General features: G+C 36.4%; 4 protein-coding genes and 1 long non-coding RNA gene across 5 annotated transcripts; 3 read left to right on the plus strand and 2 right to left on the minus strand.

The window, feature by feature from the left end:
- Positions 1–2888: 2888 nt before the first annotated feature.
- On the plus strand, positions 2889–4223 carry LOC110706715 (ABC transporter B family member 11-like). The gene is made up of 2 exons (XM_021884676.1): positions 2889–3663; positions 3791–4223. The coding sequence occupies exons 1-2, from the start codon at positions 3385–3387 to the stop codon at positions 3890–3892; spliced, it is 381 nt and encodes a 126-aa protein (XP_021740368.1). The 5' UTR covers positions 2889–3384; the 3' UTR covers positions 3893–4223.
- A 6001-nt stretch (positions 4224–10224) lies between these two features.
- LOC110706742 (putative disease resistance protein RGA3) lies at positions 10225–13894 on the plus strand. Its single transcript, XM_021884698.1, has 2 exons — positions 10225–13476; positions 13699–13894. Exon 1 carries the CDS (start codon positions 10225–10227, stop codon positions 12880–12882), a length of 2658 nt encoding a protein of 885 aa, XP_021740390.1. The 3' UTR covers positions 12883–13476; positions 13699–13894.
- Positions 13895–16381: 2487 nt separating this feature from the next.
- LOC110706804 (putative serine/threonine-protein kinase) lies at positions 16382–20718 on the plus strand. The gene is made up of 4 exons (XM_021884754.1): positions 16382–17272; positions 18991–19117; positions 19202–19412; positions 19511–20718. The coding sequence occupies exons 1-4, from the start codon at positions 17262–17264 to the stop codon at positions 19750–19752; spliced, it is 591 nt and encodes a 196-aa protein (XP_021740446.1). The 5' UTR covers positions 16382–17261; the 3' UTR covers positions 19753–20718.
- On the minus strand, positions 20333–21535 carry LOC110706805. Its single transcript, XR_002508393.1, has 2 exons — positions 21024–21535; positions 20333–20894 (listed from the first exon to the last, which is right to left on the minus strand). It is a non-coding gene; the product is annotated as an uncharacterized LOC110706805 (long non-coding RNA).
- A 17188-nt stretch (positions 21536–38723) lies between these two features.
- LOC110706806 (putative F-box protein At1g49610) lies at positions 38724–43263 on the minus strand. Its single transcript, XM_021884755.1, has 3 exons — positions 41938–43263; positions 41097–41267; positions 38724–39153 (listed from the first exon to the last, which is right to left on the minus strand). The coding sequence occupies exons 1-3, from the start codon at positions 42934–42936 to the stop codon at positions 38773–38775; spliced, it is 1551 nt and encodes a 516-aa protein (XP_021740447.1). The 5' UTR covers positions 42937–43263; the 3' UTR covers positions 38724–38772.
- Between the last annotated feature and the right edge of the window lie 7374 nt (positions 43264–50637).

The following is a 50637-nucleotide window of genomic DNA, read 5'->3' on the forward strand; positions in this document are numbered from 1 at the left end:
AACTTTCTATATTTCTCAACGTAGTAGTTTAACGATTTTTTATCTTTTAGTAAGATAAAAAATTATATTATATTTTACCTAGGAATTTCTAATTTAAATTACCCACTAACAAAAAGGTGCAAAAAAAAAAAATTATTGTGATTAAAAAAAATTAATAAAATATTATTTGCGAATTAACTGATTAAAATGGGGTTTATCATTGCTAAGAGTGATAATTCACTGTTTACTTTCCGACAGGGTGATTATATGGCTTATTTGCTTATTTATATTGATGATATTATATTAGCCACATCTAATGACATGTTGCGAGCCGAAATTATTTCTCAGTTACAAAATGAGTTTCCTATGTCAGATTTGGGGCCTTTGAGCTATTTTTTGGGCATTGCAGTGACTCGTACACCGTCATATACTCATATTTATCTCTGTCTTAGCTGAAATATGCACATGAGATCTTAGAACGTGCAGGTATGGCTTCTTGTAAACCCGCAGCAATTCCTGTCAATACTAAGCCCAAACTTAGTGCAGATTCGGAACCACCATTCCGGGATCCTACTTTATACCGCAGTTTCACATGTGCTCTTCAGTATCTCACTTTCACTAGATGAAAGCCCGTGCGATGCACGATTTTTCATACATATATCTCAGGAAAAGATATTTTCCTATATACTCTAAGTTTTTTTTTCTTTTTTTTTTTTATTATAATTATTGATTTATTTTACAATTTAATAATTTCAGACAAAAAAATAAACAAAAACAAATAATAATTTAATTAAAATGATATTGCCAATTACAAAAGTATAATTTTTTTAATGTAATTTATAATGCGACTTAATTTATTGTTGTTTTGTATTTTATTCGTTGTTATTAGTTATATGACAATAATATGATATCTTTCAAAAAAAGAAAAAAAAAATTTGTAAATATGATATTTCATTGATTACATACACTACTACATTTTCGATCAAATGCAATGCCAAAAAATGAGCTATTGCAACGCCCTATTCAATGCTGTCGCAATAGATAGCCTGTTGCAACGGTAGGATTAACTAATACAATAGTCAATTATATATCATATCTATTGCAACGGTCCCTTATATGGTGTTGTAATAGATTGGGCTAATACAACGGCAACAAGAGCTAACACAACGGCTGCTAAATTTTTAATATTTTTTTCTTTCCCTCCGTATTTTATACCCAAAATTTTGAAATTCTAAATTAAAGAGTCGAAATATTTTAACCCCCGCGGTTTCCTTATCTCCAAATTAAAAAAACCCCAAATTCCCCTTCTTCAATTCATATAGTTAGGGATTCCTCCCTCTGGTCCAATGAAGCAGTAATCTAAATCCTTTCCATTCAAGTTGTATTTTGAATTCTCCATTGAAGCTGTACATTAAGCTCTTCCCTGAAACGGCTTTTGAGCCTTTTGTTCTCCATTGAATCAGCTTATCGGGTACACTGTTTTTTTTTTTCCTTTTAAATCATCACCGACTATCGATTTTATAATCTAGGGTTTGCCTCTTGGCTTTTGTTTTATTTCATATTTTTTATTTTAGGTAATTGATTTGTAAAAAAGGATTTGTAATTGATTTGTAATCGTCATCGACTATCGTATTATAGGGTTTATGGAGGTGATGGTGGTGGTGACGGTGGTCGCGGTATCCATTACGACGCTTCGATTTCTAGGATTTTAGATTATAGCTAGGAAGAGATTTAAGACTACCGCTCCTCTCCTCACTGCCACATGCACGATATTCTTTCCATCTTCTCTCTTTAAGCTAAAAATTAATGAAGTGTTTGTCAATGTCCAAGGAAGATTTCAGCTTGATTTTGCAATTCCGATCCCTTGGAATTTGATTTTGCGAAGCTTTGGAAATAGTTTGATATTGTGTTATTGGTTTTAGCTCTTAAATTAGTTGTTGCTACACCTCTATACTTGTACTTATTGCTGTTTTCTCTGTTCTGTAAATTCATATGATCTGGTATCTTTTTGCTCTACAGTTGTAGTATTAGATCTTGTGCTGCCATTTAACTGTCTCTGATTAAACTAATCAATGCATTGCTAAGGAGGGTGGTGAATCAACTATATGAACTTCTATTTTCTGTTCATTTTGTTTGAAGCTTGTCAGATTGGCTTTTATCTTTTCTACATAACTGCATTATGTCTGAATTCCTTTTATATTCATTCTCATATTTTCTATTATGTTGTTTGCAAGTCTCCATCTCTGGAACCAGACCAGGCAACGCTGGGTAGATAATAAAAATCAAAGTAATAGATTATGGGGATGAATAGAACACTGACAATTTTCTTTTTTATTGATAAAAGCAAACCTTGACTATTATATTAAATGAAGAGGATAAGCAGATACTTCTCTTGTAGGCATTGACTATTATATTTATTGCTTCATACTTGATGCAGGAAATCATTGTCACAATTGTACTTGTGCCAACTCAACAAGTATTTGAAACAGGTGAAGTTTCAATGTTCAGTTTCATCTCTTACTATTTATGCTTTCTGCTTGGAAATTGCTATCACGTTACACCCATGCCTCATATCTAAGGATTCATCATGGCTATACCTAAATACCTGTTGTAAACTTGTTATATCAGTTTCTGAAAATTAATTAGGGTAATGGCAGGTTCCTTGCCTTGTTATCTAATCTAATTTTCACTAATGGAAGAGTACTTTCACTTTTCCCTAAGGATAACTGTATTTTGGAGGAGTAATTTCACTTTTTAATCCTAACTTGTCTAAATCAGTTAAGGAGGAGTCCTTGCTCCTTATTGTCCTTAGAGTTAGAACCATACTCCCTCCGTCTCTTTATTAGAAGCCTATTTCTAATATTTATTACCCACATAATAAAGAGAAATAGGCTTCTAATTTAGGGATGGAAGGATTACTACCTTAGTGAGAATATAATACTTTTACTGTTTTTAAATTATTGCAATACATGAAGTTTCACCTATACCAATGCACTATTTTACTTATTAATAGATGAAAATTATAAAAAAAGGTGATATTATGACATTATACATTAAAATGATTCTATATATACCTTGCTTGACTATAATTAAAAACTCGTTGCAATTGTGAAAGAAAAGAGAAAATATATACTAATTTGATTATAAAAAAAAAGAAAAAAAGAAAAGAAAATTATGCTGCTGGGCTGCTACTGCTCTAGCTGCTGCCTCTGCATGTTCTCCTCTTATAGCAAGGCTTAGCTTATTTAAATCCACAAACACACACAAATTAGGAATTAGGAATATAGTAAGGCTTAGGCTTATGTAAATCCTGTTATTCTTGCAAAGGTATATACAAGTAATAATTTTTTTAGTAACTAAGTACTCTCCTCTAGAGTCCAGACCCAAGGGTGAGTCGGTGAGAGAATGGATAAGGAGAATGGGGCTGAAGAGGCGACAACCTCCAATTCTGGTGCTGGTGAGCAAAATCAACACAATGAGAACCAAAAGAATAATGCTAGAGTTCCATTCTATAAGATTTTCTCATTTGTGGATTCTATTGACAAGGCGTTGATGATCATTGGCTCAATTGGTGCTGTCGCAAATGGTGTATGTATGCCCTTGATGGCCATCATCATTGGTGAATTGGTTGATTCATTTGGTGAGAATCAAAATACCAAAAAAATCATTCATGTCATCTCCAAGGTTAATTGCTCTCCCATGTCTAATATTGCTTAAGATAGTTAATGTATATAGTACTCCCTTTGTTGTTTGCTCCATTCCTGCAATATCTCTAAAGATTCTCAACTTAGTCACTGCTGGCTTCTTGCAGGTGTCTCTAAAATTTGTTTACTTGGCCATAGGAGTTGCAATTGCTGCATTTCTTCATAAGCACTCTAAATCCCTTATCTTTTGTTCTAATTTAATTGAGTAGATATACTCAAAAAGCTTCATTTGTTAAAAACAGTCCATAATTGAAGATGCATACGAAGAATAATATTTTTATTGCACTCGCAGAGGTGGCTTTCTGGATGGTAACATGAGAAAGATAGGCAACAAGATTAAGGAAGTTGTACCTGAAAGCAATACCTAGACAAGATATTGCTTTCTTTGATAAGGAAACCAACATAGGAGAGGTCATTGGGAGAATGTCAGGGGATACAGTTCTCATACAAGATGCTATGGGGGAAAAGGTAACTCATTATCGACACTCTTAATATTTCTTAGTCTTGATCATCTTGGTTTTTTTTTTTTTTTTTTTTTTTTTTTTTTTTTTTTTTTTATATATATATATATATATATATATATATATATATATATAAGTACTCTTCCATGTTGGAAAATTTCTACAAATGATATCGACTTTTATTGGAGGCTTTATCATTGCGTTCATCAAAGGGTGGATTCTTACTCTTATCATGCTATCCTCCATACCTCTTTTGGCAACATCATTTCTTAGATCGATTTCGTGGAGTCCCCCCTCTAAGCTCGTTAAACGGGCTAATTTTGCCATTGGTAATTGTTTCTATGAAACCCTAACTCAGTTCATTTCATGTCAATTTTTTTTTTTTTTTTTAGAATCTTGTTTAGGTGGTGGAAGAATTAATCATGCTTGTATACCAGTAACATAGGTTACTGGCGGGATGGATAATTGTTGGTGAATGTGTGTGGTTGTTGTTGTTGAAACAACATGTGTGTTATGCTGTTTAGGCTATAGTGTGGTTAGTTGTTGTTGTTGTTGACCCAACATGTTGTGGTTGTTGATACGTGTGGTTAGTTGTTGTTGTTGTTTAGTTGAAACTCTATGCCTACTTGAGAGGATTTTGCCACATCTTCTTGTTGACCAAAACGGGCAATCTTCTAAATCTGGTGCCACAATTAATCAGGTAACATTATATATATTGTGAAGATATTGCATTCTTTAAAGTCTGTAAAATAGGGGAAATTGATGTGAAAGGGAGGGGGGCTGTTTTTACTCGTTCAATGGATAGCTGGGTGCCCTGGTTTATTGTTTTTTAGATTTGTTTGGTGTGTGCCCTCCATATTTGGCTTATGGTTGATTCCGGTTGCCGCTTCTGGTTTGGTTTCAGTGTTTGATCTGATAATGGCAGATCAGTAGCTCTGGTTCAGGGTTCTACCTGTTGTGTTTTTGTTTGGTTTTGTGTTGGCTGCTGCCTGTATTGCCTGTTTAGGGCTTAGTTATAACCAAGTTTTGTCTCTGGTGTGGGTAGGATATTAAGGTTTAGATTATAATCTCCATAATATACCCATTCACTATAAATGATAATCTTATGAAAATTGAATCTTGAAGAAGCTGATATAAATTATATAATATAATCAGCATAAATATAAAAAGTAGATTATGAATGAAGTAAGATATAATAAAAAAAATTATGAGCATATGAAGTACTACGTATGAAGCAGAAGAAAAAAAATAGTGCAGCTTTATTTACTAAGGTCGCTCTGCTTCATAATTGGTAAAATTGGAAGATTGCAATTAGATGAAAGAAAATTGAAAGTAGTAGTGTGCTCACAGAATATTTAAGTGCAATTCTTTGGACATATCTTGAAGAAAAATAATATTATTTAACTTGGAAACAATGACAAGATATATAAACAATAAAAAACAATCTCAGATCAATGTCAAAATGTGACTTCTTTAAGCTTTTGTGCTGCTGCAATGTTGGGATGTTTATGTTGGTTGTTATGTTGCTTATGATAACTATAGGACATCTAGTGCTCTAAATTTGTCTTTATTTTGATCCAAACACCCAATTTTGTTGTTAAAAATGGTTACAGGGAGAGCATACTTAGTTGTTGTTCTTCTGAATATTGCATTCTTGAAAGTCTGTAAAATAGGGGAAATTGATGTGAAAGGGAGGGGGTTGTTTTTACTCGTTGTATGGATAGTTGGTTGCCCTGGTTTATTGTTTTTAAAATGTGTTTGGTGTGTCCCCTCCTTATTTGGCTTATGGTTGTTGCTAGTTGCCGCTTCTAGTTTGGTTTCAGTGTTGGATCTGATAATGGCAGATCAGCAGCTCTGGTTCAGGGTTCCGCTGTGTTGCGGCCTGCGGTCTAACATGAGTATTATTGTATAGCTGATTTCTCCGTGTGTTTTGAACTTTTCTCATGTTGATTGTGGCCTTGATCTATTATAATTTATAATTTAGTTCTATTATATTTCTATTATTTTATTCTATTTTACGTGTAGGTGCATGGGGAGCTAAATGGAGCTGAAGTATAGTGAGCTGAAATATAGCTAGTCATCTAACAAATGGTGCATAGGTTGGCGACTCTTATTCAAGTTCAACTTTGTGAAGATTTGGAAATTCCGGCTTATATATATGTTGAAAATTTAATTTGTATTTTGGAGGATTAAATTAATTATATAACTTTTATTTATTATTAGTAGGGTGTATAAAAAACAAGCAACTAATATTTTATAATGTACGTATTTAGCATCATAATTATTATATATAAATTTAATGATATTTTGTTTCTTCGCATATTTAGATTTGTATTGACTATTTATACATATATTATATATATATTATCGTTCCATTCAAAAAAAAAAAGATCAAATGATCAATCCGTTGCAGTAGATACGTACTCCATATATGATTTGTATTAATTAGCTTCATCCGTTGCAATAGGTGTCAATTTCATCATAATTAGTAGTGCGTAATCTATTGCAACGGATAATTTATGTCGTGGCATCAGGTGTAGAGCTAACGCAACGGCTTATAACTGTCGTGGTATTAGGTGTTGTATACCGTTGCAATAGACCTATTGCAACGCCAGCAAATGCCACGGTACATAATGGCTGTTACATTAGGCCTAATGCCACGGAATTTGACGCCTAATGCAACGGATTTGGGGGTTGCAATAGGTCAAAAATGTAGTAGTGATATTAGAATAAAATCTTAAATGTGAAAAGATAATAATTTTTATTTTTAAAATAATTTAAATCCTAAATCATTATTCGTTGCTTTTTACACTTGAAATTAAACTCTCAAATCTATATAAAAGTATCATTTTGTATATTTCTTGTGATCTTCTTTGATCTCTAACAAATTATCTGTCTTTTAAATTTTTTAGACATAAAATGTTTAAAGAAGGTAAAGTTTTTTTTATTGCGTTATAAGTTTTAAATTTTTTTTATGAAAAAAACATCTTATTAATCGGGTATTTAGATAAAACCATTAATTTCATAAGATAATTTTTATTTTTTTTAATAATTTAAATCCTAATATCCCATGATTTTTTATACATAAAATCTCATAAAAATAATTTTTGTAATTAGAATCAAACTCATAATATTTTTAATTACTTTGCTATTGTTTGTTAAGGATAATTTTTTAGTAATTTTATGTAATTTATTCCCCTAATAAATATTTTGATAAGAACATTAAAAATAATAGTTATTAGATGTAATATTTCGATGTAAAAAAAATTTTATTAAAAAAAAAATTTCGACAGGATCACCAACTTTGTTCACCGCCATATCTCTTCCATCTGATAAAAGTGGATAAATTAAACATGTAAGAAAAAATAAAATTTATATAAAATTAATCTTTATAGTCTTATACAATAAATTAAATTATTTACCAGAAAGTGAATAATTGCTGTGAAATTAATCTAAAAATTGTAATTATACAAAATGAAATCTATGCATTGGAATTTTTTTATCGTCCCCAATCGCCCAAACAGTAGTATTTTAGAAAATTGAATCATTATTTTATTGTCGTTGACAATATTGCTTCTTATTTGTAACGACTGAAAAGTATCTAATGAAGTAAACTTTTCCTTCAATCAATTTTGAACAAAAATGTAGAACAAAGTTGACTTTAATTGAGGCATGAACGCAATTACCCTGTAATTAAAAATAAAAAATTAAGTTAATTTTATGACTTAATTAAGCTACCTAAATCACAAAAAATTTGGTTTAATCATAAATTAATTGATAAAAATTAAAAGGTTCATTAAAAGATTTAATAAATGTAAACGATTTATAAAGATATAATACCTCCTCATCCAATAGGATCATCAGGTGAGAAACTCGTACTTTGATATTCCAAAGATTTAGGATTTAGGATTTAAATATTAAAATTTTTCATTTCACATTAAAGATTTTATATAACGGAAAAAATATCATATTTACAATTTATTTATATTTAATAAATTCATTATAAATTATAGTAAAAATAAATAAATATTAAACTTTTGTAATTTTGTCTGAAATTATTAAATACAATAAATCAAATAATTAAAAATCTTAGATGAAAAAACCGTGCATCGCACGGGCTTCCATCTAGTAACTAGATATATCAGTAAATTTATAAAATAAGATTCATATTTTATTAAATTCGTTTCAAATTAATCTGCTTTTAGAAATCACATTGAATTTTTATAAACATTATTTTTTTTCTTCTGAAAAATCACTTGTTTTCTTTACTTGACAAAAATGTCTTTCTTTTAAAAAAATCAGTTTTTATTTTTTTTTGACGAAATAGAAAATCTGATTTTATTTTAAAAGATAAAATCTGTTTTTATTTTTATTTTTTTTGCATCAACCTTAGTTTTTTTTTTTGGTGTTTAGAGAGCTATAAGGGCAGTAGTGAGACTAGATCCCAAGATCCCTGGAAGTGTAGTAAGTTTTAGTAATTTATTAAAAAATTAATATCAGAATGTTAATATTAAAATTAGATTTTTTTTTAAAAAAAAATTTAATTTTAATTGTCAAACATACAATGAATTTTAATAAAAAAAATCGTTGTATTAAAATCAGAATTTATTAATAATTTGTATTATAAAAGAACTAATATCTGATTGGTTGTTTAAAAAAAGAAAAGAAATTTTTAATTGATTAACTATGGGTCTAACTTTTTTTAACTAAGGGTCTAACTTTTTTGATACGAATTAATAAATTTGGCCGGAAAATATAACTTAGACCCCAAACACGAAAATTGGACCCCAAACACAATATTCATCAAAAAGTTAGACCCCATATATTATCTTAACTCATGCTTTCCTCATTTCCACTTTTCTCCTCTGCTCTACTCATAAATTCATTCAACTCTTTCTCTCTCAATCTCTCTCCTCCATTGAAGCGTACTCCAAGTTTCCATTGAAGCATACTCGAGTTTTCTCTCCTTCATTAAAGCTGAGGTATGATGTATATTCTTCTTTATAATCATCAATAATTTGATAATATAAGGTTTAATTACAATTATCTTTGATTTAATTGTTCTTAGCTGGATTATTGAACTATTTTTTCAATCTCCATTATCACACCTCCTTGAATTATCATTCTATTGATTAAACATTAGTACTTTGCTATAAATTAGAACATTTGTCGCCATTGATTTCTCAGAATGTGCAATCAATTATTATTTTTAATCCGTTCAGTGCAACTTTAATTTGTAGTTTGGTCTTTTTCATTCTTGAAGATTCTTAATTGTTGTATTTTGTGTGGTGTTGTTGTGATTTTAAGCTCGGTTTCTTGTTTCAGTTCATATGTGCAGGTCAAATTTTGATCAGAAAAAGTTTAAGAACGAGTATATTTCATTAAATGCTTGTTTTTAATACTTAATTATGTTTAAAGATTTCATGGATTAGGATTTGTAGCCCTTTTTGGAATTTAATCAGGGGCTTTGCTTTGATCTATATGGCATTGAATAATATGCTAGAAAACTGTTGGTGGTAAATTATTGGTTAGAGCTCTATTTTAGTGAAACTTTGGGCATTATTATACGGGACAATTTTTAAGAGACGGGGATTATGTAGTTACTCTTTGCCCCGTTTCCCAGATATTGTTCTAGTGATAGCCCCACTAGACCAGTGAAACAAAAAGAAAAAAACCAAATTTGTGGAGCAACTGAATTATTGCTTTAGATGAAAAATGACTGGTCCAGCATGAAAAATTGATCTTACATTATTTCAATAAAGCACTGCCTTATCTCCTTTTGCTACAAGATTTCAACTACATGATTCAATGTTTGCTATAATTTTTCTTTTGAGTGGAATATAGCAGAGCTTGCAAATCAGTACCTTATTTAGACACATCTTTTTTCAGTTAAAAAAAAATGGATATTATTGGAACAGTGCTATCAGCTGCTCAAACTCTGCTTGCATCGCTGCAGTGTTCAGAGCTTCAAGAGATCCTTTCATCCTTTGGCTACAAATCCCAGCTTGATGATCTCCGTCGCATGGTCTCTGCTGTCAATGCTGTGCTTCTTGATGCAGAGGCCAAGCAGGAGCTCTCCCATGAAGCACAGCATCGGCTCGAGGAGCTCAAGGACGCCGTCTTTGAAGCAGATGATCTTTTGGACGAGTTTGTTACCCTTGCTGAGCAGAAGCAACTCTTGGAGGCTGGAGGTAGTCTCTCGAAAAAGGTTTGTCGTGTTAAGAAAATCAGGAAGAAACTGGATGCTATTGCTTACAACACTCAATTTAGCTTTAAGCATGATCCCGAGCCTATTCGGAGGAGAAGGCCCGAGACCTGTTCTTATGTGGATGCAGGTGATATCATTGGAAGACAGGATGGATGACTTGGAGAAGATTGTTGGTATGATGCTCGATTCTAATATGCAACGTGATGTATCTTTTCTCACGATTGTGGGAATAGGGGGGTTGGGCAAAACAGCCCTTGCTCAGCTTGTGCATAATGATCCAAGGGTTACAAGTGCATTTTCGTTGAGGTTGTGGACTTGTGTCTCTGATCAAGATCAGAAGCAACTTGATGTAAAAGAAATTATTTGTAAGATGTTGGCTTTTGGCCAATCACATGAGCACTCCACCTTGGATCAGGTACAGAAACAGCTACACGGTCGACTAGCAGGCAAAAAATACTTGCTTGTTCTAGACGATGTATGGTCTGAGAAGTGTGTCCAGTGGCGTGACCTGGAAAGATTTTTAATCGGAGGTCAAAGAGGAAGCTGGATATTGGTAACAACACGTTCACTAGCGACAGCAAAAATTATAGGAGATGGTCTAACATATGAGCTCCAAGGCTTGTCAGAGGAGAATTCTTGGTGTTTGTTTGAAAGGATGGCTTTTGGATTACAATCGTCTAACCCTGCTGACGACTTGGTCAATATAGGGCAAGAGATTGTTAAAGGATGTTCTCGAGTCCCCCTTGCTATAAGAGTTGTGGGAAGTCTCTTATATGGTCAAGACAAGAGTAAGTGGCTATCACTTGCGCAAATTGGATTAGCCAACCTCAGAGATAGCCAGAATGACATCATGCCTATATTGAAGCTGAGTTATCATAATCTCGAGTCTCCCCTAAAAAGTTGTTTCAGCTATTGTGCGTTATTTCCTAAGGATTATTGGATAGAAAAGGAGATGCTAATAAGCCTTTGGATGGCACAAGGCTATATCGTCCCTTTAGATGAAGGTCAAAGCATTGAAGATGCTGCTGAGGAATATTTTTCAATTTTGTTGCAAAGATGTTTCTTTCAAGACGTACTAAGAGATGTGAAGAATGGTGATATTGTGAGTTTTAAGATACACGATCTCATGCACGATGTTGCTCAAATAGTAACCAAACAGGAGATTTGTGCAACACATAACTTTTGCAGTAACTTGGATAATAAAGTTCGCCATCTGTCTGTGACCAGAAACAAAGTTGAAAGATGTTCGTTATACAAGTCCCATATTCGAACTTTTCTTTTTGTTGGCCAAAGGAGACAAGTTGTTGAAATGGAACAGTTCTGTGCAGAGGCATTATTGGCTAATTGCTTTTGCCTCAGGGCATTGGATTTGAGTCATCTAAGTTTCAAAACATTGCCAGAATCAATAGGTGAACTGTTGCATTTGAGGTATTTAGATCTCTCGTGGAACAGCAGACTAGAAGTGCTTCCGAAGTCAATTACAAAATTAGGTAATCTACAAACCTTAAACTTAAGTCGTTGCCGTCAGTTGAAAGAGCTGCCAAAAGATTTGAGCAGGCTGGTGAAGCTTAGGACCTTGCTTACATCTAATTGTCGCAAGATGACTTGTTTTCCCATGGGGATGGGCAAGTTGAATTGCCTTCACAGGCTGAGTGATTTTATAGTGGGTGGTGAAGGGAGTTACTCAAGTACAAAGCACTGGTTTGATGGACTGGAAGATCTTAAGGCTATGAACAACCTAAACGGTCATCTTGATATCCAGTTTAAGTGGCCTAAAAATGATGTTAAGGTAGATGAGAGCAGAACTGAAGGACATTATCTAAAGAATAAGGGACATCTCAAGAGCCTTAAATTTCTTTTTTGTCATCAGGAGGTAGATGGAGTTGTGGATACTGAGGAAGCAAGAAGATTTATGGAAGAGCTGCAACCACATTCGAATCTGAAGCGGTTAGACGTATCAAGGTACCGTGGTGTGAGAATGCCTGGTTGGGCAACCCTTCTCCCAAATCTTGTACGTATTCATCTCGAGGTTTGCAAGGAGTTGGAGTACCTGCCATGTCTTGGAAGCTTGCGACATCTCAAATCCCTCTGGCTTAATAGTTTGCCTAAGTTGGAGTATATAGAAATTAGTCCATCAGTTTTCAGTTCCACGCCTGGGTCAGAATGTGCTCAAAGAGTATCAATCTTCTCCTCCTTGGAAATCCTTAGGTTGTTGAAATTGCCGAAGTTGAAAGGATGGAGAGGTAATCTTCATCTCCTTGAAGATAACAAAAACATACAATTATGTGTCTTTGGTTTGACAATAATTGATTGCCCAGAGTTGACATGTATTCCATTGTGTCCCAAGCTTGAATATCTATCCCTAAGAAACTTCAATAAAAGACTGAAAATATTACAAACAAAAAGGGATGAAAAAATAGAAGTTCCTCCCTCATCGGTATTCTCTTGTGATCCTGAAAATTCGAGTAAAACTAGTACTATTCTAATTCCTACAATAAGGAGCGTTGTTATAGACAATGTGATGGGTTAAATTGTCTGCCAATGCTGGCTTTCCAGAGCCTTGAAAGCTTATCATTTGAAGGTGTTTGGTGTGAGGTGGAGAGCTTAGAAGATGTAGAGGAGGTGTTTCGTAGCTACTTGTCTTCTCTGCAAACCTTGAAATTTGAAAGATGTGACAAACTAAGGAGTTTTTGTGGAGGATTAGAGCATCTCACTGCCTTAAAGAAGTTAGTGATACGGAACTGTCCAAATGTGAGGCTTTCAGAAGAGACAGAGGATGGCAGGCCATGGCGATCCCTTCATCACTCCCTCCTCGATTTGAGATTTGAGGGTCTACCACAGCTAGTGAGTCTGCCTGATTGGATGCAATCCTTAGCTGCCCTTGAATACCTACGTATTTGTGATTGCATGAGACTCAAATCAATACCGAATTGGATGCCCAAACTCACCTCTGTGAAACAACTTTACCTCTTTGAATGTTCAGAAAGCCTTAAGAGTAGATGTCGAAAAGAACCCCCCGGGGCGGATTGGTCCTACATTAAACACATCCCCATCGTTATAATTCGATAGGATCATTCTACTTATTTCCGCTGCTTCTCTATTATCATTGTTATTCCATAACCAGGTACGCCAACAAGTAAATCAAGGATTTAATGCTACAACTGAAACTCCGTCATTCTTTCTGATAAATTTGGTTTGCAAATTTCTGCAGTTAATAAAATAGCAGATTGGAATCAAATTCTTGATTTTCAGTTTTACTAATACTTTTTTAGTTATTAGGTTATGTCTTTGTCGATTGTCACTGTAGTGGGATGTTCACTATTACTTTGTATTGTGCACTTTGCAGATAGCTAGAGAAATTTAGAAATTTTAAGTGGCAACTGTTGAGGAAGAAAGAGCTTTTGACAAACAAGTGCTGCTACAATACAAGGGCAACAAAGCTAGTTTCAAGGAGAATGTACACATTATATTCTTCTCCTAAATTTGACCAACTTGTTAGTTTCCTAATATACTCCGTAATCAGAACTACTGCTGTGTCACAATAGTTATTGTTACTTATGTAGTCAATATCAACCTGTTTTGTTTTAATTATTTTATCATAGTTTACTTGTATGTTTCTATGCTATTGTTGTGCTATGTTATCTTCCTACATTTAATGTTACTAATTATAAACGATAATTTTTTTTTTTATTTTTTTTGACAAATATAAACGATATTAATCCACATAGTATTATGGGACTACTGGCAGTCTGGCAGCTTTAAAAACTTATCTAGAGTTTGACTCATGAGATAAGTGGTGATCGGAAGATAAGAGGTCTTCAGTTCGCAGCTTCAAAATGCAGAGTTGTAAATTACAGAACCATTTCTAGTATGCAGTCATTCTTTTAAGCTTTACTATTTCCTGCACGCCTTTTTTATTTTAATTTTTTCTTCTGAGATGGAGGTTTCCTTGATAATCTGCTGATGCACATAGTGATTTCAGAGCCTGTACATTTGTAATTCATTTTAATTTAGTGATGATTTCGTTTAATAAAACGTTGTCGGTTTTCAAAATTAAGAGAAACCCCCTTTCTATATTCAAAGGTCAATAAGTTTATGCCTAGATTTGTCTAGTAGTTCTGTACTTCTATGCATCTGCTGTGCATCTATTCAAGCAGACGTGATACACTGAATGACCGCATCTTGTTAATCTGTAGTGTAGGCATAACTGCTGACTTTTATTTCTACTGAATGTATTGTGTATGTCAAAGACTTTTATTATCAATATAATGTAAGATATAGTAGGTTTCCATGTGATCCTTTCAGTAGAAATTGTGGTGAAAGGGTTAGATTTTCTGATACATAGTTTGAAATCTCTGATTAAAGGAGAGATTGTGGAAGAGCTAGTAGCCACGACAAATGAAATAAAACAAGGAACTATTTAAAGTAGAGGCTTCAGGTGTTACTGTTGGGTTCAATGGGGCCGGGTCGGGTCGGGTCGGATTTATTTTAAAACTTGAGTCATGCTAATATTTTTCTATCTTAGATTTATTTAATATTTTTTTGGGTGTTAAGAGAGCCCCAAGGGCGGGGGTGAGAATTGATCCCAAAATCTCCTAAAATCGAGAGAAAAGCTCTAACCACTTGAGTCTTGAATTATCCCTCACTCTCACTTTTATTTAATATTAAATTAAAATGATTGTAGCTTATTGATATGTTTACATTTAGAACACAAAAATTAATTTACTACTTCCTCCATTTCCTTATAATTGCAACATTTCCCTAAAATGGAAATATCATAATAGTTGCAACACACTACAAAAGGAAGGTTTTTATGGTGAAAATTGTACTTTATTTTTATTTAAAGCAATGACCTACTTGATTATGCTCCTAACAACCTTTTAACCCCATTTTAAGTGTATTATGTCATGTGAGGTCCACTTTTCTTAAATACCGTGATAAAGTGTGCGTTGCAACTATAAAAAAAAAACAAAGGGAGCATAATCTAGTGCTAATGTAGCCTATTGTGCAGATTTTATGTGCAACAGTAATAGTAAAGGGCATATTGCATATGTAGAGGTAGAGCCGTAGAGGTTATAGTTCACTCAGGTTCTGAGCATGTGCAAGGTGGCCGATCGCACAGGCCCCCTAAGTGAAACTACTATAAAAAGGCCCCGATTTTTGAATTTAGTAACATATTTTTCCTAAAAAAAAACAAATTTAGGGCCCAATTTAACAAAATTGCACCGAGCCACTTTCAGTGTTAGCATTTATAGCCCCGCCTCTGAGTTCACTATCGTCATTTTTGTTGAACTGCTATAGTACTAAACATTGAATTGTTCAATATTACGTTCTACAGTTCAGATATGATTTATATGAATTATTGTTTCGTACATGCGGGTACACCCGAAAGAACATTACCCTATAAATAAAAAGAACATAATTTATAAATAAAATAACATTACCCTATAAATAAAAGAACATAATTTATAAATAAAATAACATTACCCTATAAATAAAAGAACATAACTTATAAATAAAAAAACATTACATATAAATAAAATAAAAATCGTAGTTAGAATAATTTATTATACATTACAAACGAACATAGAGTAGATCATGTTTTTTGAAAAAGAATATAACATATACTACGTAAAATAAAGAATATTAAATATAAATAAAATAACATAACTTATAAATAAAATAACATTAATTTTCTAAAAAAATAACATTACATATAAATAAAGAACATTACATATATATAATGGAAAAATGATACTACCCAAACCCTTGGAAGAAGATGATGAACAACAATGGTAGTGCCAAATATTCAAACAATCAAGTAATTTCATGAAAATAAAGCTTCATATGAACAACAAACATCATCACAAAACACAAAATATAGGTAAAAAGAACAAACAAAGAGAGTTTAGCATTGTAGTACAACCTAGGGTTTCATATTCATGAAGTTAAACAAAGATGAACAAAGAAAAAGAAATCATACCTCAAATGAGTAGGAAACCCCTGTAAAGTAAATTAATGGTGGAAATTAAACAAATAGAACACTCAATTGCAAATTCTTTAGCTAAAATCAAAATACCAAAAATTCTCAAATCATGAAAAATCCAAAAATTTGGTTGTAAAATTCGGATTTTGGAGTGTTCAATCTAATTAAAATGTGTTTGTGAATGATGAATTATGCACATAAAAGTTATAAAAATCAAGAAATAAAATGAAAGAAGAAGTTACAAGGAGAGGAGAGAACGTATCAACAAGAGAGAGAATGAAGGGGTGAAATGAACATTACATATAAAATTAAGAACATTACATATGAATTTTCTAAAAAATAAAAGAACATTAAATTTGTCTCAATGTTCTTTTATTTATATGTAATGTACTTCCGGATCCCCCTTTACTGTACTATTTTCAAATTTATATTGTTTTTGCTTATTGGTAAAAGTAGTTAGTAAAGTATACGGAGTATTGATTTAATAGATTTTACTTCTAAATTTTCCGCAAAAATGGATTAGTAAACTATATTGATTTAATAAATTGTAATCATAAAAATCTCGTGTATTGACATGAGCATAGACTACCGTGCATCCGTGCTTATGAGACAAGAGTACTCGCGAGCTACTCGAGTGGGTTGGACTCGAAATGTTTCCCAATTCCCATTTTGGCTTGTGATTTTGTGAAGACTTCGTAGTTGACTTAAGTAGCAAAAGCACGAAAATCCACAATTCCCATGAAATGAAGCCGAAATGCAATTGAAATTCTAAAGCTATACTTTCCACTTTTCCATTTTTTTCCTCTTTCTAGTTTCTACTCTTAAAATTCATTCAACTCTCTGACTCTCTCTCAGTCTCTCTCCTCCATTGAAGCGTACTCCGAGATTTCCATTGAAGCATACTCTGAGTTTTCTCTCCTCCAATGAAGCCGAGGTAAGATGTATATTCTTCTATATAATAATCGAATATCAATTTCACAATATAGGGTTTAATTAATTGCACACTATCTTTGATTTAATTGTTCTTTGGTGGATTATTGAACTATATCCCTTTTCAATCTCCATTCAAACTTTCTTGAATTATCATTCTAACGATTTGTCACCGCTAATTTCTCAGAATATGCAATCAATTTTTTTTTTTTCTTTTTTCTTTTTTATTTTTATTAGGCCAAATTAGAAAATAACACCCAAAAAACCACTGAATTTGATAATAACAACACTAAAAAAAAAGTTTTATTATAACACCACCAAAAATCCCAAAATTTTGGTTTCACCACCCACTAATGGATTTTTGGATGGAAATCGTTAGTGGGATCCTATGGACACGTGTCAATTAGGCATTGGTTTAAAAATCAACTTTTTAAAACGAATTTAACGATGGAAATAATACCGAGTTATAAGATATTTATTAAAAGTTATGATTAATCTTGTATATATGACATATTAAAAGTATATCAATAATAAAACTATACCAAATTTTTTATTTTTTAAAATCTATTCAAAAATTTCGCTTACTTAGCATCATATGTGTCACAATAATACCTATTTGTCGCAAAAATGGAATGTCAAGTGTCGTTGTCGCGTAGCCTAGCTACGAGACCGGCTTTATTTATTAGTGATATGATATGTAGATTTGTTTTCTTGCAAATTATTTTATGCACTAGAGAGTACCTAGACTTTAAGTGAACTCTTCATGTCCAAGTGTGCATAACTCGTACTTTACATTTGTGTTTTGGACAACATTTCATGATTGATAGATAATATAGAAAATTTTGTCAAAAATCAACTTTTTAAAACGAATTTAAAGATGGATATAATACCGAGTTATAAGATATTTATTAAAAGTTATGATTAATTTTGTATATATGAAATATTAGAAGTATATCAATAATAAAACACTATACCAAATTTTTTATCTTTTAAAATCTATTCAAAAATTTCACTTACTTAGCATCATATGTGTCACAATAATACCTATTTGTCGCCTAGGTGACGTGATACTTGACGAAAAAATGAAATGTCAAGTGTCGCTGTCGCGTAGCCTAGCTACGAGACCGGCTTTATTTTTTAATGATATGATATTAGATTTGTTTTCTTGCAAATTATTTTATGCACTATAGAGTACCTAGACTTTAAGTGAACTCTTCATGTCCAAGTGTGCATAACTCGTACTTTACATTTGTGTTTTGGACAACATTTCATGATTGATAGATAATATAGAAAATTTTGTCAAAAATCACCTTTTAAAACTGAGTATTGGTCAAAACCACCTTTAAAATCTTTTTCTTCTTTTTTTTTTTTTTTTTTTCGGGAAAGAACACACCTTATTAATTAATAATAATTTTTTTTTTCAAAGACCTAGCCGTATGTCACTACTCACAACTTCCGGCATTGACTCTGCTTAAACTCTCATTTTCTCTCATTCCTTGGTTGCCACCGGAAAAGAAAATTCAATGCTAGAATCTAGCATAAGGTGCTATATATAAAAATTAAAAATAAAAATAAATAAATAAATAAGGTGGCTTCTAAAAAAAAATATTTTGACAAAATTCCAATTTAAAAAGGTGGTTTCTGACATTTTATTCAATGTATGTGATTATCGCTCTAGTCATGTTTCGACCTTTGTCCACTAAATATAATTGACTATATTAGCCTATTAGGAGCGCCAACTCTTCAAGGCATCCCCGTTTTCTCTTACAAGGAGCTAAAGACTGCTACCAGCGGCTTCAAGCCTTCAAATAAAGTTGGAGAAGGCAGCTTTGGCTCTGTCGTCTACAAGGTATGTATGTAGTACTCCGATCCGTATAATTTAAATTTTTTGACTAAGGTAGCTTAAACCATTCTCTTTGTTGGATGTTTCAAGGGATGCCTTAAAGACGGATCAATCGTTGCAGTCAAAGTACTTGAACTCGAATCATTGCAAGGAGAAAGAGAATTCATATCTGAAATCTCTGCATTATCTAACATTATACATGAAAATCTTATCACCCTTAAAGGATGCTGCGTTACTGCTACCAACAGATTTTTGATCTATGACTACATGGAAAACAACAGCATGGAACTGGCCTTCCTAGGTACTATACTAAAAGATCGAGTTCATCCGTTTGCTCTCTATATACAATTCGATATTCATTTTCTAAATTTGTGATATGATCATGGAAAATACATGCAGGAGGATCTGAAAGCAGAAGAAAGTTTAGTTGGAAAATGAGGACGGACGTTTTAATTGGAATAACGCGAGGCCTAGCCTTTCTCCACGAGGAAGTCCACCCTCATATTGTGCACCGTGACATAAAACCTGCTAACATACTTTTGGATCAGAATTTCGTACCAAAGATTGCAGATTTCGGTTTGGCAAAGCTATTTTTGGACAGTGTATCTCATGTGAGCACGCGTGTGGCAGGCACATCGTAAGTAGAATCCTCAACATACAACTACCTCCGCCATTTTGTATACGCCATTTTGTATAGGCTTGTTGCTAATATAATAACGATTTTTGTTGCAATATCAAAACTTAAAAGGGGATATCTTGCTCCAGAATATGCAATTTCTGGTCATTTGACGAGGAAATCAGATGTATATAGTTTGGGTAATTCCTTGTTTCTCCTATTGATTAACAAACTTGTTTCTCTTAGGGGCAAAAAAGTCATTTTAGGGTGTAATGCTGTCATGTGATGTATACTAGAGATTGCCAACTGTTTCCACGTGGGGTGATTTGTGGACAGATCTTAACGGAGTTATTAACGGTTAAAAATTACAGCATAAGATTACAGAAAATCGAAAAAAAAAAAAACGAAATCTGAGTTTTGCAGAAAAACGAATTCGAAGAGATAGAGAGGACTCGAACATTTTGCAGGTCGGAGATCGGAGATCGTAAAGCGGAGGAATTTCAACAATTGAAACAAAAATTGAATTTCAGCAATTTAATTTCAATTTTTGCAAACATACCAACCAATTTTTACAAAGCAGTAATTGCAATATTTACGCAAGAATCAATACAAACAGAAGAATCACCTAAATCACAAGAAACAACTTAAACCACATGACTATATCATAAATTTAAGTTCAATTACTAAAAAAAAAAAACTCCTTTCGCAACTCACACATGATTACAACCCACAACAAAGAACCTTAGACTAGATAAACGAGGGTAATGAAACAAATTGACTAACCTCTACTTCAATTCACCGATGATTAAATACGAAAATCTCCTCAAACCAGGAGCAAAGCCAGATCTGGAATCACCTTGGATAGAGAGAAGTAGGAATTGTGTATTTCCTGGGTTTACTCCCAGAAGCAATCGTTTGTTTAACTTTTAACGCCATCACAAATACTTAGCAAAAATTGCCAACTAAGCATCCAAAATGCCACTAAAGCATGTCCCCACGTTTGTCCACTCAGCAACCAAAGATGCAAATAATCTCCAAAATGCCACTAGAGAAACAAAGAACGTTACTCATGAAGAGTAACTGGGGTGCGCTCATATAGTTTTGGGATAGCATATTGTTAGCGGACACAAAGCCGTGGACTGCAACTTAGAGCAAAAAGATGCATACCTAGTTACCAAGGTAATGTATTATTAGTTGTATTACAATTATTTTACATTCCATCCAATAACTCGAGATAATAAATCATATTAGCACTTTCATATTCATGAATTCATGTATTAGGTATGGAAGGCTTACAAATCTAATAACCTTCAACAGCTGGTGGATCCCTCACTTGACGGAGATTACCCCGAAGAAGAACCTATCGAACTTCTTAAGGTGGGCTTGCTTTGTGTGCAAGAGATAGCCGATCTTCGGCCTCAAATGTCAGAAGTTGTGAAGATGCTAGGAGATGGTAAAAGTAGGGATGTTTCAATATCCAAACTTGGGCATCTTCTTGATCTCATGTACTATAAGATACGGGATGATCATTCCCAAGATAATGTTGGATAATATTCCTCCTTATTATTAGAGTTTGCTAAAAACAAATAAAGGAGAATTTACAAGAAAGAAGAGAAAAAGAATGAGAGGAATAAAAGGAGAGAAAAAGAAGGAGAGTAGTAGCAAAATAAGAAATAATCAATGGCAAATTATATAACGATAATTTGCATCATTAGTTATTTAGATATAGGCTGATTATGAATATGTAATCAGATTATTTGTTAATTGTAAATTGAGATAGAATTTGTATCACATTATTTTTGATAAATAGAAACACAATTTAAATTTGAGAGTATACCATCGAATATTAGTTTATAGTTTATAAATACTTTGTGAGTTAATCTATTATGTTATAGAGATATAATTGTTACCTATTTTGTTTATAAATAAAGGGAAAGTAAATATTATTTCCGCTGTAAGATTATTTGTGATATTTCCCAACAGTCTGGTATCAGAGCCGGTTACATATATACACGTTGTATAAAACAAAATGGAAGATTCGATGGTAAGCTTATCAGGAATGATTAAATTGACGTCGTCCAGCTATTCCATGTGGAAGTCTCGAATGGAGGATATCCTTTATTGCAAGGATTGTATAAACCCATCGAGGAAGAAAATAAACCGGAAAGTAAAACCGAAGATGTATGGAAATCGGAGAATCGAAAGGCAGTCGAGCTGATACGACAACATATTGATCAAAATATTTTTCAACATGTTGCTAATGATACCAATGCCTACAAGCTTTGGAAAAAGCTTGAGTCAATGTATGAGAGGAAGACATCTTTAAATAAAGCTACATTGGTAAGAAGGTTGGTTCGTCTTCTATACAAAGAAGGTAAAAATATGGCATAACACATAAATGAATTTCAAGGCATTGTTAATCAGCTAACAAATGTTAGCATGACAATTAAAGATGAAGTCCAAGCCTTATTACTCCTTAGCTCATTACCCGATAGCTGGGAAACTCTTGTTATCTCGTTGAGCAATTCGGCTCAGAATGGTAAAATCACCCTTGACATGGTGAAAGATAGCTTGTTCAATGAAGAAGCTAGAAGGAAATTAAAGAATTTGCCTCCACAAATAATCAAACTGAAGCACACATTGTTGAAAGTCGAGGGAGATCGATGTTTAGAGGCTCCCAAAGTCAAGATAAATCGAGAGGCAGATCAAAATCTAAGAAGGGGTTCGCTTGCTTTTATTGTCACAAGGCAGGACATAACCAAAGTGAATGTCGAATATGGAAGAGCGACATGAAATCAAAGAATGACAAGAGTAGTGATAATGAAGACAAGAAAAATGTCACGGCTACAGCAGTTGGTGACGAAGTTTATTTTGCAGGTAATGACTCATGTTATAACCTTACAAATGAAGATTGTAGCTGGGTGATTGATACAGGTGCTTCATATCATCTAACTGCAAACAAAGATTACTTCACATCGTACATTAGCGGCGATCTTGGCTTTGTGAGGATGGGAAATAATGGATCCTCCAAAATAATTGGTATTGGAGATGTTTGCTTGGAAACCAATGCAGGATGCAAGCTAACTTTACATGATGTTAGACATGTTCCAGATATAAGGCTGAATTTGATCTCAGCTGGAAAACTTGACGATGAAGGGTATGCGAATCACTTTTCTAATGGAAAGTGGAAGTTGTTGAGAGGCTCGATAATCATTGCTCATGGAAAGAAGCAACAAAACCTTTATGTCACAAATGGGAAGCTCAACACACAATTGAATGTAGCCGAAGAATGTTCTACCGAGTTATAGCATAAGCGGCTCAGGCATATGAGTGAGAAGGGATTGCAAATCCTCACTCGAAAGAAACTTCTTCCATTAAAGGATGTTCATTTGAAATCTTGTGTTGATTGTTTAGCTCAACACAGAGTTTCATTTCGAAGAAATCCACCATCTAGAAGACCACGTATTCTAGATTTGATTCACACGGATATATGTTCTATGACAGATGGCGTTATCTTTGGACTAAATCCCCTCATCTGAATTTCATCTTTTATGCGCGCCCTTTTGAGGATGACGCTGCCGATTATCTTTATACTGCGACTTCTCAACATGATCATGATAGAAGTCAATTCGAGAACGAGGACGAGGATTCCACCGCATCCAATGAGATTTATGAGGAGGAAGAAGAGGATGATGAGGAAGTGGAAGAATAAGGGGAGGAGTTCGAGTACGAGGATGAGAAAAGGAAACTGATTCGTGGCTATGTTGATTTGGTAAGAGGCCAATCGAGTAAAATCATAAGCTTCAAATTAGGAATCGACTATTCTCAAGAAATCAAAGCCATGGTGTCGAGATGGGTTCGTTACCTGGTCATGAGAAACGTTGAGAAACTTCACCTTTTGTTTCACGGAAAATCCAAAGTGGGTTTTCCATCAGGTAGTTGTGATCATAATAACGAATGTTTTCCTTGTGAACTCTACATGTTACCGCAACGTCTCTACGCCGAAAACAATTCCTTTGTTGACATGCAATTTAATACAAATTTTAACTTTGTTCTTGAGAATCATGAATATCATCCAACTATTCGTATTATCATGAATATCACTTCCGCTCTCGATAATCCGTAATAACGTAGGACTTTTACGGCATCTAAGATACCAATTTGACCATAAACATATCTTGAGTCATGTATTACCAGCAAAAAGGAGACTATTTTGTATCCGATCCCGAACTTAGGAGTCGGTCAATCAAAGTACATCTAAATTTAAGATGAATTTAATGTAGCCCTCTTCACGAGGGGAATTTCTAATATAGCTGATAGAACAATGTATACTACAAGAGGGGGGTGAATTGTAGAGTATGTAGACTATGGTAAATTTTGCGGAGTTAAATCTACTACTAAGAGAAAAGACACAGGAGATAGGCAATGAATACTTTCACTATGTAAAAAGAATTACACGCACTAATATTCTGCCTAGACCTAAGTTCCGTGAGGAACTCAAGTTACCCAAACTACGATCCCTCAATCGTAGCTTCTCTCTTTGTGATTCGACTCTGAATCACTTGTATAGTATGAGGTACTCTCTCAAGACTCACACTTTACAACTCTCACAACCCAAACCCAATTACACAATGATTACAAGTATTTCTTAAAGAACTTAAGAGACTAAGGGTGGAAGGAACTTCTCTTTTAAACACTTTGAAACTCTATGCTCAGAGTACTTAAAATTGTTTTTCCACTCTTTCAAAACTTAACGTTGATCTGTTTTTATAAGGAGTTAAACCAAGCTTCCATCAAGTTCTCACTTCCCCCTTAATCCCACGTTCTCTTTAACTGAGAAGTTGGGATGTAGGCTGAGGAAATTTAGGAACATGATTTCCCTAGCTTGACTCCTAAATCAACGTGCTTCCTTAATTTAAGTAAACAGTTATTTTTACTAAGTCAAAAATAAGTTAAGGATTTAAAAAGATAATTATTTATTAATTAAAAAAGATAATTGTTTATTAATTAAAAGATAACTAAATAATTAATTAATTTAAAAACTTATCTTTTAAATTAATGAATTATTTTGATTTTATTTATTTATAAAATAAATCTTTTTCAAAACTGATTTTATCTTTTCCTTAAATTAAGGGATATGAAAACTGTTTTTGAAAACCATCGTTTAAACACTTTTCTGAGCATCAGTCAAGTTCCTTCAAGAATTCCAGATTCCATCAGGAACTTTGAGTTTCTCATGAGTTCCTTCCAACACTTTTGTTTCTTAAGTTCATGCACTGAATAACTAAGTATACTAGAGTTGTGAGGACATCTTGAAAGCTTGCATTCATCATCAAGTCTTCCAAACTCTGTTGTTCCTACTCCGGAACATATATTCGTATACCTGAATCTTTCTGTTCAACCAAGACTTATAAACATCATTAGTCAGAGTTTGTTTTACGTAAGTCAATCATTAAAATATTAAGGTGGTCAATTCAACAATATTCCCCCTTTTTTATGATGACAAACTAAAACAAACTCGGGTAAACAAAAATAATCATCCAGGCAATCAGAGTAACCAATAACTAAGTGAAACAATAAAATTATTAAAGCAATAAAACAAACTAAGTTTAAAGAAGTCTGCATCATTCATGAAAATAATAAATTGTGAAATTTATACCTTTACTTAAATGATGAAGACTTGAAGGGAATCGGTTTGAGTCCGGCTTTTTGAGTTTGTTCTTCTCTTCCCCCTTTTGACATTATCAAAATGATAGAGAGAGCATGCTATATATAGTACTAAACTACGGAGGGATTAGTAAATCTGAATTCATGAACGATTAAGCATGCGCACACAGTTCATATGCAACCAAAATTAAAACATCAAATTCAAAGACAAACTTAGCCAGTTTAATACAAACCGAAATAAAAACAAAATAAAGTGTTCAAAACAAACCAAACAAAATAAAATTGAAGGACAATATCACTGTTTAATAAATCACAAGAAAAAGTGGGGTAGGTTTGTTTTGCAAAGGGCTAGGAAATGGTAGCAGCTTCATGGTAAGGTAATATCCTTGATCGCATCAAGAATGGTCTTGTAACAACTTTGCTTCACTTTAGCTTTGAATTCCTGAGCCGAGGAGTCCATATGAGCATTTACTTTATCTTCCAGAGAAAGCATCTGAGTTTGCAGCCCCTCAACTTTAGTAGCCAGGTTATCCACTTTAGAAGAAAGGGTAGTTATACTCTGTGTAAGTGTAGTGGACAAAAGCTTAAGTTCCTCCTGAATTTGCAAGGAACTTGGACTAGAGCTAAAAGCACCGAAGCCGAGACCAGAAGTACGAGGCTGTGAAGCAGGTGGAGAAGGTGTGGTTTGGTGAGCAGGGGATGGAATTGGAGGTGGTGATGGAGTTTCTTCTGGAACAGATGAGGAGGGACCCTAAGGAACTTGGGTGGAAGTTCCTTCAGAAACTTGGGTGGAAGTTCCTTCAGAAACTTTGGTTGAAACATCATCCAACTCAACAATAACAGTCTCAGATTGCAGGGTTCTGGGTTTAGATGTAGCAAGTCTGATACTTCTCCTTCTTCTGCCTGTTACAGGGGCAGTGTGTTTGACAGAGCCCCCAATTTCCTTAAGAAACTCTTTCATTAATTCCTCTTGATCATCCTCTTCCTCCTTCTCACTCTCACTCTCTTTTTCTATTGTGTCTGTCTCTTTTTCTTTTTCTCCTGCTTCCTCTTTTTCACTCTCTGTTTCCTCTTCTTTCTCACTCTCTTGTTCTTTTGCTTCTCCCTCTCCTTCTTTTTCTATCTTTTTCTCACTGTTTTCTTCCTCTTGCACTTCCCCCTCAGTTTGATCACCCTCTCCCTTAGAATTTGCATCTTTTACAAAACATACTTTTCCACGAACTACTTTAAGGCTCAATTTGAGAAGAGATTTTTCAGAAAGTATGTTTTCGGGTTTCAAGGGGTAATTCTCAGCAGTTCCTAGAGGAACTTGACATTTCTGAAAGATCACAGTGAGCAGGGGACCATAAGGAATATGAAGATCAGGGATGCAATGGTCTAGATGTGCAATCATCAAGGCAGGGAAATTTACAGTGACTTTGTTGCCTAAACAATATATAAGAGAGGCATCTAAAAGAGTAACAGTGCTTCTTTTCTGTGAACGAGGAAGAATACCTCGCCAAATTAAATTGAATAGCAATTTGTGAATTGGGGTAAGCACATTGTGGTTGGTGGTGGTAATTTTTGGGTTTCCTCCAATAAAGGATATGATTTCAGTTTCGGGGTGGCCATCTACGGTATTTTTTGACTTATTTTTTATATATGTTCGATAGCCAAAATTTGGGGTTTTGAACCACTTAGCCAAAGAGATTTCATCAAACTCAATAGCTACATCATTAACCATAGCACTACATACACCATCAACACAAACAAAAGAGGAGCAAAATTCATCCATCAACTTAGGGTAAATTGGAGATTTTGCACACGAATCCAACAAGTAAATCCAATTTTGATAATCCAATAGCTCTAAAATTTCGGAGAACTTACAATCCGTACACCAGGAGTAGTTAATTGCATAGCCAATCAAGTATTTTTCGTTTTGGCCCTTGGTTTTCTGCGATGGTGGTGCTGTCCGACGGACTTTAGCTTTACCGGGCTTTTCTTTGGGTAGAGTAGCCTTGCGTTTTGGTGTTTGAGATAAGGAGGTGACTACCATTGCTAGAGGAAGGAGCTCCGGTGTGGAGTTCCGTCTGGATCTTGGTGCTAGAGGATTGGAATTGATGTTGGTTTTCATGGTTGGGTGAATTTCAGGAATATAGAAGAGGTGGGTGGAACTTTGAAGGTTGGAAGTGACGGTTGGTGTTTTGGGGTTTTTGAGGTGAGTGGGTGCGTGTGGTAAGTGAGGTGAAAAGATAGGTGACGGTTGAGAGTTTAGTGGGATAGAGGTAAGGTTGTGATTTATTTTGACAATGATAAAAATTAAAGATAAAAAAAAAAAAAGATAAAATCTAATTGAGAAAAAAAATCTTTTTGTTGTTTTTAAATTTATAAGATAACAAAAATAATAAAAAGATAAAAATAAAGAAAAATAAAAATTACGAAAGAAAAAAAATTCAGTAAGTTACTTCAAAGTAAAATACTGGTTGACATGTACAGAGCTTTATAAAAGGAACTTGAAAATAATATGGCTCAATTTGTCTTCTGCATCAACATAATCATATGATCACATACTCATTAGAATTACACACTCTTTCATTGCAAGATTCGAGATTATGTTTTTCACACCAAGGTTATATATAGCAATGCTCATTCGTTTCACTAAGACATACCTTGGGGTTCCAAGAAGAACTTCTCAATTCAGCTTTATCATTCCGAGTTCCAATCGCATCTTTTCGAATTTTTCTCTACTCAAAGGCTTTGTTAGAATGTCAGCAATTTGATATTCAGTTTGTATAAATTCTAATTTAATAGAGCCTTTTTCCACATTGTCTTTTAGAAAATGATGCCTAACATGAATATGCTTTACATGTGAATGATGTACTGGATCTTTTGATATGCAAATAGCACTTGTATTATCACAGTATATTGGAACACATTCAAGAACTATGCCAAAATCACGTAATTGTTGTTTTATCCACAACAGTTGTGAGCAACATGCAGCAGCTGCTACGTATTCTGCTTCTGCTGTGGATAGAGCAACTGTATTTTGTTTCTTGGAACTCCAAGAAACTAAACAAGATCCTAGGAATTAGACCATACCTGATGTATGATGAGTGACATTTATGTTACCCTTAGGGGTAGTGTATTGGTCTCTTTTCTCCTGTTTTTCTTAGGTTTTCTACCTCTTTTCTCCTCTTATGGCTTCCTTTTCTTTTATGGATGAAAAGTATGCTTATTTGCGCTTGTTTTGATAATCTTTATGCATAATTTTATCATCCCCATGCTCTCGTGATCTTTGCTATCTTTTGCAGGTTCCATGACGGTCCTAAGCACGGTAGGAGGCCCCTTGGCCAAGTATGGAGGCATGGACAAAGACTAGAGGAGCAAAAGGGAAGAAGAGGAAGCAAGAAGAGGAAGTTCAAGAGGAGGTGTGGCCGAACCTTTAAGAGGTTCGGTCGAACCAAGGTGTGGTCAAACTTTTGAAAAGTTCGACCGAACCTCCAAGGCAGTTTCAACCAAGTTTTCAGCATGTTTACAGGAGGGGTCGAACCAGGAAAGTTCGACCAAACAAGGATCAGGGAGGTTCGAACGAACCTACCCTAAGTTCGGCCGAACCTACCCTGAGTCCGACCGAACCTACACAGAGTTCGGTCGGACCTTTTCCCGTTTCAGCTGACTTTTTGCGGAGCTTCCTAAGCAATTTTGTAAGGGGTATAAATTGTTCTTTTTGCTCATTAAAGAAAAAAAAGAGATTTTTTTGGTTTAGAATAGTTTTTAGGTTAGTTTTAGGTTTTTAGAGAGAGAAACTCTCAAATTTTGGAGAGAGAAAGTGAGGAGCACAATGGTTTTCATGGATTTTGGATAATCAAAGGAGGAATTTGATGATTTGAAGATCTCCATTTTATATCAATGAGCATTTCTTACTCTCTTCTCTCTTTATGCTTTATTAATTGCTTTGTTAATCATGTTTGAGTAGATTTCCTTCTACTAGGTGTTGAGTGAAGCCTTGTTATGGTTAATTGAGTTATTTGAGATAAATTTGATGATAATTGTGTGATTAAATTGATTGAATTGATGATGGCATGTTGTTTGTTTTAGATTGGATTGATCTCCCAAGATAGCAAACTTAATTGCATGTTAGTTCTAGTTTGACAAGGGATTGTGAATTAGAATTTATATATTTGATTGCATTTTGGGTAAATTTCTTCTATGCACCTAGTCAATGAGGGATCTAGGCTAGGAATTTGAGAGATTGCTCTTGATGGTAATTAATTCCCATTTTAATTCTTTATTTGCATGATTGATTATCAAATCGATTCCCATTAACTTGTTAATTGTTCAAAGTGGATCTTTGCCCCTAGTAGACTTTGTAATATCTTGATCTTTATATGTGTGTTAGTGTAGTTGTAGTGTCCACTATCCATAAACCGACTTCGGCGTAGCTTAAGCATTAGATCGAGAACAATCCAACATTACCGTTCCTTGTGGTTCGACTCCGAACTTACCACTAGACTTGTTTAGGGGTTAGTTTTAGGATTTATAAATTTATTTGATTGAGTGTGGAATGTGCGACCGTTCTAACGCCCGTCAATGTACTTTTTCTATTCACCAAATCCCCAGAATAGTCGGCATCGGCAAACCCTGTAAGATCATATGTGTCACTTCTTGGGTAGAATAAACTTAAGTCGTCAGTTCCTTTGAGATATCTCAGTATTCTCTTGACGGCTGTTAGATGCGATTCTTTGGGGTTTGATTGGAACCTAGCACACAGACCAACACTAAAAGAAATGTCAGGTCTACTTGCAGTTAAGTATAGTAAGGAACCAATCATACCTCTGTACTTTGTCTAGTCCACACAAGTTCCTGAGGGATCTTCGTCTAATCTAGAGTTAACTCCCATAGGTGTGTGGTTAGTCTTTGCGTTGTCAAGGTTATACTTTTTCAGGAGTTCCTTGACATATTTTTGCTGATGTATAAATATTCCTGATTCTGTTTGTTTGATCTGCAGTCCTAAAAAGAAATTGAGTTCCCCCATCATGCTCATTTGGAATTCACTGCACATCAAGTCAGCAAAGTACTTGCACAAAGATTCGTTAGTTGCACCAAATATAATATCATCAACATAGATCTGTACAACTAAGAGATGAGTTCCTTTAGATTTTAAAAACAAAGTTTTATCAATTTTTCCTCGTTTAAAATCATTTTCCAAAAGGAACTTAGACAATCTTTCATACCATGCTCTTGGAGCCTGTTTTAGCCCGTAGAGAGCCTTATCAAGTTTAAAAACATGGTTTGGAAAGTTTGGATTCTCGAATCCAGGGGGTTGATCGACGTAAACTGTTTCTTTTAATAAACCATTCAAAAACGCACACTTTACGTCCATCTGATACAGTTTAAAACCCATAAAAGCAGCAAAAGATATTAAAATTCTAATAGCCTCAAGTCTAGCAACAGGAGCAAATGTTTCCTCAAAATCAATACCTTCCTGTTGGTTATATCCCTTTACAACCAACCTAGCCTTATTTCTTACAATTGTACCATATTCATCAAGTTTGTTTCGAAAGACCCATTTTAAACCTATGACCTTTTTATCTAGTGGCTTAGGTTCAAGATGCCATACCTGATTTCTTTCGAATTCATTGAGTTCCTCTTGCATGGCTATAATCCAGTCAGGGTCTTCTAAGGCTTCTTTATGGTTGCGAGGTTCCAAAGTAGATAGAAAAGCGTTGAAGGCACAGAAGTTCCTCATTTGTGATCTCGTCTGAGTTCCTTTGCTCAAGTCACTGATAATTTTGTCCAGTGGGTGTGACTTTTGGTGCTTCCAAGGTTTGGGCTGGAAGGTTTGGGCAGGAACTTGGTTGCTTTGATCTTCTAAGCCAGTTGCTTCTTCTGCTTCATTTTCTCCTTGATTTGGAACCTTGGGAGTATCTTCATTTTGAGGTTGTTCATGCGAAGGAACTTCAGTATGTACATCAAGTTCCTCCTCCTGATTTTCAATTACTCGAGTTGGCTGCTTATTTGTTAACATTGCATCTTCTTCTTGCTCTCGAGGACGTATTAGACCAATTTCAATATCATAGTCCTCATGTTCCTTTATCACAGAATTGTGATATACTCAATAAACTGTGTTTGAGGCCCTCGACTAAAAAAACGTTATCAATAGCTTGGGAACTTGACCTTCCAACTTTTCCTACGGCAACAATGCTGCCTTTCTTGTTATCACCAAAGGTCACTGTTCCTCCTGTATAGGCCGTTAGTGAGAGAAATCTTGATTCATCTCCTGTCATGTGCTTGGAACAACCACTATCGAGGTACCATTGGTTGTTCCCCCTCACTACGACCTGCAAAAGAAACTAAGGGTTAGATTCAGGAACCCCATCTTTCATGGGTTCCTGCGTTGACACAGTAGACTTAACTTTCTTTTGCCATACATAGTTCTTGTTTTTAGCAGACTTGAGTTCCTTCCTTTTACATTCAGTGTCTTTGCGTCCTGACTTGCCACAGAAGGAACACACAGTCTCACTAGGGAGTTCCACGTACTTTTTCTTTTTACCACTATTCTTCTTTTTATGGTTGAAACCCAAACCCTCTGTCCTTCTGGTTTGAGCTTCGGATATCCACTTTGGAACTCCCATGTGGATTGCACATTTGTTGTTTCTAGCTCTTTCTAAATCCTTTTCAAGGGATTCATTTTTGTCTTTTGTAACCTGCAATTCTTTTTTCAAATTTTCAAGATCATCATTAAAGGTTACTAAAGGCAATTGAAGAGCATTATTAGAATCAATGTTAGTGCATAACAATTTATACTGAGTCAATTCAACATTTAACATGATATTTTCATTTTTGACTCTTTCCAGTGTTTCTTTTAGCATAGTGTTTCTATCTAGCAAATCAAAGAATCTTTCCTGAACATCTGTTCTTGAACTATTCAAATATTTCATATGATCCTTATAGATTTCTAGAGCTTTTTCATTTTGTCCAAGTTTAAGACATATTTCTTTATATTCATCCAATGTTTCTATGAGCAAAGAAATTAATTTGTCTTTTGACAGGGATTTCAGAAATTTAGGTTCGAGATTTACCTCCTCTGACTTTTTAGCAGACTCACTGTGTTTAGCCATCAAACACAAGTTTGCCGTCTCTTCTTCCGTGGATTCTTCTTCATCCTCGGAACTTGTGTCTCCCCACGCAACTATCATGGCTTTCCTGTAATCAGATTTTGAAAAGTTTGGAGTATTAGATTTTCCGTGTTCCTTCATTTTGCCTTTTCCTTTTTCTGATTCCCAGAGAGGGCATTCCTTGATGAAGTGATCTGTGTTCCCACATTTGTGGCATCCTCCAGTTTCCTTGGAATATTGGTTTTTCTTGAAGTTCCTTTTCTTTTGGTCACCAAACCTTTTGTTGCGGTACAGCTTTTTTAGCTTCCTGACTAGCATGGCAGCTTCTTCCTCTCTAGATTCGGAATCCTCTTCACTTGGTTGGACAAACTTTAGAGCAATTCCTCGGCTCTTTGAACTTTCTTGGCTTTTGTTTGATAGGTGAAGCTCATGAGTTATTAAGGAACCTGCAAGTTGTTCAAGGTTGAAAGTTGTAAAGTCCTTTGATTCCTGCAAAGCTGCCACTTTGGATCTCCACCGTTCATCTTCAGGAAGACTCCTTAGAATTTTGCGGACCTGTTCATCCATAGGAATAACTCTACCAAGAGAAACTAATTCATTAGTAATATTTTTAAAACGAGTAAACATTTATTGAATAGTTTCTTTTGAACCCATTTCAAAACGTTCATATTTAGAAAGCAGTATATCAATTTTAGAACGTTTAACTTCATGAGTTCCTTCGTGGGTTATTTTTAGTAAATCCCATATTTCTTTTGTTGTTTTACATCCCATAACACGAGTGTGTTCATCTGGCCCTAAACCCCAAACTAGGAGTTTCTTAGCAGTAGCATTAATCTCTTTCTTCTCAAAGTCGCTTCTATCGTATTCAGAAATAGGTTTAGGAATTACCTCGTTTTCTGCATTGGTCTTTGTTACCTCGTAATCTCCCACCTCGATAGCTCGCCAGACTTGATAATTCTCGGACTGTATGAACATCTCCATCCTCGTCTTCCAATAGGCGTAGTACTTTCCATTGAAGAGTGGAGGTCTTTGTGTAGAGTAACCTTCAGCTAGTCTCTCGTCCTTCGACATTGTTCCTCCAGGAACTTGACTCGACAGGGCTTCCTGCTTTTCCGAGTTCCTTGCTCTGATACCAATTGATAGAACAATGTATACTACAAGAGGGGGGTGAATTGTAGAGTATGTAGACTATGGTAAATTTTGCGGAGTTAAATCTACTACTAAGAGAAAAGACACAGGAGATAGGCAATGAATACTTTCACTATGTAAAAAGAATTACACGCACTAATATTCTGCCTAGACCTAAGTTCCGTGAGGAACTCAAGTTACCCAAACTACGATCCCTCAATCGTAGCTTCTCTCTTTGTGATTCGACTCTGAATCACTTGTATAGTATGAGGTACTCTCTCAAGACTCACACTTTACAACTCTCACAACCCAAACCCAATTACACAATGATTACAAGTATTTCTTAAAGAACTTAAGAGACTAAGGGTGGAAGGAACTTCTCTTTTAAACACTTTGAAACTCTATGCTCAGAGTACTTAAAATTGTTTTTCCACTCTTTCAAAACTTAACGTTGATCTGTTTTTATAAGGAGTTAAAACAAGCTTCCATCAACTTCCCACTTCCCCCTTAATCCCACGTTCTCTTTAACTGAGAAGTTGGGATGTAGGCAGAGGAAATTTAGGAACATGATTTCCCTAGCTTGACTCCTAAATCAACGTGCTTCCTTAATTTAAGCAAACAGTTATTTTTACTAAGTCAAAAATCAGTTAAGGATTTAAAAAGATAATTATTTATTAATTAAAAAAGATAATTGTTTATTAATTAAAAGATAACTAAATAATTAATTAATTTAAAAACTTATCTTTTAAATTAATGAATTATTTTGATTTTATTTATTTATAAAATAAATCTTTTTCAAAACTGATTTTATCTTTTCCTTAAATTAAGGGATATGAAAACTGTTTTTGAAAACCATCGTTTAAACACTTTTCTGAGCATCAGTCAAGTTCCTTCAGGAATTCCAGATTCCATCAGGAACTTTGAGTTTCTCATGAGTTCCTTCCAACACTTTTGTTTCTTAAGTTCATACACTGAATAACTAAGTATACTAGAGTTGTGAGGACATCTTGAAAGCTTGCATTCATCATCAAGTCTTCCAAACTCTGTTGTTCCTACTCCGGAACATATATTCGTATACCTGAATCTTTCTGTTCAACTAAGACTTATAAACATCATTAGTCAGAGTTTGTTTTACGTAAGTCAATCATTAAAATATTAATGTGGTCAATTCAACAATAGCCCTAATGTGTAAGTGTGTAAAACTGTTACTGTAACAAATAACAAGTCGTATAATAGTATACGAGTGAGAACTCATTTGTATATTTTGTCAATTGATTGATTGATATTGGGTGTGAGAACCATGGCTGGAAGAACCAAGCTAATCATCAATGGCAGGGTTATCGACATCAATTCTGATTCTGCTGTGCACGTATTTTGGTCAATTTCTCCTTCCTCTTTCCCTTTTAATATTCGATTTTCGTAGGTTAATTTAACCGATTTCTATGTATCTGAAGCTACGTCATGGAAGCATTAGTGGATGACCCAAAAACCAGACAAATCTTCTTTACTTATTTGGAGACGTTCGTTTTTTCTTTGGTTAGGACTTCCCTCTATTCGTTCAATCACCCTCGTATTAATTTCCACTTTTTATACAATTAATCAATCTATTGTACTTTTAAGAATGATTGTTTGTTTCCAATTTTCCATAAAAGAACGCGTTCATTCTTGTCTACAGAGGTTCTGTTTTTTAACACTGCTTGAATTGAACTTTCTTGTCCACAGGAATTGATTGAACTCTTTGGACCGACCATGTTTACCCTTCTGTTGTCTTGGGATGAATAAGGAATTAAGGAGTATCGTTTAAAGATGATTGTCACATAGTCTTGCTAGTATCGACTGTCACTACTTGGTCTAGATACCCTCTAAAAATTAAGGGCTTTCTTTCTCTCCTGCCTACTACCTTTGCATATGTTATTGGCTTTCCGGTTGATGTAGCACTTGTACTACAACATACAGTTTAAGTTGATCTTAGCTCTCGTTAATTACACTTCTCAATGCTATTGACCTCACCCATTACAGATTTTCAGTCATTTGAATAGACATCTTCCTTTTCTGTAGTAGATGCTGCCAGTTACTACTAAAGGCCATTTGATTAGCAGGGGTTTTCAATGTAGAGATTAGCAGGGGTTTTTCAATGCCTATTTATGCGTTACTAATTTTCGTAATTCCTTATAACTGAATACTTGTAATTTCTCCCCTTGGAGCACTTCAGATGAACGAGGCAATGAACCCCAAAGGAGTATCCAATTGGAGAGGTGACACGGTTCTTAAAGATAAAGCTCATGGCTGTGACACCACTCAGGTTGCATCTACATCCTCAACTAGATTAAAGAAATCCAAGGCTATCAAGATCATTGAAAACATCAAAAACATCAAACCTTGCGAGTTTGTTATGCAGTAGCTCTCTCTATCTCTCCCTATTCGCTTCATCTTATTTTTGTTTTTCTAAGCTTATGTACAACTGTTCAATTGTTATTTGATTTTCTCCCTTTTTTTCATGATTCTATTGTGAAGCTATACTTCGGAAGATATAAGGAAGAATGGTTGTTCTCCAAAGCAGTTTTTTTGGTGATTCGGTGTGCTCTAATCGATGCATGAATGTGGGACTCTCCAAGGATGATAATCGTTGGGTGTCGGAAAGTAAGATCATTTACTGATTTTTTTTATCCTTACTATTGTATTTGCTTGATTTGTTAACATCTTTACAGTATCTAATATATTTGGAAAGTAAGAGTAACAGGATTGCTTGTGCTAAAGGTCTGGTTTATCACACCTAAAATCATCGATGGCGGTTACAAAATGCGATCAATTCCTTGTAGTTAGATGCATAGATGTGTTTCCTCTCTCCCTCTCTATATATCCTTAATGTTTTAATGTTCACATTGCTCTCTATGTTACTTAAAAGTCCTATGGTATGACTGACTTTTATGGGAACTTGAGAATGTACATTCTACTATATTTGTTGCTTCACTAACATGGAAGTATAGATGCATCCTGATTATGTCCCTTAACTTCCCATTATTTTCATATTTTTCTCAAGTATCTATCATGCCATGTTGCTAAGTTCATTTATGAAGTGTATACCAATGGTGGAAATTATAACACACAATTTATTTTGGACAGTAATAAAAGTACCATCAAAATTAGAAAGTAAAATGAGATTTGTATTGATGATATTATTTGTTATTGTAGTATTTGTTAATATTGAACTAATATACCAAATTAATCTTTATCACAGACAAGGTTGCTTCTTCTTTTTTTAATTTCTAGAACTCTATTTGGAGGATTAAAGCTCCTGCCAAATATAAAATGCTTCTTTGGAAGTATGTTCACTCTATATCTTCCTGTTACTCTGTTAGTGATAAGTTAACATGCACATCGTATTTAATACGATTTGGAATAGCATAAAACATTAATAATTTTATATTTGTCTTCTTGAAGGGAAGGGTATACGTAGGAAGTAAAAAAAAAAAAAAAAAAACAAGGAAATGCACGCATTATAATAGGGAGTACTCTGTAAGTCTGTAATATACAAAATAGATACTTGGCATAAAACAGCATAGCTTGATCGGAGTACATCACTTTGCAGCCGGCTGATATTGAGCCGTACATCTCTGTTGAGTCGGGTCTCATGGACTATCCGCACAGAGTGCCCACCCAAGATCGGCATCAGATTCAGGCCAACAGCAGTAATTAGAACAGCATTGCCAGTTTATTAGACACGGCCAACCATTTGTTGAGCATTTGATAATTTGACCCAGCGTTGGCTCTGTATATACCATACATGGTACATGCTTACGTATGTATAATTTATAAGCATTAATAACTAACGATACAATTATCATGCAATTAAACTTATATACTGATTGATATACGATGTGCATGTTAATGCCTTTTTTATTCCATAAAATCATCTCTTGCAACGACATAATGGTTTTAGTTTGAGTGATCCGCTAACTTGTTAGAGTAACAACAATAAACCTAACAAAATCGGACTATTTTTTATATTCTTACAGATGAATTTATTAAGGTGGTAATTATGTAACTAGTCAAAGAAATGGAGGAAGTAGGAAGTTAAATGAAAACTAAAATTTGAAAACGATACCTGACATAATCAGCACCAGAAATGCTAAGAGCAAATCCAGCTTAGAAATAGATGAAAGAGAAAGCTTCTCCATTAAAGTTAATTTTGTAGATTATCCAACTGTAATTGAGTTATTGGAGGATGGAATGATATTAGAACTCCTAATGTCCCTCTATTATTTATACTATTCAGTTAGCAATTATTCATTTCAATTTCACATGAATAACATAATATAATGCTCCTTTTTTTTTTTTTTTTTTTTGGAAGGGACATAATATAATGCTCCTCATTCCGCTAAAATTGGGTCAAGGGAAAGCACGGGGAGTTGTGTACGCAGTACGAAGTATTTGTTTATTAAGTCAACATCGAGAAATTTCAGCAATTGTTCAGTTAATTATGTTGCATATAGATAAGTTTAAAACAAGAATATTTATACAAATACAAAATTTTATTAGCTCTTAATAAAAAAAATCATACCCAAACGACTACAAATTTTTTTGTTTAATAAGAAAAATAAAGTTGCTACCTCAACATGATGCAGTGCTGACATTTGATTAAATAAAGCAACCTATTAAATGATATTGATATAGAGTGCATGTTAAAACCAGATTTGTAAGCAGTCGAATGTAGTGAAATTTTTTAAGATAAGTTTTTCGACTGGTCGGAAAAAATCTATTTGGACTGTGAGACACTGAGACTGTTAGAACGAACGATTGATGAAAATGTTTGACAGTGACTGCTAGAGTGAGATGGTTTAGTGTGCGCGTGTAGGAGGAAGACCCAGTGCCACTGTTCAGTAGTTAGCCCTGAACTGGTAAAAACTCGGCTGCCTGGCCCTGATATGAACCACATGCTTTTAGAAGCTGGGAGACATTTATATATCGTAACTTAATGTAGTGAATCGAAGAGTACCTAGTTGATCATACCGACCATATGTTCCGTTTAGAAAACGTAGTCATGCTCTTCCATGCTTTACATTGAAAAAAGCTATAAAATACAATAGAAGATCAGGCAAGGATATCTGAAAGTAGATAATTTATAAAGCTTAAAATATTTACATTATGAATTCTTAACATGCCACTTCTTCAGGGCAGCTTACAAGAGTTAACTTTTGGTACACGTAGAGGGGATCCACCCAAAGATGAGAGGGTTCGTAGTGCACTACCACATCGGGGGAGGCTGTGGGAACATCAAGAAGCTTTAGAGCCTCATCTACTGTCCCCTGTGTCACATATCTTGATGCTTGAATAGCAATCTCTAGAAGAGCACTAGAGTTTCGAAGCAAAAACTCCAGAAACTGAAACAGGGGCTTCATTGATGTGCATGATTCATGGAAACCAATGACCTTGACTGTCTTAAGATGCTGAAGGGGGCATTTGGAAATTGTACTCCATGACTTCCAATAGTATTCCTCGTCACGATTGTTGGAAAAGGAATGCTCCAAAGCACACTGCAATTAACACCCATGGCATTAGGATCTTAACCAAAACAGAAAGTCACAAGGTAACTGAGTCACCCCACTTAGGTAACTAAAGGAGTCCAATTCCAAGAAAAAGTAGCTTACTGCTATGCACTCTTCTACTTGCACTAATGGATTACTGCATTATTTGGCTCACATAATGAAACCGTCATAACACAATCACAACATAGCCATTTTGGCATCACAATACTAAATCACCTTTTCCATGCTTTGAGGAAACGACTTTGAATTTGGAATAGCAAACTTTATCAATGGATTATATGGATACAATCCACTTTCCTCTTTCCAATTGATTGCCAAGGGTTTGAAACTTGAACAATAGAAGGTCAAAAGATGATTTGCAGATTACTTAACAGATATGAGTTCATGGTTTGGGTAATGCAATATTTGTGTTTTTCAAATCCATTTGAGCAATTGAAAATTAATCCCATGTTTCAATAGTCACTTGGATCATCTTTACCTTGAAAAGTAAAAAAAATCAAACACCTCAACTTTCCTGAAGATCTCTTATTGTCTGCAAAAGGTGAAGTCAGCCCACATAAAGCATGCTTTTGAAAATCTTAGTAAAAGCAGATTGTATTTTGAAGGTGTGGAGGAGAATATGGAGCAAAATATCTGTCAGTTTCATGGCTATTCATGTGGGATATTTCCCTTTCAACATTTGAGTTTTTTCTTTTTTCTTTTTTTTTTTTTTCTTTGGGGGGGGGGGGGTAATGAAAGTGAATATCAGAGTATCAGCCAATGCCAACCTTAGGTTGACAAAGCACAGGATACTGAACATGCAAACACATTACAATCAATCACAACCGATATATATATATATTTTTTCTCTATGCAGTATCTTCTCTTCAACTTCATGAAAGATATATGTAGAAAACTTCTACTGACAGGAGCTCTGGAAAGTGTGGAAATTTCAGAGGGTCTTACAACCTTAGTGGCCAGCTCAAGGGTTGTGTTCACCATTAACACTTTACCAAAGTCACTGTTGGATAGATGGAATAAGACTTGAATATGTTACCAATTAAGGGCTTACTTTTAATGGCAAAAAAATAAACGTAAGAAATGGACAACATAAATAAATTATATTTAAAACAAAGGTGTTTCCTCTATGGAAGTTCCTCATTTAGTCTCATAGTAAACAAGCAATATTTTGGGGGTGCAGTGTAAAAAAAAAAACCCACATCTTCCAAGTATCAAATATGGCCACATAAACATATGGAATATAATGCTATAGTGTAAGAGAGAAGGTTTGTACAGCTAGTGCTAATGCCTAATGAAATGCATAAAAATTATTAGTCTGAGACAGTTTCACATGATGTGTGTTCCTGACATTCCTATACCAACCCTTCCTAAAGGTGGAAAGCTTAGAAGTTCCGATATTACTCCCTCTGTGTTTAAATAAATGAAACATTTTGACTTTCACGGAGTTTTAGGAAGGTTAGTTGAATTTATTAAAATAATAGGTAATGGGTTATAAGTTGAGGAGAGAGAAGAAAGTAAGGGGTTTTGTAAGGACCATTAGTTAGTAGAATATTATTAAAAAGTAGAGAAAATTTTATATTATTAAAAAATAGAGAGTAGTTACTAAAAAAGTAAACGTTTCATTAACGGCCGCAAAAGGAAAACGTTTCATTTATTTAAACACGGAGGGAGTATATAGGAACAAGGTATCTGTGAACCAATTATTTGGTTGATTTGGTGTTTATACCCATTTCTGTACATATATGAGCTTTGAATTTTGGTATTATTATAGTTTATGCTTTATCTTTACATAACATTTCAGCATATAACAAACTCAAGATTCCATAGAGCTCTTAGCTTAAGAAGTGATATTATTGCCTCAGAACTTACAGAACCAAGTGATCACTTCTCGGTAAAATTAAAGAAACAATTGAAGGGTACAAGTAACTTACCGTATCAGAACAATAAGAGAGTCTGACGGCTAAAGTCTCCAAACAAGGAGAACTGTGTAGTAGGCTAACTATTCCAAGATGATCCCATTTGCGTATATGTATGCACAGAGTTAAACTTTGTCGTTCTGACCAAGGAGATGATAGGTTGTAAGCCTCACATGTAGATACAGCCTAGTACATACAAGTATACAACAATCAGTTAATATAATCAGCATTTGGTTATAATAACAAATGCAAGCCACCAAGAAAGAGAACAAGAAACATTATATACATGGATCCAACACATCAAAGTTGCAGGCCAAGATATGCACACCAATGGAGATAAAGTCATAAAACCCTGAAAAAACAGGACATTGCTCTGGGTTTCATTTTGCATTTTATCTTTTCATACAAATAGTTTTAGCTGCAATATTATTCATTTACGGTAAGAGGAAAGGCTTCGTCTGGAAAGTGAAATAGGGAGGAAGAACAGTGCATGCTTATTAAAGTGAATGAAACATATGCATACTGTATTTCAAACTAGCCTGATGTTCATCTATAAAGTTCAGAAACAGGCATTCCGTAGTAATGACTTCCTACACTTCAACATGACAAAAATTACAAGTTTATTATAGAAAAGTTACATCATGCTTCATAGTCCAGAATTCAGGAGTTTAGCATTCCATGCCTAACACACTTGACCATACCATCTTCAGGGAACATCTTATTGTCAAAAAGAGTCAACATTGATACAGAAAAATTTCCTAGAAGAATACTACATCAACATAGATGGTTTGTAGCTATAATAACATCTAAAGATCTACCAATAATGCTAAGAGAAGCATGACAGAAAGGATGATACCTTAATGCAGCATCCGCCAATCGTCAATGCCTTTACTAAGCAAAGACTCTCAAGGACTTCCCTTACAATATCTTGATCCCTCACAGCAAACCGAGAATTTGTAGAACCACGCCTCTGAGGCATAATCTCGAAATTCATCATAGCATTAGACAAACACCCTACATCACTCAACCGAAGTTTGGTCCTATACAAAGAACCCGAAACTTCCAAGGACACAAGATTCGGACCCGAAACCTCCAAGAAGCAATTATCTTCAGGTTGTACAACATAATTCGGACGTTGCTCCTCAACAATCCTCAACACCCTCAAACTACTTGATTCAATCTTCAGCTTATCAAAACCACTCCATTCCCTCAACTCCAATGTCTCTAACACAGGACACCCACTCAAAACCCTAGAAATCAATTCCTCATTCATCTTTGTTTTCGACACACTCAATAACTTCAATGAACCCCAATTAATCAACCCCTCAGTCGAAATCTTACAAGCATTAGTAACCAATTCAACCAAATTCTTATAATTGTACAGAATTTCAGGCAATTTATACTCAATAATCGGAATTTGAAGCCGATTACTACTACGTCTCTGAATTAAATCCAAACACAGAAATTTAACCTGCTTTTTAACAGCAAATTCAACCCAATCATCAACAGAACTCGAAAACATGAAATCATACCCAAATTTGACGGAAAATCTCTCGATTTCTCGGCGACGATGCAGCTGAAGTGCAATATCAACAAAACTGATGAAAAATTTACCAACTTTGCCGGAATTCTCGTCGGAAAAATTGAGTACGGAAACTGAGTTCCATATTGAGTTGAAACGTTTCGATAAAACGGTAGTTCTTGCTGCTTCTTCGACGAACAAGTGAGAGAGAATGTGAGTGAGTGCTAAATCGGGTAAATCGCTGAGTCGATCACGAGTAGGTTTGAGTTGTTTGGCGCGTGAGGTTGAATCGCCGCCGTATGATTCGCCGGAAATTGATTTGTCGCCTTCCATTTGGAAAACCAGTTAAGTTGTCCGCCGAAATTGTTGGTTGTATTCTTTAAGTCAATGTCTTCTACTTGAGTCAACTGAATAATACTTGCAAATGTCACTTTATTTTTTCATTTTCAAATTTTTTTTTTTTTTTTTGAATTAAAATACTACCTCCGTTAAGTTTTAGTTGTAACTTTGAGGTACAACACGGATCCAAAGTCAAAATTTCATAATGGTGATTATGGGATGAAAGGGTATGTGATTAAGAAAGAGAGAGATAAAATAAACATGATTAAATAAGAGCCCAAGCCACTCACCAGGTGACCAGGCCACCACCACCGCCACCACCGAAACCCCCAAACCCAGACCACTACCACCACCACCACCACCAAAACCCCCAAACCCAGACCACCGACACCACCGAAACCCCCTAAACCCAGACCACCGAACGACTAAAAACACCGAAACCCTCGACGCCGTTTAGATCACCCATCAACACCGACACCATTGAAACCACCCACAAACCCACGAAAATCACCAAAACCACCCACAAACCCGCCGAAAATCACCGAAACCACCCATAAACCCACCAAAAATCACTGAAACCACCCACAAACCCACTGTAACCCTTAAACCCAGACCCCCCACGAAAATCACATCCATGAAACCCACGAAAACAACCATGTGTGTTGCTGCCCTTCTTGCCACAAAACCACCATATATAGCCACGACGACATTGGTGCTAGTGCTTGCCGGAGTCGAAATTAAATGGAGGTTAAGATAAATGGAGATTGAGAGGAGAGAGAAAAAGCCAAGTTGGGAAGATATATAGAATGTTCAAGAACAAGAGTTTTCATTTATCAGATCTGATGAATTGATGAAGATCTATGGATTTAATGGAGGGAATTAAATTTGGTAGGTGCGCAAATGCGTTAATTTTTGGTGTGAGTTGTTAGAGTAATATTCAGATTAAGTTATTAGTGTAATGTAATTAATTATCTAAGTAAATGTTTAATTTTTAAAATAAGGGTAATATTGACATTTCTGATTAGGGGATTTTTATCCACCAATCAGCATCCGACACGTGGACCAGCCAGGTTTCGCCACGTGTCCTTCACTTAGGCCAATAGGAGTCTGCCACGTGTCATCATGAGATACGTCTTCCATGGACCAATTGTGATGTGACACGTGTCCATCATGCCAAATAGGTAAATCAGCTAACAAGGCCCAATCTTGGTGGGAAGCCCAGTCAGCCTTAGGTTTAACCTAAACCTAGTACTGGCACGCATCCCAAGGCATATAAATATGCCCATTAATCCTCATTAAAGGGGATTACGCACATTTAACACTCTCACCTAGAGAGACCAAATTACATTTATTTTCCGCATTAATTACTCCTTAATCAAGTACTAACTTGACCGTTGGAGGCGGATCTCCAATCATCCGGAGCATCCGTTTGTTTTGCAGGTACAGGCGTCCGGTTCCAGTCTCGGAATTGTAACTCTCCCGCAGGACATCAAAAAACCCCGAAACATTTTGGCGCCGTCTGTGGGGAGAGTACTTTTGAGATGGCATCCACGTCTGTACCGATTCCTGAAGAGGGGCGTCCCCTGGACGACCCTCAAGTTCAGTCGGACCATGATACTGAAGAAGAGTTGGAAGTTGAAGCTCATACAGCTTCAGACGAGACCCTAAGGGCCCGGCGCACCCGTCATATCGAAAGGAGAGAACGGGAAGATCTTCAAACTGGACTCAGTGATCCAGTCGTCGCACCGCCTGTTCAGCAGCAGCCGGCTGATGGGTCTGCTCCCATTACAAGGAACGAACTCATGACCTTCATGAGGGGCTTCAAGGGAGAGATTCAAGAGTTGCTCAGCAAAAAGACGCCTGTTCTGGCCAAGGAGCAGTCGGCTAAGAAACCTTCTTTTTCAAGGAGGAGGAAGCCTGTTCAAGGGCGAGAGGCGACCCCTCATCCTAACTCCAGGAAATGGGAGCCGCCTGCCCTTGATTTCACAAAGTACCGCTTTCCTACTCCAGGAAAGAGAAAACCCGTTCGTCATATTCAGGCGGACGGTTCGAAGAAAACATACACAGCCGCTCGGCTATTGCTAGAGCAAAAGAAGAATGACCGACTGTTAGAGTCGGCCTCTACTTCAGACTTCCAAGACAGACTGCGCAATACCTCTATGAGGTATACACAGTCACATCATGAGAGTCAGTCAGGCGGTACCTCCCGTCAGTCCGGCTTTCATAGTGACCAGGCGGTACCAAACTTGCCATTTGTACCGCAACAATATTTTTTGCAGCAACCTCTGTTTGGAGGACATGCGGCAAAGAATGTCCAACCTATGGACTGGCAGCTACGGTTGCTTAGACTTGGGGAACAGCCGTCGGCTTTCTCCAAGGAAATTACAGAAGCCGCTCAGCCGGCCAAAGTGAAAAATGTGTTAGTAGGCGCCTATGATGGCACTACTAACCCAGAAGACCATTTGATGGCATTCACCAACCTGATGTATCTTCAAGGGTTGGATGATCCCACTTGGTGCAAGTGTTTTCCAGCGACTCTCAAAGGAATCGCCCAACAATGGTTCGGCAACCTGCCGACTGGTTGTGTGAATAATTTCAGGACGCTTGCTTACTTATTCGCCTCCAACTTCGCCATGAACATACCTGCGAAGAAGACGACCCTTGATTTAGGGACGATTCAGCAGGGCGAGAAGGAGGGGCTTCGTTCTTACATCAGGCGGTTTAACCTAATGCGAATACAGATTCAAGGGCTACCGGATGAGGTGGCCTACACTGACTTTTTTAGAGGCCTCAAAGACGGGTCGACCTTCAAATTTGATTTGGTTCGAAAGAGGGTGGCTACTCTTCAAGAAGCCTATATACAGGCGACTAATCTTTGTAGTACGGGAAAACAGTCGGACGGGAAAAGGTTTGACAAAAAAGAAGGACGACAGAAACAGTCGTCCAACAAAGATGAGAAAAAGAGAAAAGAGGTCTGGGCGGCTGATTCCTCTAAACAGCCGGCCCAGAAGAAGAAGATAGACTTCAAACCATACTCTCCAAAGTATGCGTTTAGCAAGGATAGCCAAGCTATCCTAAAAGAAATCAAGGGACAGATCTCAATTGAGAAGCCGGCCCCCATGAAGGGTTCTGCGAGCAACCGGAACCAAGAAAAATTTTGTGATTATCATGAAGATGTTGGTCATCAAACCAACGAATGTATCAGCCTCATGCGGTATCTGGACCGCCTGGATGAACAAGGCGATCTTGACTCTTATGTCAAGAAATCTAAGGGGAGCTCTTCCTCGAAGAAACAGTCGGCCCAAAAGAATCGACAGGCCGACAGCTCTGATACAGATGATGTAGTCGTCTACACCATTGCAGGCGGCTTCTCAGGAGGCGGCCCCACTATTAGGGGCAATAAAGACAATATCAGGCGGCTAGACGTCAATTCCGTTCACCAAGAACGACCCTCCAAATATTCTTTTCCTGAGATTGTCATCACTGAAGAAGATTTAGGAGGGGTAAGGGGGTCGCATGACGACCCCATTGTTATTGAATGTAAAGTGGCCAACCAGAGAGTTGGCCGAATCCTCATAGATACCGGCAACTCCTCAGACCTTATCAGTAGAAAATGTCTGTCAAAACTCAAATATCAGACTGATTGCATACATCCGGTATCCCACCCTCTAGTAGGGTTTGGAGGAGGAGTCGTCCACCCAGTGGGACGAGTGGATTTACCCATCCGCTTGGGTGAAAAAGGGGAAGGACGACACATGGTGGTCCGGTTCCTGGTAGTAGAGGAACTCTCGGCCTACAACATGATTCTGGGACGACCAACCCTGAATAATTCCAAGGCTGTTATAATCCCATCTCTTATGTTGCTCAAGTTTGAGAGGGATGATGGAACCGTCGGCTCCCTAAGGGGAGATCAGAAGATGGCTCGAGAGTGCTATCTCTCGGATATCAAGCCCACTGTCATGGCCGCTGGGTCAAGTGGTGGAAAAACAGACCTTGACAATGTCAAGGAGAGTGCGCTTGTTCAAGAAGCAGGCGGCAAGAAGAGAAAGGCTGCCCAGATGGGGGCCGCAAGAAAAGAGAGAAAATAGCAATCATTGGCAGAGGAGCGGTCGGATGAATTCCGCCCTCAGCCGGCTGGTGAGCATACGGACCTGATCCTAGACGACTTGCGTCCTGACCGAACAGTCAAGGTTGTGACGACTGCTCTGAGAGTCCTAGGTGACGACTTTCACAAACTCTTGAAAGAATACAAAGACATCTTTGCATTCGAAGTCCATGAAATACCAGGCATCAGTCCTGACCTGGCGGTACATAAACTGGCTGTAGATCCGAAAAAGAAGCCAGTAAGGCAAAAGAAATGAAACCATGGCGAAGAGAGAAGTCAGGCGGCAACCGTTGAAGTTAAGAAATTACTTGATGCGGGGTTCATCCGACAATGTTACTTCCCCAACTGGGTTGCAAATGTAGTGCTTGTTAAAAAGCCGAATGGTACCTAGCGAATGTGTGTAGACTACACAGACTTGAACAAGGCGTGCCTAAAGGACAGTTACCCTCTGCCAAAAATTGATAATCTGGTCGACTCAACAGTCGGCCATGCTCTAATGAGCTTTATGGACGCCTACTCTGGTTTCCATCAAATTCCTTTATGGAAGAACGATCAGGAGAAGACGGCCTTCGTCACTGATCAAGGGTTATACTGTTACACGGTCATGTCGTTTGGTCTGAAGAATGCCCCGGCCACCTTCCAGCGAATGATAAACACTGTGTTCTTTGATCAGATTGGGAGGAACGTCGAAGCATACATTGATGATATGATCGTTAAGTCTAAGTTTCAGACAGACCATCTGTCGGATCTCCGAGAAACATTCGCCACACTCAGGCGGCACCATGTCATGCTCAATCCCAAGAAATGTGTATTTGGAGTTGAGTCTGGGAAATTTCTCGGATTCCTTATCAATTAGAGAGGAATAGAGGCGAACCCTGAGAAGGTGCAGGCGGTCATCGGCATGCAGTCGCCTCGCACCATCCGAGAGGTTCAGAAGCTAACGGGTTGTCTGGCGGCCTTGGGAAGATTTCTAGGCCGATCAGGCGACAAATGCTTATACTTCTTCTAGGCCATTAAGAAAAAAGCAAGGTTTGAATGGGGGCCGGATGCTGAGGCGGCCTTCCAGAAATTGAAAGTTCACTTGCATTCCTTGCCGAGGTTGGTCAGCCCTTTGCCCAAAGAAGTACTCTACATGTACCTGGCCGTCTCTGATCATGCGTTAAGCGCTGTTCTTCTTGCTGAAAGAGACGGCTGTCAGCTCCCGGTCTACTTTGTCAGTCTTGCACTCTTCATGGCTGTTAAAAAATTGAAGCCCTACTTTTTGGCACATGCAGTCGTCGTGTATACAGATCAACCTATCAAGCGGCCACTGACCACCATGGAGTCGTCAGGCCGGATGATCAAATGGGCCATAGAAATTCAGAGCCTCGAAGTTACTTTCGAGCCTAGAAAAGCAGTAAAGGGGCAATCCTTTGCTGACTTTATTGTTGAGATGACTCGTCCCCCTGACTCTCAAGTTCCAGACCAAGTCTGGAAGGTATATGTAGACGGAAGCTCTATTTCAAATGGTTGTGGAGCATGCGCCATATGTCAGTCGCCAGAGGGCGACAGGTACGAGTATGCTCTACGCTTCAGTTTTCAGGCCTCAAACAATGAGGCAGAATATGAGGCTTTACTAGCCGGAATCCGCATGTGCAAGGCGGCAGGGGCAAGAAAGATAGACGCCTGTTCTGATTCACAATTGATAGTGAGTCAGTATAATGGCGAATACGAAGCAACCCATCCGGTCATGATCAAGTATTTACAGGTGGTACGACAAGCAGTCGGATCCCTTGAAGATTTTCATCTGACTCAAGTGCCGAGATCAGAAAACAACCAGGCGGATGCTCTTTCAAAATTAGCATCCTCCGCCTCTTGTGATACTCCTCGAACTGTTTTTTGGGAAGTAATGGAGAAGAGAAGCATCGAGGAAGACTCTATTGGAATCCTAGACAGAAGCTCAACCTGGATGGATCCAATCAGGGTATATCTGACAGACGGTACCTTGCCGGATGATCATCACCAGGCGGCTGCGCTGAAAAAAACGGGCAGCCAGTTTTGAAATGATAAGGGGAGAACTTCACAAAAGAGGGTATCTTCAACCCTACTTGAAGTGTGTTACTCCAGAAAAGGGGCGAGAGATACTAGACGACCTTCACTTGGGTTACTGCGCTTCCCATATAGGCGGCAGGTCACTTGCCTAACGGACAAGGCGGCAGGGCTACTTTTGGCCTACTTTAGAAGCAGATACAATGGAGATGGTGAAAAAATGTGACAAGTGTCAAAGGTTTGGCAAACTAATTCACCGTCCGGCTACTGACCTCACTACCATTCATAGTCCACTACCGTTTGCTAAGTGGGGCATGGATATTCTGGGTCCCTATACGCCTGCTACAGGCGGTAGGAAGTACATACTTGTTGCAGTCGACTACTTCACTAAATGGGTGGAGGCGGAGGCTGTAAAAGGAATCAAGACGAAGGATGTAATTTCATTCATCTGGAAAAATGTCATCACTCGGTTCGGGGTTCCCATGTCTATGGTTTTTGATAATGGTCCCCAATTTGAGACGCCTGTTCTCAAAAGCTGGTTGAATGACCAAGGTATCGCACACCACTTTGCATCAGTCGGCCGTCCACAAGCAAATGGCCAGGTAGAAGCCTTTAATAAAATCATCTCAGACGGTCTCAAGAAAAAGATTGAACGAGCAGGCGGCCTATGGGCGGATGAACTACCACATGTTCTCTGGGCCATTAGGACGACTGAAAAAGGGGCGACTGGAGAGACTCCATTCCTCCTAACCTATGGTGCGGAAGCTGTTCTTCCAATTGAACACTACGAGCCGACTCTTCGAGTAATGTTATACGACGAAGAGGCGAACTGGGAATCCATGCGCCTGGCATTAGACTCACTCCTAGAAAGGAGGGGCAATGTTGTCTTGCGCCATGAAATTTACCGCCTGAGAATGACCAGATCATACAACAAAAAAGTACACAGGCGTCCACTCAAAGTGGGGGACTTTGTACTAAGAAAAATGGAAGCAGTCGGTAGGGCTAATGAGTCTGGCAAATTAACTCCCAACTGGGAAGGACCCTACCGAATCTATGAAGAGGTAAGGGATGGTACCTACCGCCTGGAAACACCAGACGGCCAACCGTTGCCTTGAACCTGGAATGTAGATAATTTAAAGAAGTATTATTTTTGAATAATGTAAATAGCCTAGAGCTAATTAATAAAAGCTTGTTGTTTCATTCAATTTTGTACTAAGAGGGGCATGCCTACTGACAAACAGTCGGCTACTCTCCACATTTTAGTTATTTTCAAGTCTTGCTTAACCAGGGGCATGCCGCTTGTTCCACACAACCGGCTACTCTCCCATAACACAGTTCACCAAGAACTATCAAAGGCTCATGGCCGAAGTGATCAGACCAGGCGCCAGGCCAACTGATCCAAATATAAGATTAATTCGACCTGTCCCAGCATTATAGCAAGCGTCCGGCGGCATCCATCCGGATGAAATTCGTAGCAGAGAGCAGCTCCCTTTTGGGTGGAACATTGTTCTATAAAATCATTACACGGCACCTATACGACTGTCTAACAAAGACAACCACGT

Source organism: Chenopodium quinoa, unplaced genomic scaffold (assembly GCF_001683475.1).
Source record: "Chenopodium quinoa cultivar QQ74 unplaced genomic scaffold, ASM168347v1, whole genome shotgun sequence".
Taxonomy (NCBI): Eukaryota; Viridiplantae; Streptophyta; class Magnoliopsida; order Caryophyllales; family Amaranthaceae; genus Chenopodium; species Chenopodium quinoa.

What these genes read in the sequence shown, in the direction of transcription:
- LOC110706715 (XM_021884676.1), top strand. Translation starts at nt 3,385, where the DNA reads ATGGATAAGGAGAATGGGGCTGAAGAGGCGACAACCTCCAATTCTGGT. An exon ending in TCATTCATGTCATCTCCAAG is followed by an intron (nt 3,664 to 3,790) that starts GTTAATTGCTCT and finishes GGCTTCTTGCAG; the next exon opens with GTGTCTCTAAAATTTGTTTA.
- LOC110706742 (XM_021884698.1), top strand. Translation starts at nt 10,225, where the DNA reads ATGAAGCACAGCATCGGCTCGAGGAGCTCAAGGACGCCGTCTTTGAAG.
- LOC110706804 (XM_021884754.1), top strand. An exon ending in TTGGCTCTGTCGTCTACAAG is followed by an intron (nt 19,118 to 19,201) that starts GTATGTATGTAG and finishes GGATGTTTCAAG; the next exon opens with GGATGCCTTAAAGACGGATC. An exon ending in CATGGAACTGGCCTTCCTAG is followed by an intron (nt 19,413 to 19,510) that starts GTACTATACTAA and finishes AAATACATGCAG; the next exon opens with GAGGATCTGAAAGCAGAAGA.
- LOC110706806 (XM_021884755.1), bottom strand. Translation starts at nt 42,936, where the DNA reads ATGGAAGGCGACAAATCAATTTCCGGCGAATCATACGGCGGCGATTCA. An exon ending in TTGGCGGATGCTGCATTAAG is followed by an intron (nt 41,268 to 41,937) that starts GTATCATCCTTT and finishes TGTATGTACTAG; the next exon opens with GCTGTATCTACATGTGAGGC. An exon ending in TCTCTTATTGTTCTGATACG is followed by an intron (nt 39,154 to 41,096) that starts GTAAGTTACTTG and finishes TGTTAATTGCAG; the next exon opens with TGTGCTTTGGAGCATTCCTT.